The following is a 60234-nucleotide window of genomic DNA, read 5'->3' as shown; positions in this document are numbered from 1 at the left end:
AGCACAAAGTGTTGGTGCATTTGAGGGAGAAGGTGGCAGGAAGTGCCTTAAAGAATAATCAAAGGTCCCAGACTCCTGCCCTGGCTCTTTGGCCAATGTGGCCAGCTGGGCCAGAGGCATGGCAGAGTGGCCTCCCCAACGGCCTACAGGGATCCAGATCATTCTGCAGAACTTCAGGCACGGGTGGAGGTCAACCACATCTGGCAGTGAGCAAGGAAATGCCAAGTCTAGCTGTTGCCAACGTTTGTTAGAATTGGGCAGCTGAATCTTGAGGATTGCCCCAGCAAGTCCCGCAGTGTGCCCCTACACAACAAACAGACATGCATGCACCTAGACACATGAGACGTGCCCTGGCACACACACACACCCACAGTCCGACACCCATCTGGAAACCTGGGTGGCTTCTCCAAGGAAGCTGAGGTCCTTGCATTACAAATGCTCACACAAGGTCACAAAGTCAGAGCTCATTTAATAAAATAAACCCTTCTACCTTTCTTCTCCTTATTTGTCTCAAAATACATTTATGATACATAAAAATACTTTCCTTGCACATTATCCTTTGTCATGTGATGGGGGGAGGAGGTGGTGGGCAGCCAGGACTGGTGAGAATGGGGGACAATCGCCAGAATGAGTTACAGAGCAGCTTTGCCCTCCCCGAGGAGGAGAGTGAGTATGGGCAGATGTGGTCAAGAGAAAGATCTGCCTCAGCCTCTGGCCTGAAGGAGGGACCTGTCTTGGTCTCGGGGGCTGCAAAGCCCTCTACACTGTGAACAGGAGGCTGGAAAAAGGGTGGAAGAGAAAGGGCCTGGGATGGGGAGACTGGCATCCTGTTCCCTTGCAGCCTGGTCGATATCTGGAGGTGGAGACAGCTGCCTGGTGAAGACTGCTGTAGGGCCTGGCCTGCTAGTGAGGGGGCCCACCAGCCAGTCAGCCTAACAGACACCTGGGCTCTGCAGGCCACAGGGGTAGTCCAGTCCAAAGCATATCACCAGTAGAGAAGCAGGGGAGCCAGAATCCAGGGGCCAGCTTGAGCAGAGGCTGAGTAATACCGGTGGCCCATCTGCTGCCCAATCCAGGCCCTGGCTGTGGAGCTGGGCCTGCCCCGAGGCAAGGCCAGACTCACAGCCCTCTCTCCCTAATTTTCCACCTACCCCCAGGGAGCCCAGACACTGATCCAGATGCAGCAAAGGGATAAGGGGGCAAGTGCTGAGAATGCTGGACCCTGAGCCTTCCTGGCACCCACCCATGGTTGTTCTTTAAGCTCAGCCCTTTGCTTCCTGCAGGGACATACCGGGCAATCCAGCACAGACAAGGTTGTGACCCAAAGCATGGGGAAGGTCTGTTCAAAGGCAGTAAACAGAGACTGGGGTTGGGATGCTGATGCTGACACTGCACTGGTCACTACTACCAAGGCAGGCAGGCAGACTAAACTCTACATGGTAGCTCATGCCATCCCAACACCCACAACCCTTGAAGCCCACCCCACTCCCGCTGGGTCCACCTGGACTAGACAAATTTGTCTGATCCTCTGAATGTAGTCACTTTGTTTCCTGTTTTGCTAAAATTCACATGAAATTGAGTGTTGATGACAGCGCCACTGTCGTACCTTGATCGTTTTGGAGTCGGGGTTGAGGGAAGGTCAAGCTGTTCCCCATCCCACTTATTTGCTCTTTGTGTATTTGTGTGGGGAGAACCACATGGTGAAGACTTCCCATGCTGGTTTTGCTGTCAGTATTTTCCCCACTGTGAGGGTGAGTTTAGGAAAGCTCACAGTGGGCCCAGCCCAGGATCTGAAATCCAACACCCGGGTACAGTTCAGCAGCAGAAAAGCATCCTCTTCCAAGAGCCTGGGTTCTTCTTGGGTGTGTGCAATGAACATGTTTCTACGCTTTGTTGCTAAAGAACTCCGTTTAAAAAAAAGTCCAAGTGACGAGTTGTCAGGTCCAGGCTGTGCTGTATTATGGTCAAAGTATTCTTTGGCATCCACAGAATGATTCGACTGATTCACTGGACTTTTGCAAGGTTCTTGTTGGAGAAGTTCTGGCTTTACCAGTGGCGGAAGTGACCCAGGAGTAATTCATAAAAGAAAAAAAAATGTTTCACTAATTCCTTTTTTTTGTTTGTTCCCTGAGCTATCACCCTGGGGCCACTCCACTGAAACTCTTCAGAGCAACTACCTGGGACCTAGAGGGAGCGCAGGGAAGCAGGACAGTGGTGGTGGGGAGAGGAGGGGCACGGCCGGGACAGGGGTTAAGGCTCTGAGGGACAGAGGAACAGGAGCATCCAGCAAGATTTAAAACAGCCCCAGCGGGCCAACACTGGCCCATCCTGGGCCCCGGGATCCCACTGCTTGTTGGAAGGAGGAGTTTCCGAAAGGAAACTGAGGAAGAAGCTCATCTCTTAGCAGGACTAGGAAACTTGAAAAGGCAAACGGTCTGGTCTGGTCCGCTCTGTCTGGAAGCAACCAGACTTCAGCCAAGACTGGCCCCAAAGGAAGGAAGGAAGTTGGAGCCCCAGAGTGATTCACTGTAGCTGGCTGGTCTGAGCCCCACACCCCTGTCTGGGCACTGGCCCTCCCTGTCAGCCCTCCACCTGCACTGGTGGCTTGCTGTTTGGGAGTCCCCTGAGTAAGTGGCACAGCTCAGGAAGGATTCTGGGAACCCCTTCCCAGAGCCACTGGGCTGGGCGCTGGCAGGGGTGGAGCAGCAAGGGAAGGGAGGGTGGCGGGGTGGGCGGGCAGGCCTCGATGATGTGGGTTGATCAGGAGCAGCTTTTGGTTCCCCTGGAACCAGCGGGCTCTCCGCACCTCCTCAGTGCTTTCTCATATAAACTCGTTGTGCTTGTGACAGTGAGTAGACTCTGGCTGGATATCACTTATACTTCCTTGGGGACCAGTAGAGTACAGCAGGACCCCCCAATGGACCCCAGTGGGATTTGGGGACAAAGCGGGGTAGGCCCTGGGCCAGCCCATCTGCCATGAAAATAATGCCCAAACAACAATCTTTGTCACCCAGTGGCAGCGGGCTGGAGTCCTGAGCTCTTTCCCCTTGCTTCTATCTAGCCAGGAGCCCAGCAGTGCCGGGTGGGCCGGGACAGGGATGGTGCACAGGACCTGGCATGGTCCTTGTGCAAGAGCCGTGGAAGGAATCCTAATATCCTAGGCCAGCACAGAGGAAAGACAACAGTGTGGAATTTGAAACTCTCTCTATATTAAAAATAAAACCACAACAGTGTGCCAGCCTCGAGGGTCTGGGACACTCAGCAGAGATTGGAAATGGCAGTTGAGACTGGGCTGAGGCCTTGTCGGGGACCAGGGCAGGGCCTGGGACAGGGGTAGGTGTGAGTTAGGAGGCCAGTACCCCCATGCGGACCACCTCCTCAGTCCCTGCCTCCCGGGGACCCCGCTGCACCCCGCTGTCCCCAGCCTCTACGTCTGAGTCGCTCATTTCCCCATCAGAGAAGTAGCCATCAGTCTCAGCGTCAAAGTGTAGGCTGACCTTTGGCCTCTCAGCCACAGTAGGAGGTGGCTCTGTCCCAGCATCAGGCCTGGCACCCGGTGATCTCCGGGTTACCTTGCTCTCGCGGGGCGGCCTGAGCCGGCCCAAAGGCTTAGGGCTCACCGTAGGGCCAGGCACTTGGACATTCGAGTCAGCAGCCATTGGGTCTGCCTCGTCTGGGGTCTCAGGGACCAGCGGTGGGGGGCTTTCAGGGGCTGCTGGGATGGGACAGTCCCCAGCTGTAGGGCTGGACGGCAAGTGAGAAGACGTCCGCCGTGGTGGTTTTCTGGTAGGTGGCCCCTGGCCCCCCTTGCCGCTGCCTGCATCCTGGCCCCAGGGCTTCTTGGGGGGTTTATCTGGAGTCGTCCGTGAGCCGGGCCCATCCTGTGGTGGTGGTGGTGGTGGTTTCTTCTTGGCAGTCAAGCGGGCACGGCCACGGGCCTTCCTGGCAGGGTCACCAGGTCGCAGCGAGGGGTCCCGCATGAAGCTGAGCAGCGTCTCCTCGTCTTGCAGCAGCTCCTCTGACAGCAGCCCCGGGGCGGGGTCCTCGCGGTGCCCATTGTTCAGCGACCACTCACTCATGGCCATGTTCTCTGCTGTGATCTGCACCGACTGGGCCAGCCAGCTGTTGAAGAAGGTGCCGTCGATGGGGAATGAGGTGGACAGGCCTGGCCGAGAAGAGAGAGGAGGTAGGTGAGACACCAGCAGGTGTGTATGTCCCCCTCTTTCAGGAAGACCCCTGATCCTCCCAGCACACAATCGAGCACCTTCCTCTCTCGTTCCCTCTGTGCTAGACACAGGAGAGCTATCTTGTTTTGTCCATCCCTCCTGTCAGCGCTGCCAAAGAGTAGGGACCATGCCATATGCCCTTCTGCACAGAAGGATGTCCTACCCCCAGGACTGGCTTCATTAATTTGTGGAATGGAGCACAAAATGAAATGTGGCCTCCTTGTTCAAATATTAACAAGAATTTCAAGGTGGCAACAGCAGAGCACTAAACCAAGCACGGGGGCCCTGTCCAACTGCACAGGTTGTGTCCCCATAAGGCTGCCCTGCCCACCACCCCTCTGGTGAGGACCGGGAGGAATAGAGGAAAATGCCCTCAGGCCACCAGAGGGCGCTGGATTTTTCATGAGCGTTGCCTCCCAGAGCTTCCAGGCAAAGAACCCAAGTAGCAAGGTGTATCTGGGTAGGAGGTAACAATTGAATGTCAGGTCCAGCTCGAGCTTTGAGCCCTCCCTGCTTTACTGAGGTCTTGGGAGAGGGCAGCTGGTGAGACTGGGCCTCCCATGAGACACCCAAGTTGTCCCCTTCTTGAGACTGAGGAACACAAAAGATGACCTGGAGCTTCTATGCCAGAGGTGAAGGGTCTGGAAGGGGATTCCATCCTGCTCCCCGCGAAGACATCCTGGGGGTCAGAGCCCAAAGCTGGGGGCCCCTCAAGGGCTTCTGTGCCTAGTAGGCAGGAAGGAGGCCTGAGACAATGAAGATGGTGGCAGGGCCAGGGCCTGCTGCCAGCCCTCTGGGTCCTCTGGGTGGCTCCAGGAAATTTTACTTGTAAGGGAATGGCCCATTTGAGAGGATTCTGGCAGAGTGAGACAGGGATAAAGATTTCTGGCAGATCCTCCCCTCCCAGCATGGGGCCTCTGGGAAAATCTAGCACTCAGGATCCTAGCCAGGGGAATGGGTGGGCAGTTCCTGAGCGTTCTGGGCCCAGCCTCCATCCAGCTCTACAAAAGAGCCGTTTCTATGCGACCCGTCTCCTTTGTGGATGGGAGGTGTGAGCACCTGGGCAAGGACAGACCTGGACACTCAAGTCTCACACTCTGCAGCTGGCTTACGTGGGGTGGGGTGGGGTGGGCCTGCAAGGGGTTGGCGGTATGAGCCTGGCCATGGCTGCTGGGCCAGTGTGGCCCCTCACTCACCCAGCTGCCCCAGGACTGAGTCGGGCCCCGCCTTCACTTTCTCTTTCTTCTCAGGGCTGCCCTTGGGGCCCTCGCGGCCTTTCCTTTTTGAGTCGCTCTTCTTGCCTTTTGCTCTCCTCCCGGACCGCTCTGTGTCAGGGAAAACAAGAGGAGTGGGGAGATGGTTACCCTGAGCAGCCCAAGTCCTCCATCACGTAGTGCTCCCCCTCCACGGCGCCAGGGATGGAGCTAGGGGTCCTGGGAGCACCACGATTTGGGGCAGCTGGTGTGAGAGGGTTGGGGGACTACCCACTACTGCCCCTGGGGGCTCGGGATGGGCACAGGACCATGAGGACAGGCCACTGTGGGACCTGGACAGTGGTCTGACCTACATGACCTATAGGCCTATGATAGAGTCCTGGTGGGTGGGAGGGAAGGCTGGACGCGAGTCTGGACAGGGGAGGGCCTTGAATGCCAGGCCGAGGAGCTGGACACAAAGGTGGAAAGAACACTAATCCGAGGGGTCAGGAGGCTTGGGTGCCAGTCCTGACACTGTGGTCAGACCCTTTGAGCATATCTCCCACCATGGTCTCCTGGTTGGCTTTCAAGGTTGGGTGGTAGATAGGAGATTCAGGGTGCACACCTGGCCCTCATATCCTTTTGGTCACTGACAACCAGTCTAGGGAGCAGCAGAGGGACAGGTGGAGGGGGAGGCCCAGCAGCCAGGAATCCTCCCCAGCTTCTCAGTCAGAGGGAGGATGGCTTCTTGAACAAGGGTTTAAGAGAAGGTCAAGAATTGTGGCCCCAGCTGTGGGAGTTTTCCCAGGTCTGCTGCTAGTTCCCTGTGCAACCTCAGGCCAGGCCTCAGTCTCTTCATCTGTAATGTCAGACCAATGCCTAGGTACTTTGGAGGGAAGCTCCTGAGGCTCCCCACTGCCCTCAGGACAGTCTGAGCTGCTTCCCCAGGCCGCGAGACCTTGCACTCCTGACCCTGGTTACCCCTCAGCCTCACTTTAGGCGTCTTCCGTCTGCCCAGTTGCAGCCATGCCAGCTTCCTTCCAGTTGCTCTACTAAGACATGCTCTGGCCTCCAGGTTTCCTAGTACTTTGTTTCTTTGCTCTAGCCTTCACTCAGTTCAGTGCTCAGCCCAAATACCACCTCCACCGGGAGTCCTACTCCAGCCCCCAGGCCAGACAGGCCTTGGCAATACACTGGTAGCCCATGTCCCACCCTACAAGTCAAGTATCGCAACAATGTGAGCATCAGCTTCGGGCAGGGCCAAACCAGTCTTCTCTCCAAATGCCCTGCCCTGAACAAAGGGCTGCCTGTTGTTGCCACTCAGGACAAGGAGCTGCAAATGTCCCCAGACCCAGTGTGGGGATGCGGACCCTCCAGGCTCTTGACCATGTTTCTGGAGTTCTCTGCCTGAGGGCACTACTCAGGTCTTGCCACTCTGTTTCCTCGACTATGGGTGCCTTGTGTGGGCTTCTTCTGTAGCTGGATGTGTGGCCACAGCCAAGTGCTAGGTAGCCTGAGATGTCACTCCAGCATCAGTGTTTCCATGAAGACATCCCTGATACCTCTGTCCCTATACTGGCACCAACTACAGCCCGTGGGGCACCGCTTTCTTTATCTCTCCAAATTGGGAGCTCCACAAGGGCAGGAACCATGCTCAGGCAGTGCTTGCTGAATGAATAAACAGAAGAGGGGGAGCCTGGGAAGCTCCAGCAGCCAGGAAGCTGCCAGTCTTTGGATACATGGTGAGTTCTGTATGGCCATGACCTGCCCTGACCCAGTGCCTATATCTGGCAAAGCTGGTTTCTTGAGCCAGAGTGGGTGGTGATCCCTAAGAACTATTGAAGCAGCTCAGCTCTCAGGCAGGTGCGGGCAGTACAGGTCCCTGGTCACTGGCTCCGATGGAGACCCAGTAGCTCTCCTTCCTTCTCTCTAGGCCCAGTCTGACCCAGAGGCTGAAATGGCAGCAGCCGCCTCTGGCTCAAGACCTCTCCCCATTCAGCTATTTCTGCAGCATGTAAATTCAATATCAGAGCAAGGTTTTTGGGAGGTTAAACATTGCCCTTCTTAACATGTACACACTCTGGTAGGGCACTGCATCTGGCAATATCCACAATTAACAGGTAAGATCAATGTCAGAGCTTCTTTGGCCTTTGATTTCCAGATCTGTTAAATGCATGGGATGGCAAGAGAATAAGAAAACAGAATAAAACACTGCTGACACAGGGTCAGAGAGAAAGAACACACAGGCCCTGTCCCAACTCTGGGGCAGTTACCTTCTTCAGAATTGACTCCCAGGTACGGCAGGGTTCAGGGCAGCTTGCCAGCTTCTGGCCCCTCCTGCCTAAGCACCAGCACAAAGCCACTAGGACTTGTGATCTGACCTGTCTGCACGTAATTGCTACCAAACTGCTGTGGCTCAGTGAACCAGAAAGCTCCCTGAGGGCAGGCAGGCCACACTAACCTCTGGTTTCCTGCCTACCAACACACTAATAGGACTCTAGCAGGCCCCATCTGGACCTACTAACTGGATAGTGGAAGACAGGGAAGGGGACCAGTGGCCCCTGGCCCAGCACACATGCCCTACCAGGCCCCAAAGACACACCCTCCTTGAGACCCAGTCTCTTAAGAGAGTGACACAGAGGTGGCTGGTGGCGGGCGAGGAAAGCGCCTACCTCGACATAGATCCTGTTCAATAAGTTTCATCTGCAGGTGGAATATCTGCTCCTGGAGTTTGCAGATGGCGTGTTTCGTTCTCTCGCGCCTTGTCACCATGTAGCACAGATTTCTAACCTGAGAAGACACAAGAGAGATTTTCCATCTTACTCTCAGCAACCACCCCAGATCTCCTACTGTGGGGGCCTCGGGGCTGGTGAAGGCAGTGCCCGGAGCACAGTTAACCAGCACTGCCTGTCCTTCCCAGATGCTGAGTGCATCCTCAGCCCTGTGCCGCATGGCTCAGACCCGAAACATGGGGTCAAGCAAAGCCTTGGCCCTGTGGCTCCTGGCTGAGCCTGGGCAGGCAGGGAGAGCATCTGGTCAGCTCAGCCTGACAACTCCACCTTTCTCTTTTGGTTCTTAACTCCTGGGCCAAGTCAGCCACACTGCCTCCCAAGGCCCTTCCAACATGATTGCCTCCTCTTTATCCACAGCACCCCAAGGCTCATCAGGGTCTCGCCAGGTCACCAAGTTCATCCCTCTGCCTTCTGTCCAAGGCCTGTCTTTCCCAGCAAAGAAACTTCAGACACAAGCACCATGTCAAAAACCAACACCTGTCCTGAGCCATAAATGGCCCCAGTACCCAGAGCTAGAGAGAGCTCCAGCAGAATAGCTTTGAGCAGACAGACAGTCCTAACCCACCTGTGCCCGCCTGCAGCTGACCCATGTCCACCTGCTGCATTGGGACCTAAGCTGGGCCTATGCTGCTATGGCCAATGCTCCTACACTCACACGGTCACATTCACTCAGCCACAAGTACAGAACTCCTTGGCAGAGGCCTCTGTGACTCTCTTAGGCCAGCTGGGAAGAGCCCATTAGAGCGTTGGAGACCAGCCTGCTTAGCCTGTGTGACATGGACCCATCCTGCAGATGGTCTGGAAGCACATGAAGGATGAACTATGTGGCTTCCTGCCCACCTGGCACCTACCTACAGTGTGCCACCCCTCACCCGCTGCTCTCACGGTAGGTCACCCTTCTGGGGCCAAGACCAGGCTCCCTCCCTTGAGACACTTCTTTGGTCTGGTGTCATCTTTAGCTCAGGGTGGAGCCTCCAGCAGCAGGGAGATCTGGCCAAAGCTGCTGAGCTTGAATCCTGGCTCCCACTAGGATCTTTCAAGCTGAGGCGAGTGGCTCTGTCTCCAGTTAGGTTCTGTCTTCAAGGCTGAGTTCAGTTTTCATGTCCTTAAGCTGCCTGGGAGTAACCTTCAGTTTCAGAACCCCTCCTGTCAGCATGATCACCATTTCTCCTGGTCTGAGGGTGGCCCTGATCAGACCTCTCTGGTGGGTATGAGCATTATCTTCCTGAGTTGAGTTGTGAAGGAGATCCCAGAAGAAGGCCCTGCTCCAGTCTCAGCCCTTGGCAGGATGGGCTCTACATGGACTCTCTCCAGCATTCCACGCAGGGGTGTGCACCCTCACCCTGCACTATGAACACGGGCCATGGCTCCAGCCACCTCTGAGTCCCAGCTCTATCAATCCCCATGGCCAGCACCTCCCCCAAGGGACAGCCCTGGGCTGTGAGCCTTTGCTCTGGCCTACTGGCATGGACCAACTTCCTCTCAAATCTTGGATTTCTCCAGGACCAGCCTCCAACCAACCCTGCCCCCCACATGCCCCTAAGCACTGGCAGCAGCCCTGTGAACTCTGTTGTGTGGCGCCCTGGGTTCACCAATGAGCAATGCCATTGCTATCCCTTTCTTCTCAGGGCTTGCCACCCAACAGGGCAGACAGATGCTGACCAAGTACTGACAGGACCAGGCAGCCAACCCAGCCTCGGGGGCAGTGAGCAAGGCTTCCTGGACCAAGCAAGGGACGGCTAGGCTGAGTGGGAGGTGATCATACAGAGGGGGCATAGCCTGGGGACAAGGGATTCAGATAAAGCAGGTGGGGGAGAGGCAGAGCCAGGCCTGTGGCCAGAGGGTCAAGGGAGCACTGAGTAGAGGCCAGGCTGGCCAAGCAGGAAGGAGCAGGCTTTGAGGCCAAGGGGAGTCCCAAAGGGATTCTGGCAGAGTGGTAAGTGCTGACATCTGGCAGTCACCTTCATGACCCCTCTTGTCTTCACCTGCACCCACAGCTGATCCATCTTACGTCCGTCAGTCTTTCCTTGTGAATGAGATTCCTTCCCATCAGCTTCCTCCACCTCCTAGTCAACCCCCACCATCTCTCACGTGGACAGTGGGCCACACTGACCTGAGCTATCCCAGAGCAATCTTCTTGAAATGGAAATCTGACCACTTCCCTCCTCCTCTTAAAACGCCCAGTGGCTTCTGTACTGGGTTGAATATTGTTCCCCCAAAATTCAATTCTACCAGGAACCTCAGAATGTGACCTTGGAAATAAGGTTTCTGTAGGGCCGGCCCGTGGCTCACTCAGGAGAGTGTGGTGCTGATAACACCAAGGCCACGGGTTCGGATCCTACATAGGGATGGCCGGTTAGTGGTGCTGACAACACCAAGCCAAGGGTTAAGATCCCCTTACCGGTCATCTTTAAAAAAAAGAAAAAAAAAAAAAGATAAGGTTTCTGTAGACGTAATTAGTCAAACTGAGGTCATAATGGATTAGGGTGGGCCCTTAATCTAGTATGACTGGTGTCCTTACAAAAGGCCACATGAAGACATAGGGACACAGAGACATATAAGAAGAGCACCATGTTATGGCAGAGGCAGAAACTGGAGTGACTATAAGCCACGAACGCCAAGGACTTCTGGTAAACCAGAATCTAGGAAAGAGGCATGAACACATTCTCTCTCAGGGTCTTCAGGAGGAACCAACCCTGCTGCCACCTCAATTGTGGACTTCTAGCCTCCAGAACTGTAAGACTAAATCTCTGTTATTTAAAGCCATCTAGTTGGTGGTACTTTGTCAGGGTAGCCCTAGGAAACTAATAGAATTCCTTCCCTTTTTTTTTTTGGCAGCTGGCTGGTGAGGATATCTGAACTCTTGACCTTGGTTTTATCAGCACCACACTCTAACCAAGTGAGCTAAGTGGCCAGCCTAGAGCTTCCTTCTTATCACACTTACCAGCCACAGCCCAAAGCCGTTGCCCAATCTGACCTCCCACCATCCCTGCACAGCTCACATCCTGTAGTCATCCAGACCCCTTCTGTGTCCAGCCCACTTCTGCCCTGGGGCCCTGGTCCATGTTCAACTCTTGGTCTGGAATGCTCTTCACCTGCCTTCCCATGGCTGGACCTTGTCCTTCAGGTGTTGGCTCAAATGTCACCCTCGAAGGCCTTCCCTGTCCAGTGCATCTCAGCAGCCCAATATTATTCTCTTCTCCACACCCTGGACTGTTACCTTTCTAGCAGCCACATGGACTACAGGGAATGAGGATGGTGGGGATGAAGAGAAGGGGAGGGATCATGGCTAATTTGGAGGTCTAAAAACAATCAGTCAAGGTCCAGCTTTTAAAAAATTTCTAAAACATACCATCCTGGAGTTTACTCCACCCTCAAAAAGTGAGGAACCAGATGAGGCGAGGCTCCCAGTTGCAATTTCTCCCCCAAAGAACCCAGAGTCGTACTCAATTACTTCCTACTAAAAGGAAGATGCAGTTATTTTGGTCTTTCAGTAGAAACTCTGGAGCAAGGCTACTCAAGGCACATCCAAATCAATTCCTGGCATCAACATCACGGGGGTGGCTGGTTCCCAGGCTTGAGGCACAGCAAACTCTCTGGTAGGGGAACTCTCAGATATACATTTTACATAGCACTGTGGAATCCGAGAACCACTGCCCTAGGCCAGGGGCCTGTAAAGTGAGGTAGGTGTATAGGATATGAGTCAGACAATCCACCGCAGTATAGGGACAAAATGTTAGGACTTCTCCTGGTACTTTGTTCTGACCCTGTTAGAAATTCTGATGTTTGTTTTGTAATATACAGTGATAGATATAAATGAGATACTAAAAATGCAACATATTAGAGGTATCTGCTCAATCTTTTTTACTGCAAAAGGCATATTACATGATCAGTCCTGCCTGGAGATTCTTGATACATAAGATAGGAATGTTTCCCTCTATAAAAATACCAACATTCTTTGGTTGGTACACTGGTTACAATGTGACCTCTTGATCCCTCATTTCTGCTTCACCCTGGAATCAACTACTTTCCTAATTTCTCCTGAGACTCTAGTAACATAGCTACATTTTACTGAATGTTGTACAATTCCTTCACCATGATAGCATTTGGGGACAAAGTATAGATCTCACCTTAGAAGTGCCTTATATTGTCATTTTTTTTTTTCCTGATTATAAAGATAAAACATTCTCATTAAAAAAAATAAGACAGCACAAAAATGAATCAAGTAGAAAAGTCCTCAATAACCAGGTCAGGGATTGATAACACGTTTTCCATTTTGATGAAGCTGTTTTGATAATTTTTTTTTTGTTTTTTAAAAGATGACCAGGTAAGGGGATCTTAACCCTTGACTTGGTGTTGTCAGCACCACGCTCTCCCAAGTAAGCTAACTGGCCATCCCTACATAGGGATCTGAACCCGTGGCCTTGGTGTTATCAGCACCACACTCTCCCAAGTGAGCCGCAGGCCGGCCCTGAAGCTGTTTTGATATTAACAAGTTTTACAGAGAGAGCCTGGATGTGGAGCTGAGGAGGAGGAGCAGGGAGGATTCTCAGCTCGATGTCTCGAGCTAGAATGACATTCATGGAGATGGCGGAGGTTGTGGCAGAAGTAGGTGCACTGGACACAAGATGCCTGGTGGTCATCGGAGCTCGGGAAGAAGATGTGGGCTGGAGCCAGCCCCTGATGCAGGACAACATTGTGGAGCAGATTTGTAGGATGGTGGTGCTTGGGGTCTCCAGCCCTGACAGGGAGGGGTCAGGTGAGTGTGGTGGATGATCACTGGGAGCAGGGGAACCAGGACATCAAGAGGGACCTGGTCAGTGCATCCACAGGAAAAGTATTTCAAGACCAAGGGCAGGTTGGACTGTGGCCCACTGCTGAGAGGGTTGTGAGAATAGAGAAGGGGGAGGTAGAGGCTGGTGGTGGCCCAGGTGGGATGCTGGGGGATGTGGTGGTGGTGGAAGCCTGGCCACAGTGAGAAGAAGCCAGGAAGCAAATACCATGAGGGATGACAGGAAAGGAGAGATGGGGATGGAGTGCAGGAAGTTACAATGAAAGAGAGATGGGGAGGCAGGATTTGCTTTTGAAGATGAGAGAGGGTTAAATAGATTCAAATGCTGGTGGAAAAGGACCTGCAGAAGGGATAAAGAAAAGACAGAGTCCCGTGCTGCAGGGTATGGGAAGTGGAGGGTCTCAGGGCGGGGGACGGGAAGGAAGGACAGAGAATGGATCCAGCAGTAAGAGGACTCTGCTCTGAGCAACAGGAGGTGAGGCTGGCTGCAAAGAGAAAGGAGAGCCCTGAGGGAGGTGGAGCAGGGGTCGGGGAAGCCTTGCATGTGGCAGGGCTGGCAGGTGCCCGGGGTACTCACTGCTGTGCGATGTCTTCTGGTGGGCTTGACAGCCCTTGGGCAGAGTGGTTGGGGTTTGAGCCCCGTAAAGAGGCAAAGCAAGGGCAGTGAGCTAATGTTGAACAGAGGGCAACAATGAAAAAAATAGGACAGGGAAGAGTGGAGACAACTGTGGTCAAGGCGGAGGATTTGGAGATTTCTGGGTTATTGATCCGGGAGCAGTTCAAGGGAGTGACTAGGTCTGGGTGGGGCAGGAGGGTTAATGGGTTGGAGGAGCCCTGGAAATGGGAGGTATGGGGGCTGAGGAGCTGAGAGGTCTGGAGGCTGGAGCTGCCTAGAACAAGGCAGGTTTTGGTTGGGGGCCAAGGGGACCACAATCCAGACACTGAGGACAGAGTAAACAGGATGTGACCAAGTGACAAGGAGGCAGGTGGCAAGTGTCAGAGGACGGCAGGACTCACTTCCTGCTGAGGCTTTCTCTCCCTGGGAGAAGCAGCAGAAGCGAGGCCTTGGGAAGTTCCCACATGTCCATGCTTTGGGCAGATGTGTGTCTAAGAGCTGCCGCCACCCCCCACCCCCCCAGCCTCCCCATCAGGCCAGGTCAGGCTCTCAAATTAGCTCCTGGTAACGAGATCCAGAGCCATAGGCAGCAAGTCGCTGCACAGCCCGACTGCCAGTGTGGTTGCTAGGGGACACCAGCCAGTGTTCACCAGACTGGTCGTCAGTGCCGTAATTTTTCCGTCAGCTGTGAATAACCCTGGGAGGCTGCAGTAGCCATGCCTTTCCGAGCTGCCTGCTACGGGGCCTACGGCTGTCATCTTAGGAAAGCACATCTATTGTGCTGACCATAAAATGGGATATCATGCTGGTGGCCACCCTGGCTCCTGCTTCTCTCAGCAAAACCCCTGCCTGGCCATGTGGGGGGCAAGTCAATCAGGGAGGATGCTGTGGTTCCCAGGCCCTGCTCCTCGGGCAAGCCCACCCTCAGGGGAAAGGTTTGGAGCCTCCCTCCTTGTAAGAACTGAACTGCTTGTGGGGCCAGAGCAGTAACAACAAGCACAGCCAATAGCAGGGTACACTGTGCTAGGCTCCTGTCCTCGCTGCAGCCCCAAAGTCAGTGTGACCCTTACTCCCATTTTACAGACAAAGAAACAGAAACTCTGAGAAGTGGAAACTGAAACAAGGAAGGCACAGAACTGGGAAGTGCTGGAAGTGGATGTTAACCCAGGCCACCCAAGGTCTTCATCTCAAACCCCAGCCTACCTCCCCGATGGCTCTAAGCCCAAGCTGGTTTGGTGCCCGGTCATAGACTGGATGCTCTTGGCCATTGACACTGGGCCACGGTTGGAGACCAGGCCTATAGGCCAGGCCACCAACTGCCATGGGTCTTTGTGGAAAGCCTTCCGCACAGTGGAGTTCTCGACACTGTTCATTCACTCAAGTCACCAGCACGTGGCCGTGAAAGGCCTGAAGTCTGGGACACCGAGGGGGGGTCAACCTGGCTCATCACTGTCTCTGACACTTCCTCTCCTCAGCTGCTGCCTGCCAGCACAGCTCGGTGGCTGCTGGGGAAACAGCACTTTGACAAGGCCCTCCTGAGCCAGACTTCAAAGTTGAAAAGAAGCTGCAGACTTCCAAGTTGGCCCTGCTTCTTCTCTCTGGAGGATGAGTGGGATGGTCCCCTACAGAAGGGCAGCTCTGGAACCACAGAGTCTGCCCCAGCAGACTTGCTGGCGTCCCAGCCCTTGCCAACCTCAGCCCCTGGCCCCACCTGTACCAGCTGACACTGGGTCAGCAAGTTGGGGGACTTATAAAGGGATGCTTTTGCCCAGGATATTTAAAGAATAGAGAATAAACTATCATCTGTTTTCCTGACCCCAGCTCTCCTCCCACATTCAGCTCCAAATTCAAACTCAAAACCTAGGAAAAAAGGTTCCTCTAAGGCTTCCTATCACTTTATCTCTCTGAGCCCCCGTTTCCTCATCTGCTTGACAGGACTGGGAGGATCTTCTTCATGTCTCTTTTCCCAGGATGATGACTACATAAGTGAGTCTGTCCCGTGACATTCCCAAACAGCCTAGTCAGGGTAAGACCCGTGAGCTGATCAGCACAGACCAGGGAGGTCAAGAGGAGGCTGGACTGCCCAGGAAGTGGTGGCTGCAACATAGGTGGCCTTGCCCTCTGCCGAGGCTGGAGCCAGGGAACATTTGGTCCCTCCCACCACCATCTCTTCGCTTATGACCTGGAAAGAGGCTGGCTGCCAGGCAGTAAGCTCCCTCCCTAGTTGCATAACATCATTGACCAGGCCTCAGGACAAGGGGAGTGGGGTGGAGGGGAGTGGGGAAGTTACACCTGCCGACATGCTCCCCCCATTTTAGACTTGCCCACTGAGATGTAGATAAGAAAAGCAGCTGCCTCAGGTCACACAAAGCTCTTTAATGGCTCCCGACCCGGGCTGTTTCGTAACAGGGCCTGTGGAGGGGGTAAGCATTTGTGTCTGTACCTATGGAGGACATCGTGATATGATAAATCATGCTGCAGAAACCTAGAGCTTAATATTTCAGAGAGGAGAGGCAAGAACAGCCCCTGGGACTCAGAGGACTGGACCAAGGACCCAGATATCTACTACATCTCACTCAGCTCCCAAAGTAACAACCTTGGACCACGCCACTATCATCTGTTTCCCTGCAGATGGCCGGGGGCTGGAGAGCAGTATCCAGCCAACCCCTGACTCCTCCAGGGAAGTGTCCACACCGTAGGATAGTCCCTGCTTAAAACGCTTCTGCAGCTTCCAGATACTCTGGTCCACCAATCCAGCCTCAAGTGACCTCCCGGGACCTCCAGCCTCATTGTTCTGCTCCACACAGGCTGCTGCAGCCGCTCAAGCCTACCCTCATGCCTCTGTTCTCTCTGCTGAGCACCCCATGGGAGCCGCATTCACACCTGTCTACCTGCCCTGACCCAGCACATGCTTGTTTGACTCATGCAACAATCCTGGCACTTGATGCCCCAATTCTTCCCCTGCTGCAATTTCTAAACAGAAGCCCATGTTAGGACCAGGCAAGGTCACAGGAGCCAGGAATGGAGCCAGAGGCGACTAGGTGTCAGAAGCCTGGGTCCTTGCCCCAGCTGTGGTGTGCCCGAGCCTCATGACCTTGGCAGGGCCCCCATCAAAAGGGCTGGGACAAAAGGGATTTGGAGACTCAAGAGCTGGATACTTCTCTGTTCTGTTAAGTACCTGTCACCCCTGAGACCTGGAAGCCTCAGCCCTTTGGCCAGCCCCAAAAGTAGGGCTGGTACGGACCAGAGCTCAGTTTGAATCCCGATGAGTCCTGACTGCTCCAGCGCAGTGAATATGGCATGAAAAGCCTCCTGGGATGGCTTACTGGGCAGAGGGGTGAGTGGGTGGCAGGGGTACTCACCCTCTCCAAGTCCTGCCGCAGGTGTGTGAAGAGCTTCAGGCGGCGGTAGAGGATGTCCTGCTCCTGCTGGGCCAGGTTGTCCACCTCATCAGTCTTGGGGGTCAGCAATGGCTGGTTGGCGTTGGCTTTCCTCTTCAGCTTCCAGTACTGGTAGATAAAGTCAACCAGTGCCTCAGCCAGGTCCAGCCGCTCGGCCACCTCGGCTGGCTCTACCAGTTCGTAGAAGTCTTCCTCCAGCTGCTGCAGCCGCTGCTTCCGCAGGGTCACCTTTTCCAGATCCTCGCCGGCCTGGCTGGGCTCCACGGGCTCGGATGTGGGCTCACCCCGCGGGCCTCCATCACTGTGCTCCTGGCAGAATGACTTGAACTTGACCTCATCGTTGTCTGCTAATATAGTCCGCATTTCCAGGCCATGGTCAAAGGCGCAAGTGACATGGAACGCTGTGACGCAGGAAGGCATGGAACACTGGAGGGACAGAAAGGGTAGTGTCAGGCATGAAGGGAACGCTGTTGTTGGGGGAAGAAGGACATGGGGCTATCCCCAGGGCTCCACTGAGAATGCAGAATGCTGGTGAGACCATAATAAAATGGCATGGCTCCCAACATCCTACACAGGATGCAGAGAGTTAAGGCAGCGGGAAGGAGGAGCTCTGGGGCACCTGGAAAGATATAAAAATTCAGCACCATATACCCTGGGGAAGAACAATCAGAAGATGGTTGGACAAGCGCCCTGGGGATGAGCTGCATTTTTTGTGTGGGCAAAATGACTTTGCAATCAGAAGGCATCAAAAGAAAGGCTGGTAGGGCCAGCCCGTGGCTCACTTGGGAGAGTGTGGTGCTGATAACACCAAGGCCACGGGTTCGGATCCCTATATAGGAATGGCTGGTTAGCTCACTTGGGAGAGTGTGGTGCTGACAACACCAAGTCAAGGGTTAAGATCGCCTTACCGGTCATCTTTAAAGAAAAAAAAAGAAAGGGGTTGGCTGGAGACTGCTCTCCAGCCCCCAGCCATGTGCTGGGAAACAGATGATAGTGGCGTGGTCTGAAGTGGTTACTTTGGGAGCTGAGTGAGATGTAGTAGATATCTGGGTCCTTGGTCCAGTCCTCTGAGTCCCAGGGGCTGTTCTTGCCTCTCCTCTAAGCCTCAGACAACGGCTGTGGGCAGCTGATAACTGTTCCAGCAGTAATGCGCCCAACCACTAGTGAGGATTTATGTATGCTGCACTCACAAGCCCTTTTGAAGGTCTTATAAATGGGTGAAGGTAAATCTAATGTTTGCAATGACAACTCTGTTCCTGGAGAGATGAGGGTGGCTAAGGCTGACCCACCCCCCAGCCCCCAACTATAGACCACAGGCATCAGCATCGCCTGGGAACTTGTTAGAAATGTAAATTCTCAATTCCACTCCACACTTACAGTCAGAACCTCTGGAGAGCAGGCCAAGCAATCTGTGTCTTAACAAGCCTTCCAGGTAATTCTGATGCACACTAGAATTTGGGAACCATTGCTATAGTCAGACTAGTGCAGCCCTGTTCTTGTCGGGAGAGCCTATCAGCCCTAGGTGGAGGAAAGTTTGATGACCCCTGCCCCTCCCACAAGTCAAGCTCAACATCAGAAGTGAAGCCAATGTATTCATTAAGTCCAAAGACACTTGCTGTCAGGGAAAGCCATTGTTCTCACCATTCCAATGGGGTGGTGAACCCTGGCTCTTCAGACCTGTTCCCACTCCCTAGAAGACCTGAGGATGAAGGAATGCTGACTCTCGGTGGGGTTCTGACTGTGGTCCCAGCCCCATGCCTCCCCAGGCCATCAGTGGTTCTGTCTTGTAGCACCATGGGTGGAGGAGGAGGGTGGTGGCACATGCCTGTTTTTCAAGGTGCCCCAGGCACATCTCTCTCTGCAGTTGGTTCCTGGGCAGCAGGGGGGTGAAGGGGGCCACATACCTGGATGCAGGTGCCTGTGCACTCCTTGCAGAGACTGCAGGACAGAGCCCAGCGGCTGGCTGGGATGTGTGAGATCTTGGTGATGGGCTCCATCTTCTCTGGGCAGCCAATGCTGACCTGGGCAGGACACAGGAAGCTGCATCAGGCCTCTTGCCCCCAGTCTGCCTCCAGGGATCCCCCAAATTGGGGCTGTCTGCTGAAACCAGGCAGTGGGCAGACAGGGCAGTGGCTGAGCCCTTGAATCCCAAGTCCTTCCTAACTCCAAACAAACACAGTTCAAAGGCCTGTATCCCTCCTAACTCTTCCAAACTGACCTCTACGTGAGTGTGTTAGTGTATGCTCATCTGTAACTAATCTTGGACTGTTTGTGAAAGTGTGAGAGTGTGCATCAGTGCGTGCAGTTAACTAGGTGAGTGTGTGTGCTTGTGACTGTGTGGGCCTTGAGGTTGAGGTGTGTATGTGCGTGCGTGCATGTGTGTGTGTTTGCATGCCCATGCACGTGCATGGGTACATGCAAAGTCCCCCTTCCTTCTGCACCTCAGGCCTTTTGTTAATGGCATTTTCAGAGTTCTTGTTATAACTTGTATTTATTTTATTTATTTTTCTGGGTACCAAGAAAAGGCCTCGTGGCAGCATCTCTCTTGGGGATCTTCAGGGCTCCCCTGGACAATGGGGATGTGCCTTTGCTTAATTCCTCCTATGGGGACAGGGCTATGACCCTGCCAAAGTCTACTGGACACAGCCTATCCCTCAGCCCCAGAGGCAGGGCACATGTCTCTCATCTACCCATGCCTGAGGATGAAAGATGGGCCCCTATCCAAGGGTTCCCTTGTTGGTCCTGTCTCTGCTGTGCCCAGCCAGGGTACACTCAGAGGTAGTCCCAGACTTCAAGATGCTGGTCTGGGAGCCAATGACACAAACAACTACCATCACAGAAGCCTACAACATAGGCCCCAGCAGGGACCTCATCGTTGTCCATGAGCCCAGGAAGGGAGGACTGCCTGCTGACAGAGCCACCTGGCTTGCTTCTGGGCACAGACGGCTTTAGAGTGGGGCCTTGGTCTGGGCACACAGCAGGGCCAGAGCTGAAACTCCAGTGAATTTCAGCATCTCACAAAAATGAACAGCCTTCCAGGAGCCCAGAGCCTCTGCTGACTCCCTGTGGACCCAGCCTGTTGCTTATGGCCCCTCCCACCTGGCCTCAGACACAGGCCCACCCCTCCATCCCAGCTGTAGCCATAGCAGCCGGCCCACAGTCCAACTTTCAATTAGGTCTACCACCTGATTTTCTTTTAAGTCAGTTGGTTTTATTTCTGTTTTAAACATGCAGTTGACTTTGGATGGAACCACTGCCTAGGTTACATGGACCCCACCACCTGTTTTACCCTATTTTTAGGTGTATGACTTCAGCCTAGAAAGACCTACTTTCTGAATCCCCCAACGGCCCATAATCCCATTTTCCTTAGAAACCACCACCTGAGCTCTGCCCAATCCACAGGCAAAGTTCCCTGGGGGCTACTGCCTGGGCTCTTCCTAGGCCCATCACCTGAGATCCCTTCTTTACCCAGTACTCTACCACCTGAGTTCCATGCAGACCCACTTCCCGATGGGCTGTTCCCTGGGGCAGCCACATCCCCATGCCTACGCACCTCAGGAATCCACAGGGCACAGCTGACATGCACCCACTTGGTCCCACTTCTGGTGGGCTTCAAGGCTCCTCCTCGCTTGGGGCAGAGCAGGCACTTTGGCTGGACACCCAGGGCACACGTCCGGCACAGCCAGCTGCCCGTGGGCACCTTGAGGATTCCATAGCATGCCTGGTGGGAGAGAGTGGTCATGAGTCAGGGGCATTGGCCAATCTGCATGTGTCAGCAGTTAGCTGTGCAGCCTCCAGCTTTGGCAAGAAGACCTCCTGAGGGGTTATAATGCAAAGGGCTCCTGGAAATCTCTTTGCCTCAGGCCATAGTACACCTGAAATCTCACCATTTCAGTCCTCTGTGAAAGGCCTCAGGTCTGCTCTCTGCTGGGAGGAGAGTCACCCTTAGCCAGAGGCTCCTAGAGAGATGGACTTCAGGGTCCATGAATCCCCTTAAATTGAATATAAAATCGGGTATATACTTCTTGTAAACAAGGCTCAGAGCTTTCATCTTTTACACAGGGATCTGTGAACAGGGTTCCTCCTGGTCATGACTATGGCTTGGGAGAGACTCTTGGACCTCAGAGCTGCTGGGTACAAGGGATGTGGACATAGGAGGGGTGTACTGCCTACCCACCTGACAGACAGGTGAAGCTCCTGCCTGTGAGCTCCCCAGGTGCTATTCTATTCTGCAGCAGTGGGTAAGGGCGGCCTCAAAGTCAAGGCCAGAGTGGGTCCAAAGGGTTCCAGTCAGGTCTTCTACAAACAAAGCCCAGAGATACCTAAGACCTAGAGCCTTGAGGCCCAAGATCAAGAGGAAGGGCCTGACCAGGCTGCAGCTGGTTTATAACACCAACAAGGTAACAAATACTTACAGCCCTTACTATACTGTTCTAAGCAAGTAATTTGTAATACACATCTCGCAACTTACTTTTACTTATAGCTGAAGAAACAGAGGCCCAGGGAGGTTAAGAAATTTGCCCAGAGTCACACAGCTTGTAAAGGGTAGAGCTGTCATTTGGCTCCAGGCTTTGCTCTCACTCACTACACTGTGCTGCTTCTTTATAAGTTCAGGACATGAAGAGTACAGGATGAGGGGCAGGGGGACAGGGTGTTTGGTGAGGAGCGCCTGAAGCAGGCTGGCAGGGGAGAGCATGGAAAGACCATCCAATGGGCGTTTGCTCAAGTCTGGTTCACAGGGCTGAGCTAAGGGGCCCCTGACCACTCTCTTCTTCCCCCCTTGCCCTCCTTAAGGGCCTTGCCCATAGTGCCCCCAAGCTCCTACACAGGATGACCAGCCCCACAGTGTGGTGAGGGTGACTGGGGGGCTGCCCACCTGGTGCACGCAGACGTTGCACTTGTCACAGAAGACCATCTCGTTGCCATCCTCACCCTCAGGAGAGCGGCACACATCACAGACGACATCTTCATCGTACTCGATGCCCAGCCCCTCCTGCGTCTCGATGGCTCGTGCCATATTCTGGTGGCACAAAGTCTCTAGTTCCTCCAGCACACGCTCTAATGTCAGCTCATCCAGCTCCGGCCTCTCTGTGGGGAGGACAGCAGGGGAGAGTGTTAGAAGCCCAACCTCCTTTGAACTCTGAAGAGGACTTGGCTCCTGGGGCTGCACGAATTCAGGACAGATGTGTGGGAGGATTTCGTGTGACCTCGGGAAAAAGTATATACTGCCTCGGGCCTCAGCTCCATCCTTTGAAAATGGAATGGGCTGGACCATCCCATCTCAAAGGCCCCTGACCCATCATGGTGTTCTGACTTTAGACAGCCTGCCTGTGACCACAGACACCTATGTATGTGCAGATAACAGGGAAGTGTCTCTGGGATGCAGCAGGCTCTACAGGGAAGCCATTGCCTGTGCTGTGTGTAGGGGAACCTCTGAAGGTGGCTGGATACAGCAGAGCTGGCCCTTCCTGGGACACGTTGGTGGGCTCCAGCCTGGAGGCCAACACTCACTGACCCCGGCACCATCTGTCACCCCAGACTCACTTGTGTGTTCACTTACTTTTCATGTAACATCCATACTTACTACAACATTCCCAAGAACCCTGTAAATTATGTGCTATTATTGCTCCCACCTGACAGCTGTAGAAACTTCAGGAGGCACCAAGACACTAAATCACCTTACCAGTGAGTAATGCAGCAGGGACTTTCCCCCCAGGTCTGTGCAGTACCAAAGCCTGGTCTTGGCCACTGTCCTTTGGGGGTGAGGATGCTGGGGCTGGGAAGAAAACTCTCTCTGTCCTGCCCCGATCCCATTTTCAGTGCAGTGGGTCACCACCTACCCATCTCCTTGAGCTCTGAATTGATGAGCTCCAGCCAGTAGGCATCAATTTCGTCCAGGTCATAGCGGCTGCCCTCTGGCCAATCAGGCTGGGAGCCCTCACCAAGTGCAGAGCTGCTCGGGGACGCCTGGGTAGGGGGGCCTTCCAGCGGTGGGAGGATCCTAGGAAATCAAGAGAGGGTGTCATGAAGGGAGGAGCCTTGAGCCTGCCACCCTAGGGAGATCCAGTGCATTGGTTGGCAGATGTGAGACTTTGATGCCAAGCACAACCACCTTCCACCCCCTACTTCCACATCTTCCTCCACCATCTGCCCAACGCTGCAGACTTGGATGACCGTGGATAAATAGCACACAGAAGACCCAAAGGGCAATGGGGCAGAGGTGAGCCCAGGAGTGGGGGCTGATCCACAGCCCTTGCTTACCCCATGAACATCCTCCCTCCCCAAAACATACCTCTGTCCTCTCACCAGCGTAGTCAGGCCTTAGCTAAAGCCCCATGAGCCTGCTCTGCCCTTCCTAGGCCTGTAGGAGGTATCCCAAGTGCTGTCCTGGGCAATGCCCTGTACCAGCCACCTTTGAACAGTGGAATAGGGCCAGCTGGACTCCTGGTCCTTTGGCATACCCCTTAAGGCTGGGAAGGGGCCAGGGACTGTCTACCTACCTTCACAGGCCCTGGCTCCTCCTTCCCCAATAGCCTGAAAATCCCATGGACTTGAGTAGAACTGAGGCCAGGAATCCTCTGGGGTCAGGAGGAGTCCTACCCAGTTACATTTTTGCAGCCCAGGGTGACACTTTCTAGGCAAAAGGTATATGGCCACAGGGACACAGTGTTACCTACATACCTTGTCCTTCCCCCAGTGTCTTCACACCCAAAATGGGCTCACAATGATAGTACCTACCTTATATGGCTGGTGAGATTGCTGAGATGATTAAATAGGTTAATGCATGTAGAGTTCTTAGAAAAGTGCCTGGCACACAGTAAGCACTGTGTGTGTATATTTTGAGACATCTGGATATCACCTTTTCAGAAGGAGTTCTGAAGAGGAACATAAGGGGGCATTCTGCCTTGGGAGAACCGTTTTCCCTCAGCTCAGCTATGTGCTGCCCCTTGGTTCCTGATGCCAGTTCAAAATGCCAGCTCTTCACACCCCCCACCGGTTGCCATGGTTATTGCTTTGGTGCTTGGCCTCCATCTGGACAGCCATGCCAGGGTTGAGAGGCCCCTCACTTGCGCAAGAGGCCTCCTGGGGTCAGAGACAGGGCTGCCAGGGGCTGTGACTCAGCTCAGACTGATGGCACAGAGACATGGCTGAGCTGTGGGGAGGGGTCCTGGGTTCCAGAAAATGCTCTGGGTGTCAGCAAGGGAGGAAGGGCAGATGAAGGAGACAGGGAGGCAGAAGCCCACGCAGGGAGAGAGAATGACCTCCAGGCCAGGAGGGAGGCCTACAGAAGGTGAGGGGCGAGGAGAAAGGGAATGGGTTTGGCACCCCTTTTTCTCACTAGAGGCCCACTGAAGGAAGGACCTAGGTAATGACAATGAAGCAATACTAATACTCTCAATCCACCAAATTCTGCCTTTTCCCATGGAAATGTCATTTGGATTAACATTCTTCTAAAAGAATGCAATTCTGCAATTTTGTTGTGACCTGGCTTTGCCTGTGCCCTAAACTTAGGATATTTTGTCTGATTCTATTTTATTTTTGGGGGGTGGGGGGCAACATTTGTCTACACATCCACCACCTACTGGTGTAACTAACCATACCTGCTTGCCTAGTCAGCTGCCACATGGCCAGGCCTCTTGGGGCCAAAATCACCATCCTCTCTCTGGGGAGCCGGGGTTAAAGGACTCACTAGAAAAGGAATTTCCTGTGCTTCCAAGGGCTCTTCATCTGTCTGTCCCCGTCTGGCTCTGGCTATGGAGGAAGCTCTCCTACCAGGAGTGGACTAACCTGACCCAACAGTAGGCCAAGGCCTCACCCTCAGCCGCAGGCAGGAGGACTGAGATAAGCTAGGAGGAGGTGGACGGCTGGGCTGAGACCTACGGAGGAGAAGGGGTGTCTACTGCAGAAGACCAGACAAAACAGACACCAGAGAGGATGGTTTTGCCCGGGCTGAGTCTTGGCCACACTGAGGGGACAGGGCAGGCCCTCATTTGATTCCCAGGCTGGGGTGAGACAGGTTCTCATTCCTCAGAGGCTTCAGACCATGAGGTAGGCAGAACTGCCCAAGGGCCAGGGCGGAGGGTCAGAGGGGAACAGGGTAATGGTTGGGTGGGTGGAGTCAGAGTCAGCACGATGGGGCGATCACGGCACCGGGCGCCCTCTCTGGGCCTCACAGGGGCAGCCCAGGGCTTAATCCTGTGGCCTGTGATTTCCTGGCCCAGCCTACTAGGGCCCGGTGGCCGTGCAGGGAATTCCCCAGAATTTCCCGACTTCCTCATCTATAAAATAGGGACAGTAATGTGTAGTTTATGGGGTTAATATGATAATTAAATAAGAAGATGAACATAACAGGCTCAACTCAGCAAGCTGAGTTCCCCTAACAATTCTGACCACAGGGGCTGCCGTGCAGGCTTCCAGATGAGGGCCGTGCAGTGGGAGGAGCCCAGGAAGATGGAGGAGCTGAGTTGGAGGGAGCTAGGGAAAGGAGGGCATGGAGCTCTCCGTGAGAGCACTTTCCCCGCCCCCAGTCTATCCTCTCCAAAGAGCATAGACAGGCCAGGAGCGCCTGGCTCATGTCAGCTTAGCGCAGCCATGCGTATGCTGGGAATGCACCTACTAAAGCCAAAGCAGCCAGAGCACGTGCTCTCCTCTTGATGTCAACAGATAAAGCAACCCACAGGCAGACTGAAGCCAAGCTACTGGTGTGGAAGCATCTGCAATTAATTACCCAGGCCAGCGGATGTTTCCGGAACCACCTGACATCAAGTGGGGAGGATAGACTGCTGGGCCAAGCCTAATCAGGACTCACCTCTCTCTGGTCAGGTGGTGGCCTGCCTCTCTCGCCGTCACCCTGGGCCTGGCACCACACGTGTGGTGGTAACCTGGCCCGCTTATTCTCACTTTATCCTCATCACCACACCACCAGGCAGGAGCTGGTATTACCCCCATTTTTTAGAGCAGGTAATAGGCTCAGAGAGGTAACAGTTCTTCAGTCTGCTGAGGTGAAGGTGTGAAACTGCTAGGAGCTTGACCCATGTTTCTGGCCCTGAGCAGGGGATGCGGAGAATAAATGCATTCTCAAATCTTGTATATGCTCCTTCTGGAGAGGCCTGGGCTCTTCTGATTCTCAGAGGGCCCCAGACAGACGTTAGTAGGCACTTAGCCCTCATGAGTCTAGTCCCCAGAGAGCACTTGGGCCCAGCACAGGGCTGGCACTGGGCACGCACTTGGTGTCTGTGAGCCAGTCATAGGTGCAGCTGCCAGGATGCGATGGTGCCAACGTCAAGGGAGTTGACGGCTGCGATCTTTGCCCCAGGTCTAGTCTACATGGGCCGAAGTGAGAGCTATGGGGCGGCCAAGGCTGGGGGTGAACTTTCAATAACCCAGACTGTCTAGCCCAGGCAGGCGGGTGGGCGGGGAAGGCCAAGACAGCAGACCCTTCTATCCTGATACATGACTTGAAAGGCTTCCCAGGGTGCAGGAGCGCTTGACTGAACTCGGTAGCTAAGGCAAGACTCCTGGCCATGTGGCTATCTGCTGACTAGAACACCCAGGGGTCTCTCTGACCCATAGACCAGAAAGCTATGATTTTTTTTTTTTTTGGGGGGGGGGGCGGGTGGCTGGCCAGTACAGGGATCAAACCCCGGACCTTTGTGTTATGAGCACCACGCTCTAACAACTAAGCTAACCAGCCAGCCTGACCAGAAGGCTATTTAGCCCAGAGAGGCCTCATGTTTGACCCAGCCCTGGCAAGAGGGACTCCCCAGAGGCTGGTAACAGCAATTGCTTCCTGACCATCTCCTGTGTGCCAGGCACTTGACTCTCCCCTCACCCCAAGAACTCCTTTATTTTTTATTTTTTTGGCAGCTGGCTGGTATAAGGATCCAAACCCTGTGACCTTGGTGTTATAATACCATACTCTAACCAGCCAGCCCTGCCTTAAATGGTTCAAGAAGTCAAGAGCTTCGCTTATCCCTGTCTTGAGGACTAGTTAAGTCTGGGCATTTCCCTGATCAGTTCTTCTGTGAGACCCAGTTGGGATTGACATCAGTCTAATCCAAGGCCACTTTTTACAGAGAGCTTGCTGTATGCCAGGTCCTGTGCCAAGTGTCTTTTCATCTTTTCACTACATCATCTCAACCTTATAGGTGTCATTGTTATCACTCCCATTACACAGACAAGGAAACTGAGGCCCAGAGAGATTACATTTCTGGCCCAAGGTCATGCTGAATGTGAGTGACCATATGAAACCAGGTAGTCTGGCTCCAGAGCCAAGCCTGAGCCGAAGCGCTTAGCTTCAAAGGTAAACTGACAGTATTTCTGGAACATTTCAATGGTTTACCAGACAAGATAATCAAATAGAGTAAACAGGGCCGGCCCATGGCTCACTTGGGAGAGTGTGATGCTAATAACACCAAGGCCGCAGGTTCGGATCCTATGTAGGGATGGCCGGTTCGCTCACTGGCTGAGCGTGGTGCCAACAACATCAAGCCAAGGGTTAAGATCCCCTTACCGGTCATCTTTAAAAAAAAAACAACAAAAAAACAAATAGAGTAGAGACAGGCTAGAAAGGAATTCCAGTACTGGTAGGCCTGTTGCCTGGAAAGCAGCCTCTACTTCCTCCCCACCCCGCTGGCCTAGCCTGGGTGGCCTGGCTCACCTCACCACGGGCTCTGGGATGGCCTCCGCCCCGGCGGGCACCTGCACCCCTTTCTCCCATTCCTGTCGCCACGGATCTGCCAGGATATAGTAGTCATCTGGGCTGAGCTGGTATGAGTCTGGGATCTTCATGGCTGTGATCAAATCTGTCCGGAAAACCTGTCAGGAGCAAGAGGGGAAAGAGTGGCTTCAGGCGGCCTCAGACAGTCTGCTCCACAGGGGAGGGGAAGAAGCAAATAAATACAACTCAAGTGGGCTTTCTGGCTGCTCACTTACAAATAAGAAGACAATACAAAATCAGTAAGTACAACGAGCAACACATCTTCTCTGAACCTAGCACACGCGTTGCACACCACAGATATTCCATAAGTGTCATAGTTAGAATTCTCATTGTTCTGACCTATTAAAGGACAAAGTTTGAGTAATAGATGGAAGTGGACCTAAGACAGGAGGGAAAAGTCTTGCAGAGAAAGGGGGGAAAAAAAAGAAAGGAAAAACTCACAGGGCAGAAAGGTTTCTGTGAATGCTATTATGTGACTGTTCAGGGAATTTCCACTGAAGGCTTAAAATTATGTTATATACTTGCACCCACAGGCACAAGAGGTATAAAACAGCACAGGGCACCAAACCCAGGAAAACAAAAGGCCAGGACCTTTATGCAAATAGCCGAGAAAGAGTCTGGGGCTTAAGGCTGCCTAGAGAGTGGCTTTGCCTGAGACAGGACCTCCAGGGTCCCTCGAGAACAAGGACACTATGTCTCCTAACTGGGCAGGGGCTAACCTGCCACGGTAACCCAATTACCACCCTGTGTGTGATGGGGTGGGAAGAGGACAGGGTTGTCTTCCTTCTTAAACAAGCCCATCCAAATTCCTTTTGAGCCAGCCATGAGTGGTCATACCCTGCTGCTTTTGGTTTTCTTCTGAGCACCTGCTCGCTCAGGAGGAAAATGCTCTCCCCAACTCCAGAACAATCTCCAAACCCAGCCCCAGCCAGCAATGGCAATGCCTTCTGCCCCAGTTACCTGATCTCACGGTGGCCCCCAACAAAGCGTTGCTGTGGGATGTGGTGGTGCTTCTAGGCACCACGTGACTTGCTCAGGTACCAACTTTCCTGGTGGTCATCACTTGAGAATCACAAGTTAAAGAACTCACATCACTAAGACAAGATAAACCACTTCAAGGAGTATTCCAAGCCTCAGCCCAGACTCCAAATCTACCCCTAGAAAAGTCAGCACCCACTGCTGTGCCCGAGGCTTAGTCAGCTCAGCGGCTTTCCAGAGGCTCACAACAAACCCCTTCCCAGACAACCTCTGCCTGCTGGGGGCCCACTCACTGGCTGTGTGTGACTCATTTGAATCTAGGGCCATAACCACAAGGAAAAAACTGAAATGGGTGCACTAAGGGGCCTGAAAGCAGCATCTTGAAGAATCTAATTAACGTCTGCATCTAGCTAGAGAGGGCCCTGGCTTGAAAAAGGTCAAGTTTCTTGAAGACTCTATTTGCCAATATAATTTAATTGTAAAGACTAACACCCTAACATTTAATTAGGGTGCTAGTGTGAAAAAATTAAAATCAGATTACGATTAAATGCTAATTAAACAGAAGATGGAATGTGGCTAAGATTTCACAGCTCTGATAATTTGCATATCTTATTAGCAAGCAGTAAAACAACTAAACAAGAGCACAGACTCAGGCACGGGTGTTTTTATGGCACCCTTCAGCAACCCTCCCTTTGCTGGCTGAGGCCTCTCCCAGCTGAGGCCTCTGGAGAATGCCCAGCCCAGTAGGGCTGGGGATGGGTTATTTCCCTATGGGCCCCGGCACAGGACCTGGCACTGACCCCAAAGTGACTCATGGCTGCCTCAAAATTCTCCCGACCCAAGCAAGCCAAGTGGTGAAACATCCCAAGCCCTGTTGTGCCAATGCCACAGGGAACCACTCACTTGGGACAGCACATCATCCTGTCCCAGAAATCAACCCTACAAGAGCCCAGTGCCACTGTGTGCCCTCTAAAGAGACATGAATAGGTTAGAAATCTCTTGCTGTTCCCTCACTCTGGGCTGTTACTTCCAGTCACCTCCTGGGGGTTCCTGATCACCAACTCAGATAAAGCACTGACTGCCTGACTGAGCCACTTTCCATCCCCTCCCCCAGCTTCATGTTCGTCCCCGCACTTACTCTCCTGACAATTACCTGTTTTATTCATGTTGCTTCTTTCTTGTCATCCCCCCTGCCACACCTGTCCTGTGTGGGCTATACTCTCAGTGCCTGGCACTGAACACAAGGACCTCCCCAGGAAATTATCTCATGAGTCTGAGGTCCCTACCTGGCTCCTGGCAGTGATTTTTGAACCCTCGTAAAAGGGTGAGCTACCTTGTGGAGACACTCAGAAGCCGAAATCCCCAACCACATGGATCTGAATGAGGGCCTCTGAGCAACAGGCAGCCTCTGTTCTTCCAGGCTTGAAGCCTGAGGAGCACTCAGCACAAGCTGGAGTAAGAGAGACCAGAGTGCTACACCACACCAGCGGGGAAGAGGTGGTCTTGACTAGGACCAGGCTCGGCACTGACAACTCAGAGAATGAAGTGATCCTGGGCTCAACTGGAGAGCCCTTCACACTGCAGTCAGGGAGATTCAGGAAAAACAGAAGAATCTGGTACCAAGAGAGTTCCAAGTTTTGTCTTAGGTCACTCAGAGACCAGGTGGCAGACTGGACACTAGTCTTCCAGGCAGGACTCATGGAAGCACAGGAAGGACAGCACCATCATAATGGTGTCAGCCAATACCTAGAGAGCACTGTGTGCAGAGGAACGGTCTAAGGACTGTTCTTGAGTTGATCTATCATTAGTCCCTACACCAACTCTGCAAGGAAGGTACTACCCAGCATCCTCTCTTACAGTTGAAAAATCTGGGACTCGGGTTAGTAAACTAACCTGCCCAAGGTCTACGTCCAGCACTTTCCACAGCCTCTGTGGTGCTCACTGCCCGATGTCCTTGAGTTAACTTGAAGTCAAATCAGGTGGTTTCCCCAAGGGGAATATGCAAATCTGACGGTGGCCTTTGCAAGTTCCAGGCCCTCCAGAGGCTCTGCACTGTCCTCCTATTGCGGTCAGGCTGAACTGCAGGGCCAACCACTCCCTGTGGCCACATGGATGCACTTGCCGTCTCCCAGGCACCTTTTACCCTTTGTACTCAGGAGGACCCTGCCTGAGACACTGTCCTCCCTTGTCAGAGTGGGTCTGGCACACTTCATTTTTAAAGTCTCAGTCCAGCCCACATTTGCTCTGAAAAGCCTTCCCCAATCCCAGGCTGGGTTTTGGGCTTTGTCTGAACTTCTAGAGGCCCTGTATTAGAATCTCCTGATTTCTTGCTGTGTCTTCCCCATTAGCAAGTATGAGCTCAGTGAGGTCTGGCTGGGCCACAAGGTTGGAACCTAGCAGTACACACAGCGCCTGGCACATGCTAGGTGCTAACAAATGCTGAATGACTCAAGATCCCTCCATGGATCAGCCACCACCTTCCTTGGTGGCTGCCCAAGGCTACAGCTGGGCAGCTGCATACTTTGGACCTTCCAAAGGAGCCTCTGTGCATTTATATAAAAACTGCCACAAATATGGCAGTCTGACTGTAACCTAAACATCTTTTTGTTTTGAATTGCCAGGGGTTAGGCTTGGAAAAGGCTTAATTATTCTCCTAAAACTTCTCTGAATGGTTTACATAAACTAAATACAGAACAAAATGGACACTGATGAACGGGAAGCCTTGTTGTGGCAAGAAAGTTGGAAGCTGGAAAACAAGCAATTTTCTTAGAATGTGAATGTTTACTATTTTTCTCTCTTTTGGCAGAAATTGACAAATTGTCTTTAAAGGCCTGCTGCCTAGCAACCAAGTTCTGCTGAGCTGCTTGGGAGATGCTAACTGTAGCTTCTTCAAATAGTATGAAGAACGTTAAAGGCCTTGAACTCTAACAACTAATCAGTGCCAGGGGTGCCAATGCAGCCCCGCAGGGAGCTGAAGGCCCTCCTCTGCCCAGATGAAGGGAGGTTGCTCCAAAAACACATCACATGGCCTTTCCTGCCCTCCAGTTCCTTTTCCTGAGCCTGAAGACCATGATTCAGAAGTCTAGCTTTCTGCACCTATTTCCCAAGGAAGAACTAAAGATGGGCTCTGCAAGAAAATGTCAGTGGAGTCTGGGGTGACCTCCAAAAGCAAATAAAGATAATGACACTAGGCAACTTCCAATGTGTGCTGACCACATGGCTGGTAGGCACCACACTAATTTTAATACACGATCGCAAGATTTGTGGATGTCATTTGAACATTTCATCCTGGGACCTTGGTTCTCTGCTTCCTTTTCTCAAGGCGTGAATTAGTATGTCAGAGAATATTTCAGACTAAGAGGTGCCAAGAGGAAGTTTAGTTATTTAAGACTCTAGCACTTATCACAATTACAAAATATAATTATTTGTGTAATTATTTTTTTAATGTCCATCTCTAATAAACTGCAAGACAGAGACCGTCCTGTTTGTGGCACAGTACATGGCACATACTAGGTGCTTAAGAAATGCTTGTGGAATGAGTAAGTGAATAAATGAATGAATCCCAGGATTTGCCTGAAGTATGACTAAACTTGAAAACTTCCTGTCCTGTCTCAGCAGGAAGCATGGAGGCAAGGGACTGGCCCAAAGGATTATTCCAGGTGGAACTCAAAAACTGGTCTTGGTCACTGTCCTCAAGCCGGTGAAAATGGCTTTGGCCAGGACTGCTCTCCTTGGTCTCTGTCCACACCAAGAGTCCCAATGTAGACCTAGGAGTACCCCGGCCTCTCATCCCCCAAGACATGTTTGAGGGTCGGTACTGAAGAAGCCAACCTCACTTTAAATCACAATTGTTTTCTGAGCACCTCATCTCATTAGAAACACTAGGAGATAGTGAGAAGTAATTGTCCTGTCAGTGCAAGCCAGGTATTGTGCAAAATGCTTTACATGCATAGTCTCACCTAATTCATATTACCCCCATTTTATTGATTTGGAGACTGATACTCAGAGAGGTTAAACCACTCGTTTGAGGTCTGCACTGTCCTTTAACCACAGCAGTACTGCCTGCAACCAGCTAGATATTTCATCTTTAAAAAAAAATCTAGGGCTGGCTGGTTAGCTCAGTTGGTTAGAATTCAGTGTTATAACACAAACGTCAATGGTTCAGATCTCCGTACTGGCCAGCTGCCCCCCCCCAAAAAAATCTTTCCTGGGCTGGAAACTTATAAAGAGTATCTCAGCCAAGAGCAAACTTATACAGTTAAAATCAGGTATAAAACACCACAGAAGGGTTCTGGGAATAGCCACCCTCTGCCCAGTCATGTTTCAAGTTACCACTAGGTTAAGTTGGTAAGACACTTAAAAAAAAAAAAAAAAAATTCAACATCTCTTTCTCTTACTTTCATGAGGATAACAGCACTTCCTGCTCTTAAAGAGAATTTATTAAGCACATTTCTTTTGCAAGACAAGTCCCAGGGGCCAGGAGGCCTTTCCAGCTGGCGAGAGCTGCAATGTTTCCGACTACACTAGAAGTCGTTTCTGCCCCCACCCCAGAGGAAGGCAGTGTGAGTCTCAGAAAGCAGGAGCTTAGCCCAGCGGAAGGGCACTCCCCCCAATCCGCCTGCCTCATAGGGTAGCAGAGGAACTGCTGGTGGGCTGAAAACCTGGCTCAAAACCACATGGGTAAAAACCTTTTTTTGGATTCTCCTGTTTTATCTCTAAAGTTTGTGGGCATTTTGCATTTTACTATAACATATGCCATCATCGTTTTACTATAAAATGTTATCTCAAACATCTGGATAAAATCCCTGCACCTCCAGGAAGGCATCTTATTGATCCCATGGTTTTGAGCCCTAAAACATTCTGGCCACTGCCACCTTCATCCTCCACCCAGGGTAGAAGGACCCCTTTTGTAAAAGCATGGTCAGGCTGGTAAGCTGCAATTTCACTCGTTGCCTTTTCTTGGTGGGGATGGGGGGAATCTTATATAGGAACTTTCAAGGACTCTGGGTCTGGGGGATACCCTCTTGCTGGTAGCAGAGACTGTTCATCTCTTTCGCTCAGGCCTTGTCCCCAGGGACAAGCAGCTGGGCATCAGTGAAAGGCCCCTGTGGAACATGCAAAGGCCCCATTCTCTCATCTAGGGATATACTAATTTGTCACCAGGGCCTACAAAGGAGCTGACAGGTGGATCCTAACTCCCACCCACCGTCTTCTGGGACCATCCAGGCTTCCATCTCAGGGTGGCCAGCTTCATGTGACATCCCCCTCCCCCCTGCCACACTCACCTATAGGACCTACCCCATCCCCAGGCTCCATGGCTCTCAGGAAAGCACAGTCATATCTACAGAATACAATCACCATGGCAGGGCCCTACAGATGATGACTGAGGCTCAGAGAGATACAGTCATTTGCTCAGAGTCACAGAGCTCCTCGGTGGCAAAGCCTGGCCTTTTGGCAAAGTTGGCTGCACCTCCTATAACGGACACTTTCCTGTGTAGCACCTGCATCCTGCTGACAGTCAGAGGCCGAGCTCCCCAGGGATAGGGCCTGCATTCTTCTGTCCCCCTAGCACTGGTCCTAGCACTGAGCTAGGCCTATTAGGTTGCTCTCGAGTGCTTGCTGATTTTAATCAGCATCAGCAGCCCCTGGTCCTCAAGACCCATGTCTCTGCCCACTGGCTGACTTCTGGGGACTCTGGCTTCCTGAAAACATGGCTTTCTACCTCAAGACAGCCTGCCTGGGGAAATCCCCACTGCTTGGTCTACCCCTCCGCCTGCCTCTCTGCCCCAGGCCTGAGGAAGACACAGCCTCAAACAACAGCCTCCAAACTGCAGGGCTGGCCTCCAGGTCTCTCCCAGAACTGTCCTTTACACCCCAGGCAGGCCTAGGGCTGGGCAGAAACCTGTCAGTCCCCTAGTCCCTGTGGGAAGGGAATGGGCTGGGGGACTGCCCCCACCCACACTCCCTGCCTTTGCTTAGATCACTGAGCCAGGCTTGGAGGGCCTCCCCCTCCCTCCCCACCCCCACCCCCACCCCCACCCCAACACACACATAAGAAGCTTCCAGGGAACAACCAAGCCAGGAACTTGTCTTAGGCAAATGGAGAGAGAAAAAGTCTAAAGTAGTAGTTCTTAACCCTGGCTCCCAGAAGGAGTGCTTTTAGAAAAGTACAGATACCTGGGACCCCACTCTAGACCACTGAAGTCAGACTACCTGTGGGTGGGATAGGATGGAGGTCTGGTCTGGTACTGGTATTTTAAAAAATAATCTCTGGTCTATGATTTCCATCAGATTCATAGATGTATCCCACAAAGGGTTAAGCACTAATATGTTTATGCCGTTAGTTAGTGAAAGGCCCCAGCAGAGTTTACACAATACCAGACCCCCAGGCCAGGCCAATCCCTTCCTCTTTCAGGACTGCCAACTTAAGGGCCAAGGGACAGATCTCATCTTTGTTGGGGTCCCACGGGCAGGCAGAACAGAAGACGGCCGCAGCCTTTTTCTTCTACTGCCTAAGGGGATCCTGGGGCACACTTCAGACTTTGTGCACTTCCAGCAAAAATCCTATCCCAGCCTCCCAGGAATCTCAGGGCCTGTCCCTTCAGCCCTCAGTACTGAGCCCTACACTCCCCTTACATGCTGGCTGAGGGAGAGGCCATCCACTGGGTAAGGGCCAGAAGGGAAGCAGGGCCTCAAGGCCTCAGCCCTGTCCAGGGTCCTGACTCCTGGCCGAACACTTTCTTCAGCCTGGGACACCTCCCTCAGTGTAAGGCCCCCTGATATGCACTGGGAAGGGCAGCCCCTCCTGTCTCACCTAAACCCAACCCCAGCCCTTTACCAGCTGTTGGTTCACTATGTGCCCACTGACAGTGCTATGCTAAGCACCCCGGTCCTCAAATCTGCCACCCCACCACTGTCCACATTTAGAGATGAGGAAACAAAGTGAACCACATGTTCCATGGCTCTGTAGCCACCAAGAAGGGTGTTTTTGGCACCATGCACATTGCTCTGCAAGCATTTCCGCTGGGGACTTGTGCCAGACTGACAGCAGACTGTGTGACCAGCCCAACAGCCACCCCACAGGCTTCTTACTCAGGGGGACTGGGCAACGCAGCTCCCAGAACCCCTTTCACCAGGGTGTCCAAAGCCCTCAGCCCCTAGACCCAGCAGAATAGAAAGCCCCCGCCCCCCCAACCCATTTACAGAAGAGAAGGGAGCAGTCCACTGAGATTTAGTGCAAACACTGTCTGCTGCAAAATCCTTGCTTTCATCTCTGCCCTCTTATGAGCCAAGTAATTTGGAAGCCTTCATTGAGAGTTTCTCTCTGCCCCACGATAACTCAGAATTTATGCCGGCCATGGCTCAACCTTTTCACTTAGGGGACGAGGGAAACCTCACAGGCTGCTCTCCAGCCTACTGTGAGAGGAAAAGTTTGTCCTTGGCGACAGTTAAAGGCGGGGAGGACTTCCTCAGTCCTCCCAGAGTCCAGGATTGGAGGAGGGAGGCATCTCCCAGTCAGACTTCAGCCACCAGAGGCTCCTCTGCTTGGACCCGGAGCCATGTGTGGCCAGTCCCCAGCAGGGCTCGGCATTGATACCCTTACTATGGTTTGACTCTATTTTTAGGTGGGCAAAGGTACAAAGGCTCTGGGCTGGAAAACCCAAGAGGCAGGGGAATTTTCTGCCCCATGCAAATTGCTTTCTTCTCAGCTCGATAACACCTGTTTCCTCTCAGCAGGGTCTGATCCAGAGTGTAGAAGGCAGCCCCTCCTCCCACCGGTGCTTGGAGGGAGCAGAGCAGGGGGAAGAGACTAGCTTGAGCTCGCCCTGGAGTCAGGGGAGTGAGCCAGCCCTAGGAGCTCCCCAGAATCTCCACCATCACCCCATCCCCTGACCCCAGCCTCCAATCTGAACAGCCACTGAGAGCAGCAGGCAGGTGGGATTCTCTGAGAAGCAGGTTCCTCACGTCCAAAATGGGCATGACGATTCCTGATTCCCAGGACTAGGAAGGCACATAAAGGTGGCTACTGTTTTACTAATTCAACCATAGCAGCTGGAGAGTACCTGTGGGTTTCAAGACTGGGGTAAGGTCCCAAGCCACCTTGAGGAGGCAGGGCTCCCAGGGCCCCACCTGCCTTTTGCTTCCCTGGCTGCATTTAAGCATATCCCATTCACCCACCATGCAGGGCTCCCAGGGCCCCACCTGCCTTTTGCTTCCCTGGCTGCATTTAAGCATATCCCATTCACCCACCATGCAGGGCTCCCAGGGCCCCACCTGCCTTTTGCTTCCCTGGCTGCATTTAAGCATATCCCATTCACCCACCATGCAGGGCTCCTTCAGGAGATCAGTAAGAGCCTCAAAACAGTGTCTTCCCACCCCCACCGCATCCCTAGCATTGCATTCCCCCCCTTAACAGCATTCCTGGCGATAGCTCCATCCATCTCCACCCCACCCCCATGGGCCATGGAAGGATTGGGGGAAATGGGACATCAGGTCTCAAAGGATCCCACCCCCACCTCCCAAGGGGAGAGTCCTAGGGCAGGGCAGCTCCCCTGAGGTGCAGTCCTTTTTCAAATGCAAAGCTCTGTGGAACATCCCCCTCCCCTGGCTAAACTAAAGACAGTGGTGTCAGGACTGCTCTTGTGGTGAGGGACGGGAGAAGAGGCCTCCCTACCAACAAAGACACTCTCCCGCACCCATGCCAAGGGCTCTGCCCTAGAACTCTGAGACTTCCGCCCTTGGCACTATTTGTCCCAAGGATTTCAGGTCTTTATCTACAACAGGAGGACTAAAAACTCTGGACTAGTTATAATCAATAGAAAGTAGGGTCCAGCCCCACTGTAGGCTGCAGAACAGTGTTTGCCTAAAGCCAGGTTGGAAACCCCCACCTTGCAATACTCTTGCAGCCCATCTGTGCCAAAGGCCTCTTCTGTGCCCAGTACAGCGAATGGCAGTGGCATTAGCACTGAAGGCCTAAAAGGGAGCAGTAAGGCCCTAGGATGTGATTTTTCAGGGCTGCAGGAAGCAGGGTCCTAATGTCCATTCATTTACCCACCCCCAATGCTCTTCTACACAGCTCCAGAGGCCACGAACCCCTCTACTTGCTGTAAGAAACATCCCAAGTCAAAGTAGGGCTTAAAATGCAGACACACATGAAATGGGCATAAGGAATAGATGACTAACTGGATAGCTCTGAGGACCCCATCCTTTACCCCTACACTAGCAAATCCTGTCATCCCTGGCTCAGCCTCCAAAATGTCCCAAATCCTGCTGCTTTTTACTCCGCTGCCACCACCTAGCTCTAAGCCACGTTCCTTTCTCTCCTGGACAATTGCAGCTGGTCTCCCTTCTCTCACAGCAGCCAGTGGGACCTTTTAAGACACTAGGCTATGTCATTATCCTGTTTATGATCCTGGAAAGGCTTCCCCTCTCGCTGAGATTAACAGGAACACCTTTACAGCAACCTGCAAGGCTCAGGTGAACTCACCTGTACATCCTACCCCGTACATCCCACCCCGACGCACTGGCCTCCTCTGTGCTGCCCACGCCCTCTGCCAGGAAGGGCTCTTCCCCATCCATCTGCATAGCTCACTCTCTCATCCCCACAGGGCTCTGCTCCTGTCACCTCCCAACCCTGCTCCACCTTTCTCCAGGAAGCTTGTCACTACCCACCTCTGAGGGCTTCTTTTCGTTCTGCCGGGGCCAGCCCGACTTGGTGCTGCTGGGCAGTTTGGAGCATCTTGATGCCGATGTAGATGTAGCGTGACCTGAAGAGAAAAGAGCCCGTTAGGAGTCCTGAAGGGCCAGGAACCCCCATCCCACTTCCCCACCCCCACGATCAAGGACAGGAAGCATGTAAGGAAAGCTCTGACTTGAATGTTCAGGAGGTGGACACCTCTGTGAGCACCTGATGAACTGTCCCCGCTCTGGGCTTCAGTCTCTCCATTTACTGAATGGGGACACAAAACCTCCTCCACTCACCAACCAGAGGGGCTTGGGAAATCAAAGGCAGTTACCAGGCCAGTATCAGCTTATTGTGTGACCCCAGAAAAGTCCCTGGCCCTCCTTGAGCCTCTGCTTCCTCCTTGGAATAAACCTTCCATGCCCAGCCTCCACCCTGCCCTGGGTTAGGTGCTGTCACAATACTCTGGGATGGTGCCCAGCGGGTACACAGAGCAGGGCAGGGCAGTAGGAGGAGTGCTGCTCTGAAGTAATCCCACAGCCCACCAGGCTTGAGCCCTGATCCAGCCACTTACTAGCTTGCCACCTGGGCAAGTGACAATCTCTCTGAGCCTCAGTTTGCCCTTCTATAAAATGGGGACAAGAGACTAACTGTCTTTAAAAGATTGTTGTGAGGGTTAAATGATATCATTTCTGTAAAGTCTTAACACAGTCCCTGGTACACAATGATTCTTCAATAAACATTAGCTACTATTATTAGGGTCTAAGGCCCTTGATGGACTCCAGGACTGTGGCCTCTGCCCCTATAGGTCAAAAGTGCATCAAGGGCCCATGCTTTGGCTGAACAGGGTAGCAGCAATGAGTGGGCACAGTGGTGAGGGCTGGAAAAGTCAGCTCCAGCCTGGCCTGACCCTGATGCAGCTATGGGGCTCAGCTGCCCAGATGCCCACTCTTGCAGGTGTCTGACCCTCTCAAAGGGTTCCTCTGCCTGCAATAAAGTTACAAGTGGAGGATGTGGTTCTTTGTTCTACTGAGCCAGACCACAGGGAGCGTGTTGCAGCCCCCAAATGGCCAGTTGCTGTGATCTCCTGCTGCAGGGATGCAGGGCTGGCCAGGTTGAACACCAGAGCCAAACTGAGCAAACAGGACCCAAAGGACAGCAAATGGAACCTTGGGGTAGGGAGGGGCTGGGACCTGGCCAGCCATCACACCACCTCTGTCTTCAGGCTCTTGGGGGCTATGGCAACCCTGGGAGCTAGGAGGGGCCTCAGAGACCCCCCAATCCCATTTGTTTCCCACACGTGTGAACAGGTCTAGAGGTACAGGGCTCCAGGACCAGCCCCCCTGGCAGTGCCGCCTCTTCCTTAGCCTGGGCCTCACCAGGGCAATCACTGCTAGGTGGGATCTTCCTGGCAGCATAACTCTCCTACCCAGGGCAGACAAACTCCTTACTCTAAGCAGGCCTGGTTTGCCAGGGCATCCGGGAAGAGCTGCCTTAGGTCCCTGTATCAAAGAGCTCTCACCTTACGCAAACTTCCTTTCTCTTCTCCAAATTTCAGGAGAGGCTCCCTAAACCCCACTTTCTCCTTGACAACGCACCCCACCCCCCCACCCCCACCCCCACCCCCAGACATCCAACTGACACATCCACCCCATACACAAGTCTACCTTTGAGATTCTATTGCCAAGATCCCATGAAGGTCAATATTCTTCATTAATTTCTTCGGCAAACATTTACTGAGCACCTATTATGTGCCAGATGGTAGCTGGGAGATACAGCAGTGAGCGAAGACATGAGCCCCCTTATCACGGAGCTTACCACTGGTTAGGAAATGACACTTATCCAGGAATTATCATAAAAAGTGACAGGTTTTATAATTGTTGTGTAGCGACTTCCTATAAGGACCCTGACCCAACACCTGCAAAGGTCCAGAGGGGAGCTGATCTGTTCCAACCAGTGCAAAACAGGTAAAGGGGAGACCTAAAGTGTAAGGGGGAGTAAAGAGGACAGCAAAGGTCTGGAGGGCATGAGGTGTAGGGACTTCCTTAGGAGTAGAGCAACCTGACATGATTTATGCTTTCATCAACATGACCCTTGGTCAAGCTTAGACTATGGGGCAGCCTCCTCCCTCCTGGGCCTGTGGGCCTGATCATTATTCAAATGCTTTCCCCGTAGGAGAAACAAATTGAAAGGCCTTACTGTCAGTGGTGTCAGAGTTGTCACTGCTGATAGAGTATTTTCGCCTCTTCTCTTCCATCTGCAACAAAAGGCAGACCCATTATACTCACGGACAGCTTGGGTAATGTTCAACCTCTCAGAAAATCACCCTGTAACCTAAAATGCCTCATAACCTACCTCCCCACACTCACCCCCCTGCAGAAGAATGAGAATAAGGCCCTGCCCCTGGTCGTCTTCTCTGCCAACTGCACCCTCTCCCCACCCACCCACCCACAGGGGTCCTGGGGGTCGGGAGGGGAGGCTGCCATTTCCCATCTCCTGAGCCCAGAGCCCTCAGATGAGCAGGGGTCTGGCCAAAGATGACACAGAGCGAGGGCAAGGGGAGGAGTCAGCAGGCCTAAACTGAACAGTGACCATGACCTACCCAGTCCCAGCTTCCACTCAAGAAAACTCAGGCCCACCAGAAAATCCACTCTTACTGCCAAGGCCTCCTGAGCCCCTCCAGGGAGTGAGGCGGGAAAGGAGAGAAAACAAGCCTGATTCTTCCAGGAGAACCACGCTATCCAAAGTTAGGGACAAGCCAGCACAGTCCTGAGAGTGGCAGCCAGCAGGGGGAAGGAAGCTCCAGGCTGGGTCCCTGGGACACATCAGGTCCAGGATGACGGGTCCTAGGCTGGGCTGCGCAGCCCTCCTACCCCACTGCTCTTCCCAATATGAAAGTACAAACCAACTTTATCTCAAGTGGAATGTTTGACTTCAAGGTACTAAAGGCCACTCTCGCATGTGGACTTCACAAGGAGCTCACCCAGGGTGTTTCCTTTACCCATGCTATCTTGAGTTCCTAACAGCCCAGCAAACTGTGGACTACTAGCTCCATTTACAGGTGAGGCTCAGTGCCTGTCTGGCTAGTAACTGGCTGAACTGGGATTTGAGTCCACTGAGGTCTGATCCCTGAGCCCACACTGAGCTGCCTTTGTGCCCTCCGCCAGCTCCTGCCTGTGGGAATGGAAGTGTTTCCCCACTACTTCCTCTAATCCTGCAAAAGTGCTGGGTGGGAGAGCACACCGAGCGGCTTGTTAGCCTACTCTGGGCCTCACAGCTATTTGGTGGCTGAGTCCAAGTGTGAGAACAGATCCCAGGCTCAGGGATCAGAGCCCTTTCCATCACATTCCTGTAAGTACTGGGGCTGCCTCACTGCCCACAGCAAAGGACAGGGAAGGAGTCTGTGTCAGTATTGAAAAAGCCCTGAGGCCCAACCCACCTACAGGCCGACCAGGCTCCCGACCCCTGCTTGGGATCCCATCTACCACCTAACACCTACTGCCCCCATCCCCAGTCTGTTCCCTCCAATCCCTGGGATGCCCCTATCTTTTTTTTTGTCTTTTTGTGACCGGTAAGGGGATCGCAACCCTTGGTGTGGTGTCGCCCGCACGGCACTCAGCCAGTGAGTGCACCGGCCATTCCTATATAGGATCCGAACCCCCGGCGGGAGCACCGCTGCGCTCCCAAGTGCTGCACTCGCCCGAGTGCGCCACAGGGCCGGCCCGGATGCCCCTATCTTACTGCAGCCCTGCAGAGACCAGGGAAAGTCACTCTCTATAGAGTAAAGTGTGACTACACAGATCTCTTGAGCAGAAGGAGGATGACCCTTCTGCCTTGGTCTTGACCTCAGTCAGACGACCGTCCTGCCCCCAACTTGACCTCAGCCAGGAGCTTCTCTCCACCCCAGTGCCCCCAATAGCATGATCAGGATAGCAAGAAGGCTCACCGGGGCTGCTTACTGCCCAGATCCAAAGGTGCAGGCAAAGTGCTCTCTCCAGAGGGTGGGGCACTGCGGGACGCCTGGAGGTGCAAGCAGCGTGGCGCTGGGGTGGCAGGAACAAGGATGGCTAAGACTGCTAAGCGCTCGCTGTGGTGGGAGGGGGATGCCCTGATACACAGGGACCTCACAAGCCCTCAGGACAGCCCTTCACTGCGGGTGGACATGACAGCTGCCTCCCTTTTACAGATGAGGACATTGAAGCTTGGAGGTTAAACGACTTGCCCAAGATGATGATGCTTGTATTTCACACAGGACACCATGCTCTTGACCTTCAGACTTCCCTGCCTCTATGAGGCGAAGTGCAAGCAGCCCAGCAACCCACACTGCCACCCTCACTGCCTCCACGGTCTGAGTGTCAAGAATGTGACAAAGGCTGACTTTGACAGGACCCTGACTCTACTCTTGCCCAGCCCAGCCTGGCCCAGCCTTGCCAGTGGTAGGGTCCAAGGGGAGATGTGTGATAAACACACCCACCCACTTTCTCCTGTGGTTCTGTACATGAATTCCACTTCTTGTCATTTCCAGCCAGGTTCTCCCACAGCATTAAAAGCAGGAGCTGTGGAGTCAGGGGTGCTGGGTTCAAATAGTAGCTCCACCCTTCGCTAGACCAGGGACCTTGGCAAAGACACACCTCCCTCTCAAAGGACACAAACTGGATCTGGATTTTTACATAAATCTCAATTTAAAATGTTGGCAATTGAGTCTGAATTTTTTAAACCCTTTGAGAGAGCCAAACTAAACACATCTGTGGGCCAGAATCAGTTGGTGAGAATAAATAACAGCAGAGTAAAGCCCTTAGCACAGTGGCTGGAGCTCCATATAGGTGCTAGTTATTAATACCCTGGCAACCTTGGGCCAGGTTGGAGAGTCCTCCAACCAGTGCCCACCTGGGGATGCTCCTCAGACAGAGGGGGCAGTGGCCCTGTACAGGAAGGAATGTCCCCTGGAAGAGATGCCTTGGCTGCCCATGCTCTCCTCACAGTGCTGTTTCCCACCGCCCAGGGACCAACAGGTGACCTGTCAGCATGCAGACCTACATTCCACCCTGAACCAGTTCCCAGTCCAACCTGTCCTTCACAAAACATCCCAGAGTGCCCAGGGATCCTTCTCCTGGGTCAGGGCTGCCCCACTGGAGGCTATTATTAAGGAGCAGATTTTGTGGTGGTTTAATTGGAGTAATAACTAGGCTTCAGAGGGCAGCCAGTTTTGTGAGTGAAGCTTCTTTCCTTTGAACAAAGTTTGTTCCAAAGGCCTCCCCTGCCTCAAGTGAACTCTCACTGTCACAGTGGCTAATGAAGCCCCCAGTGAGGCCTAGACCCCCTTGAGAGACAACCCTTCACCCCATGAATCTCTTTCCCCACCCAACCCAGCAAGTGGGGGGCAGGGTTCCCTTACCAAAGCTGAAATCCAGGGCTGCAAATGCACATGGGGGGTGGAGGTGCTGAGACTTGATCTTGGCCTCTGGTTTTCCCTCTCCACTGGCCCCTCCAATCTCTCCCAAAGCAAGGTCTGCTCTGGGAGAAGAATATCTCAGTATAAGGCACTTGCTTTGAGGGACCTGAGATCCTACCTATAAAGGAGACTCTAGGAAATAAAGGGTCTCCTTTTCCTGCCATTTGCAGCAGCCCAAATGTACCTCCGACGCCACCCCTAGCATGCAGACACAGGTAGGAAGCTCTCCTTTGGAGTGTGGGTCTTCTAGAGTCTCCTCACTGTTGCAGAAGTCCATAGCCTGTGTGTCCTCTCCCTCCAGAATGCACCCACTTTCTTCCATCTCTGCTGTCACCACGCTAGTCCAAGCCAGCCTCATCATTTGCCTGGACCCCTCGTTCATCTCCCAGCTTCCACTATTGCTCCCCTATAATCCAGGCTCCATAGAGCAGCCAGAGTGATCTTTAAAAAGCATAAATCACATTACATCATGCCCCTACTAATTTCAAAGGCTGTCTGATGATCAAAGGACAAGTCTGAAGTTCCTGACCATAAGACCCTACTGGCTCCTATGTACTTTAACAAGTTCACGTTGACCACTATTCCCTTCTTTTTTTTTTTTTTTAAATGATGACCGGTAAGGGGAACTTAACCCTTGACTTGGTGTTGTCAGCACCATGCTCTCCCAAGTGAGCTAACTGGCCATCCCCATACAGGGATCCGAACCCATGGCCTTGGTGTTATCAGCACCACACTCTCCCAAGTGAGTCACGGGCCGGCCCTGACCACTATTCCCTTCTTCACCACTTTCTAGCCATGCCGGCCTCCTTTCATTGCCTCGAACAAGCCAAAGATTCCATGCTTTGAGACCTGTGCACAGGCTGCACCCTCTGCTTGTAATGTTCTTCTATGTGGTCTATGCATGCCTGACTTTTCATTCTTTGGGTCTGGACTTAAATGTTGCCCCTACATCAGTCTATGCTCATCACCTATCTAAAGAATTTGCCACCCCAGTATTGCATGTCTTCAGAGCATCCATCACAGCTGTGTTTGTCAAGCAACTTGTTGAACGCTATTCTCCTTGGGAATTTAAACCCCATGAAGAGTAAGGAGCGAGCGTGTCTGTCTGGATCCCTGCCAGAGCCCCAGCAACCCCTTCACACTGCACCCTGCATATAATATGGAGTGCTGCTGAGTGTACTTTTGTCCCCTCCCTCAGAAGTGTTGGGACCACACAGCCCAGCTGGTCTGCCTGCCTGCGGCTTGCAGGAACAAACACCTCAGCCCAAGATTTCGTTCTGTTTTCACAGCCTGCCTTCCCTGTCTTAACCTCACACATTTTCCAGGAGGCTTTTTTGGTTGGGCTCCTGGCTAATGATCAATGTCAACTCAGTAATAGGGCAGCAATTTGGTGACAGATGTTTTCTTGGCAGCACTAGCCATTGGTCTTAGTGGGGGCCTCGAGTCTGGACTTGAAACACCAATGCCCAATGCCAGCCCCCTTTAAAGACCTTTTTGCAAATAAACTCAAATAAACACCCTGGGCTTCCATTAACGCCCTTCCAGCTGACCCTGGGAACAGTGGGCCTTTCAGGCCTGCTACTGCAGCCGCTCCATGGGCAGTTAAAACACCCCAACCTGGCCTCCGGCCTCTTCTCTCCAGGGGCCACCAGGCCTGCCCTGCCCGCCACCACACACAGCAGGATTTCGTCCTCCTCCTTAAAAAAGGAGAGGGGGGAGGCTTTCAAGCAGGCAATTTACCATTCCAGACACAATCTTTCAAAGAGAAACAAAAACTCTCCCTGTCTGAGGCAGACCGCGAAGGCGTGTGTGTAATAAGATGCTAATACAATTTAATGATATTTCGGCTGGAAAACCTGTCCTCAGAGCCTCCTTGTGTCGGGAAGGCCAGACATTCAGAAAACAAGAGCTGCACACTCTTAAACTGCTTTAAACAGGGGTCAGAGCCCCACTCTTTCCTATCTCTCATTAACTTTAATGCCTTCTCAGGGACAGTAATTGCAGTTACAAAAATGACTTTGTACACAGAGTAGAGGGCTGCTGCCTGGGATCCACAAGCCTACTTCTCCAAAACTAGGGGAGCCTGACCCTCCTCTGACACCCATCACAACACCTGCAATTCCAAGTGTCCCAGAGGGCACCCAGCTCCCTTAGAATATGCTGGCCATGGCTACTCTCCCTCCAGACATACCAGAGACATAGCAAGAGGGTCCCAGGAGAATGAAAGGGGCTTTGACTACACTGTCCTTCAGTGCTTTCTCACCCTACTCTTCCCCTCAGAGAGGACTCGCTTCTTCATCTGGCTGCCCACTGGCATCTGCAGGATCCTTCTGATCCCTTCTTCAGAGATGGGAAATGACTCTTTGGCCTAGCCTACATGTGAGAGATCAAAGGTTAAAGCTGCACTGGGGCCCTTCCCAGACCATTAATAAGAATCCTAAGAATGGTTAATACTAATCAAGGGCTTATTGCATGCCTGGCTTTGGGCTTAATCTTTTTTAATGCAATATATCATTTATTCCTACACCCACTGTGAGGTAGGTACTGTTATTAATCCCATTTGCAGGTGGAGAAACTGAGGCACAGAGCCATTATCAGAGCTGGTAACACATTATCAGAAACACATTAACACATTATAACATTATCATTATAACACATTATCAGAGCAAATTATCAGAGCTGGTAACACTGCCAGGATTCAAACCTAGGCCTGTCTGACTTAAGAAAGTGTACCCCACCCTCAATGGGCTAAAGTGTACAGGCCTACACGTTCCAGAGTGGGGGTGAGGGTATTTCAGATTCCTATGGGTTGTCTGAGAGGAGGCTATGAGGACTCCCTTGGGCCCCAAGACCAACCTTCCTGGGTTCCTGATCCTTCAGCTGCCTTGCAATTAATTGTAAGCTTTTGAGCCACATAGTACAGGTCCTATGTGGAGGACGGGGCAAACTAGGCGTATACTCCGCCACAAATCTGACCTGACCTCCCCTCAGAGAACCTAAAGAGAGAACTGTGAGGTCCTCAAAGATCTTGCTGCACGTGCTGTGAAGAATTTGGACTGGAAGCCTCTGACCTGGGTCATGAGCAGAAGACAACTACCTCCCTGTTAAAAGGAACACTGATTGTAACCAGAATACCCTGCCCCTAACCTGAAGGATGTGGGAGTCAGTGTCAAAGGCCTAACTTCCAGACTCAGAGGTACATCTGGGGCCTGGGGACCAGCCGTCCTACCTCACCTGTCAATGATAGTTAAGTGGAGATTTCTGATGGCCTCTTGGATCTGAGCTACTGACCATTTAGCCAGGCAATTTAGGGAACGGAAAAGCATTTTGGATGGGAAAACATTCTGGAAACATATGCTGCAGCCTGAGCCCAGACAACTCTATCCTTAAACACTTCATCTCCAAAAGTGCTGGGGAGACCCTTGGCCAGTTTCAAAACCAAAATTCACTCCAAGTCCTGCTGCCTGAGGCAAGGACTTCCCTCTGTGAGGCATTTGCTGTGGAACCAAATGCTTTTCCACTCAAAACAACAGCCAACAGCACTTGGGACAACTGAGAGGGCTCCAGATCAAACAAACATCCCTTTTTTCCCCGACCATGCAAACTTTCTCAATAAATTATTCGCCCACTTCGGATCAAAGACTGTTTTTGCAGCCTGTGACCTAAAAAGCAAATAGCATCTCTTAAACATGAAAGCCCTCCTCCCTGCCTAGGTCAGCTTTATTACTCATTCCTTCCCCCTTACAGTTATTCTGTTGTTATTTTCCTCCTCTGCTTGTTAGATTGCTCTGCCAGTCCCAACCTGCCAGATGGGACAGGAGGGATGGTGTGTTCATTTGGGGCCCTAAGGTGAGAGAGAAAGACAGAGTAGGGGAGAAGCCAGCACCCTGGGAACCCAGGAAACAGGGCCAGGCCCGGTTGGCAGCTCCCTGCTTGGCTCTTTTGCCAAATGTCCTACTGGGAGTTTTACCAGTGAAGGGAGGGAATTAATGCCACCCTGGAAGGAGGGGTCAGGCAGCCCTACCACCTGGCCCAGGATTCAGTTTGCAAACATCAATGTTAGGCGGCATCCTGACAGCTTGTCTGTGTGCACAACTCAGGGTTCCTCCTCCTTCCCACGAAGGCAAGGCAGCGGGTCCCACTCAGCCCTTTCCCCTAGCCCCTTTGGCATTGTTCTGGATGCAAACATGCCACCTCCCGATAACCCCTTGCAAACTCTGCCCCTGGATAAAACTGAGCATCGGAATCCCACAGAATATGGGCAAGGGTGCTAGGGGTAAGGGCGAGGTTTGGAAATCTGCAGAGACCAGGGTCGCCAGTTGCAGTGTACCCCGACAGAGTGCAAAGACATCCGGGGCCCTCTCCTCCCCCAGCCCCGGGCACGAGGCCTGCGGCCAAGCTGGTAAGAAAGCGCCCGGGCCGGCGGCAGTGGCTTAGGGGATTGGGAGGGTGGATGCGCGCGCCTCCAGCCTGCCCCTGGAGGCAGTCCGCGGCACCGCAGGCAGGAGGCGCGCCGGCATGATTCCGACCGCGGGAGCCGGGAGGAGGAGCCGGAGGTGGCTGCGGGGGGCTCCGGCCCAGGCGAAGGAAGGGCAAGAGGCGGTTCGAGCCTGGGGCGGCGCAGGGAGGTGGGTGGGCTTGACGGCCGGGGCGGGAGAGGGGTTTAGCAGATGCGGGAAAGGGGAGCCGAGCCCCTGAGAGGATGGGCAGCTGTGTGTAGTAGAGGACAGGGTTAGGGGGCTGGGCCTCTGGAAGCTAGAGGAAAGCCTTCCTGTCTGTTTCGCAGACATCCCCATCCTCTGGCAGAACAGCTACGAATCGCCAAGCTGACCCTTCTCATCCCTTGGCCGGGAGAAGAGGGTGTCTCAGGACCCAAGGATGGGCGGGAAGGGACCGTGGGGAGCCACAAGTCTGCACCCAGGCGGGGAGGAGGCGGGCGGGAGCCGCTCCGCAGGCGCAGGAGAGTGGGTGGGAAGGAGGGAGGGAAGGGAGGAAGGAGGTGAGGCGGGGAAGATGCCACTGCCGGAGGCGGGGCGGGGCCGGGGATCCGGCCGAGGGACTGCAGCAGTGCTTGGTGCGGGCGGGGGCTGCAATGTCATTCCTTTGAGGGATCAGGTGTGTCAGACCCAGGCTAGGTCCGCCACTTGCCTGCATCTTCCCGGTACCACACAAGACGCAGGGGAGGAGGCGGAGATTAGGGGACTGCGGAGTAGTCCCCGGAGCGGGGCGCGAACCGGCAGAGTTGGGAGAAGGTAAACAAGGGCCACGCCCCCTGCCGTCGCCCCGCGGGCGCGCACCCGCGGCTCCGGCCGCCGCCGGTACATTTCCACTCTCCCAGCGCCTCTCCCCGCCGGACTCCCGCGCGGCCCCGGAGGGGGGCCTGCCTCCGATCCCAGCCCGTGCCCGTGGCGCCGGGGCTGCGCACCCTCCACACTCACCTGGAAATGGTGTCCCCCGCCCTTCCAAAAAAGCTGCCTAATTTGTGCAGAACCTCAGAGCCCAGGAGCCGAGCATGCTGCCCCCGCGTGCAGCGCCCGCGTGCACCCAGCCCAGAGAGGGGGCGACAGGGCGGAGGCGGTGGCCCCCGGAAGGTGTCTGACACCGGACCGGCTGCACGTGAGCCCAGCGCGGGGTCATGTGCACCGGCTCAGCCCGGTTCGGAGCCCGGACGTGCTGCGTATCAACAAAATTAAACTCGAGGCGACAGGAGAGCAGATTAGCTCCAGGTCCTCCAAGCCCCCACCCTCGGCCGCTCGACCTCCCCCAGCACCCTTCGGCCGCCGCAGCCCCTCCACCCCGCTGGAGCCCGCGGGGCAAGTTGCAGCCCCGGCGCGCCCCCGCCCGCCCGCGCCCCCTCGCCTGCCCGGGGGCGCTTTGCCGCAGTCATTAATAAAGAAGGTCGCCAAGCTCACCCTTCCAAAAGTTGTTGTTGCATGAGCCCCTCTCAGCCTCCCCTCAATGTACTCTTTAAAACACGACTGACCAACATGCGCAATCTCTCCCCTGTGCTGTGCATCCCCCCCCCCCCGCGCTGGCTTCCTAGAACAGGCAGCCAGCAGGAGAGAGAGGGAGCGAGCGAGCGAGAGAGCGAGCGAGGAAGCGAGGAGCGCTGGCGGATCTGTTGCAAAAACACAAAATAACGCCGTGGAGATGCGCAGGGCCCATCCGCCGGGGGCCGGATCTTACCTTGCTCCGTGGTGCCCTCCCTAGGGGCGCTGCCCTCGGCTACGCGCCGCGGCGGGGCCCCGCGCGGAAAGGATGCTCCCGAAACCAGGAGCTCCTGGGGCCGGCGCGGGAGGGCGGGGGGCGCGCATCCATCCGGGGTCGCGGCGAGGGAGGCGACCCGGCCCGCGGCGTCCTCGGCCCCGCGCCCCCGCCGGGGACTGTCTACCTACCGGACCTGAGCTGGTGCCGCTAGGAGTGGGAGCAAAGTAACTCCATGGACGCTACTCACCCCCCCCCAAATAGCCTCCAACTGCGATGGCCGCGGTCGGCACCATTCACCAACCCCCTGTGTATGTTTCTGTTTCTTTTTAAACCAAGACTTCCTTGTGATCTCTTTAGAAAAAAAAAAATGTGTTGGGGTGGGGGTGGGGTGGGGGCGGGCAGGAGGAGCGAGGGAGGGGGAGTAGCCACTTTTTTCTTATTCACTCGGATCTCCGCTCCCCACCCCCCCGCCCAGTTGTTTGGCTCCAGCGGCGGGTCCAGGTAGCAGTTGTGGGCCCCTGGGGGAGGGTGCCCTGCTGGGCCGCCGCCTGCCCGCACCCTGGACCCGGACTCCCCATGGACTCTGGGGCGCCCCCAGCCCGCCCTGTCCCCGGGGCCGGGCCCGAGCGGCGGCTGCGCCCGTGCAAGTCCCATCAGGTCTGCTCACACTTCACACACTCACACACATACTCCGCCCCTCCACTCTCTCACTCACTTTCTGCTCACACTCCGCCCCCTTCGCGCCCCAGACCCGGGCGGCGCCCCCCGCAACCTTAAAAAAAAAAAAAAAAAGCTAGCTTATACTTAAAAAAATCTTTTGGCGCCATATTAATGACGTACTTAAAATTTGCCATTTCTCCCTGCGTCAAAAAGACGTTTCATTGCAAATAACAGCCTGGAGGCGACACTCGCGGAGGGAACGAGGTTTGCACTGAGCACCCCGCCCCCCAGGGCTCCAGCGCTGGAAGACCCTCGCCCTAGGCCCTGCTTCTGAATCGCTGGTTTTAAAATGCGAATAGAATAAATCGCGTGGCGTTTTGCAGCGCCAGAAGTGAGCAGAAAGTGCTGGCAGGAGCGGAGGGGAGGGGCTCGCGGGAGTCCGGGGGAGGGGGCGCGGCCCTCCTCCCCCACCCACGCCAAATGGAAACTAACATCCCGGGCGGGGGAAAACTTGCATTGCGGGTGACCTCAAGAAAAGAGGGGCAGTCCTTAGAGAGGGTCCCTCTTGGGCTTGTTGCCCCCTCCCCCCTCCCGAGTGTCTCCTGGCGCCCAGCGCTGCCCCGCATTTCCGGGGGTTGGGGAACGCAGCGACGGGTGGCTGGCTGGCTGGCTGGCTGCACGTCCTGGCCCCAGTAGGAGTTCGCCCTGGGGCAACACCTTCCCCCTAGCTTGTCCCTCCCATTCCCCCTAAAGGGTTAAAAACCGAGGGGCAACTTCCAAGGGCTGGCACTTGGCGAGGAAGCGGGGCGCCCCTCTCCCCACCCTTCTCGTCTCCTCGCCCCTCCTCCTCCGGCTCCACTTCCCGACTTGACCTTGTGGTGCACAAACAGTGCGCTCGGATCCTCGCAGTTTCTGGAAGAAGAGCCTGCGCTCGCCAGGCGGGCGGGCTGTCGGGCGGCTAGCCGGCGGTGGCGGGGCCTTGGGTCGGTTCCCGGAGCCGCGGGCCACACCCACCCGACCCACTGCGCCCGCCGCGCTCACCTTCTCTCGAGGAAGGAGAAGGGCTGGCCTCCTGGATGGGGAGGGGTGGGGGGCAACCTTCAGCCTCCTCGGAATGTCCTCAGCTGCGGACGGGGTGGTCTGGCCCCAGGCGAAGGTTTGGGGTCCTGACCCAACATCCCCAAAGCATCGTTGCCAACTTTTTCTTTCCCCTCCTTCTTGGCTGCCCATCAAAGATGATCCAATAATTTTTTCAACTCACCTTTGGCTTTGAAGGCACGTGGGTGAGTTGTGAACCGGGACAGGAATCGCCTTCCCTCTCCAAGACTGAAGGTTGTTTGTTCTTCCTTTCTCCTCCACCCCCTTCCATGGAAAGATAAATATTCAATTTACATGAGATGACATTTATGTGACAATTAAGAAGATTCCCCGATGGAATGTTGTGAACACATTTGCTTATAGGAGAAATAAATCTAATAATAAACTCATAATAACAGCACAAATCTCCGACAGGGCGGATTGTCTACACAACAAAGAAGGAGATGATGGATGCTGAAATAAGCACTTTTTGCAACAAGAAAGAAATATGAGCTCAAAGGTAGTCACTGCAAAATTTCTCTTAGCTTTCCTTCACAAAATCTGAGGAAGCTTGTCTGGCAAGAGGAGGGGTTGGTATGACCACCCAGTTAGATCTGGCTCTGGCTCTCAGCTGTCAATTGGTAAAATTTTCCCAGGCCAAACTCAGTACCTGGAAACAGGTGTTGCAGGCTGGGAATGTGTAACAAAATGGTTAAATACCTGGGTTCTAATCCTGGCCTTGTAGTTCAGAAGCTGTGTGATGGGGGCAAGTGAATTCGTCTCTCTGGGTTTCTTTTTCCTCTTCTGTAGAATACAATGGTGGGAGGGTGACTGAGGCCAGGTGTGCACATATACATGTATGTATATATGTACATATACATGCTGCGTGTGTAAAGCAGGGCATGGCTCAGAGTGCACAGTGGACAATAGCACTTTGCCTGGTGCCTCTGTTTTTTTGGAAGGGTGAAAGTGCTCTCTGGAAGTTAATACTGGAAAACTGTAGACAATGATTTCTGTCTTACCCTCTATGAGGACATATACCAGATCTCCCAGTGTGGGCAAAAGGAGGGCCAGGAGAGAAAACTGTGGTAGATGATAGGCTTCATGGTCCAGATGGCAGTGTCAGCCATACGTCTGGGGTGGGAGTGGAGGCACCAGTGTACAGTGGCACAGTCTAAAGGGACCGCTCTGGTTGGGTCTGGTTGTAGAGGGTGTACATGCAGGAGAGGACAGGACAAGCTCCTCCTCCTGCCTGGCAGGATCCCATGAACTGGAACGGCAAAATGCCTTGGCAAGCAGTTATGAAATGACCTAGGGAGATGGAAGAGGGAGAGGATGACCATTTAAAGAGCACCTGCTCTGTGCTATGCACCCTGTGAGCCATTCCATTTCATCCTCACAAAAATCCCATCTTACCTGTTGAGAGAGGTTTTGTAACTTACCAACAGTCACACAGCTAGTAAGTGGTGGTAGAATCAGCACTTAGATCCAATTGACCTTGAGACCTATGTGGTTTCCATTTTACCATACTGCTAGAAATAAAAAGTATTAGTGTTATTGGTATGATTGGGGATGAGGGGCCTGATTGCTATCTTGGCAAGAAGGACAGAATTTTACAAGCAGCACGTTGCCTCTGAGATGGTTCCCTGACTTGGGTTGAGACCGAGGTGCCCTAAAGAATCCTTGGAAAATAGCTCTTGTTTAGGACTGGAACCTCCATCAGAATCCTTGGATTCCCACAACACTCTGCTACTGTGTAAGGTTAACCTTGGAAGTGTTAACAGAATGATAATGATAAAGCTAATTATAACTCCTTAATCTTTATGAAAAGTCTCACAAATCATTCATTAACTTTTTACAGGAAAATGAGAAGAAAACAAATGAGAAGAAACAGTTCTTGGAGATGTAATCATTCACTTTTTTTCAACAAATATTTATTGAGTGCCTCCTATATGCCAGGCAAAATTCTAGGTGCTGGGGACACAGCACAAATGAAACAAACAGAAATGCCTAGTCTTATGGAACTTACTTTTTAGTGGAAAGAGATACACAACTTAAAAATAAACAAATAAAAAATATATTGGGCTGGCTGGTTAGCTCAGTTGATTAGAGTGTGGTGTTGATAACACCAAGGTCCAGGGTTCAATCCCTGTTACCTACCAGCTGCCAAAAATAAAAAAGCAAAACAGAACAAATATATATTATGTTAGAAGGTGATTAGGTGCTATGGAGAAAAACGAAGGAAAAGGCGATACAGAGTGCAATTTTAAATAGAAGATAGCTTTTGAGTAAAAGGACGTGGAGCGTACAGTGTCTGGGAGTATATATGTAGGCGAGGGGACATAGGGGAAGAGCGTTCTAAGGTAGTTCTTAACCTGAAGTCCACAGACCTATGAAGGTTGTGGAATTCAGGTGCCCTTGACCTTAGGTGAGAAAAAAAATTACATCTCTATTTTCACTCACTAAAATTTAGCGTGTTCTTCAATTATGAGTACAGACAACAAATCAGTGATATTTAGCAGCACCTGTGACGTTGCTAGTAGAGATCACAGATATTTTCATATCACATTACAGTTGTTGCGTATACCTTAAAATATTATGCTCATTACTCCTTCAAAATTATGCTGCTAGCTCTTAAAATTTATTTAATAAAGAAGCATACGTATTACACATTTAAAAATATTTTGAGAGTCATATTGTAATATAATTGGTTTTCTTTAAAATTTATGGAAAAAACGACAAAAAAAAAAAAATAAAAAAATAAAAATAAAAAAATAAATAAATAAAATTTATGGAACTTATTTTATGGATTTAAAGATATTATACTGAAAAGAAGTCTACAGGCGTCACAGCCTGCCAGAACAGTCCATGGCACACAAGAAAAAGTTAAGAACCACTGTCTCTACAGAGACCAGCAAGTGTGGGGCCGGCCAGTGTCTCACTTGGGAGAGTGTGGTGCTGATAACACCAAGGCCAAGGGTTCGGATCCCTATATAGGGGTGGCTGGTTAGCTCACTTGGTAGAGCATGGAGCTGACAACACCAAGTCAAGGGTTAAGATCCCCTTACCGGTCATCTTTAAAAAAAAAAAAAGAGAGACCAGCAAGTGTAAAGGCTCTGAGGCAGGAATGTGCTTAATATGTAAAAGGAGAAGATTATATAGGGCCTTGTAGGGCATTGTTAGGGATTTGACTTTTGCTGGAGTGATACAGGGGTTTTTGAGCAGAAGAATGACATGATCCGACACTGGATTTTACAGGTCATGCGGCTGTTACATAAGAGAACAGATGAAGGGGGCAAGTTTGAAGCAGGAAAAACGTTTAGGAGGTCACTATAATAAACTAGGCGAGACGTGATACTAACATGGACCAGAGCAGTGACAGTAGACATGGTGAGAAGGCGTCAAAATGGTGAGAAAGGGTCAAATTCTGTGTGTGTATATATATGTGTGTGTGTGAGTGTGTGTGTGTGTGTGTGTGTGTGTGTGTGTGTATATATATATATATATATATTTTGGCAGCTGGCTAGTAAGGGGATCCCTTGATCTTGGTGTTGTCAGCACCACTCTGTATATATTTTGAAGGTAGCTCTGACAGAATTTGCTGATGGAATGTAAGAGAAAGAAAGAAGTCAAGGATGACTGAGAGTTTTACCTTGAGCCAATGGAAAGATGGAGTTGCCATTAACTGAGATGGGAGAAACTGGAAGAAGCAGGTTTGGGGAAGGATAAGGAGCTCAGGGTTGGACATGTTAAGCTTAAGATGCCTATTAGACATCTACGTGCAGCCATCCCATAGGCAGCTAGACACAGCAGCCTCAGCTCAGGCGTGAGGTCTGGGCTGAAGATATCACTTGAGAGTGGTCAGCGGACAGATGGCATTTAAAACTGTAGGGCTGAGATCATCAAAGAAGTGAGTGTCAAAAAAGAATGGTTCCAGCATGGCAGCCTCAGGCACTAAAGGTTAAGAAGTCTGGAAGGTGAAGAGGAATTAGCAAAGACGTTGAAAAGGAAGCATTCATAGAGATAGAAGGAATGTCCTGGAAGCCAAGGGAAGAGAGAGTTTCAGGAGGGAGGAAAACCCTATGTTCAAAGCTGCTGAGAGGTCAGATAAGATGAAGATTGAGAATTTATCATGAGGTTCAGCCACAGGGAGGTCACTGGTGACCTTGACAAGAGCCATGTCAATGGGGTGGTACAAGCAAAAGCTTGATTGGAGTGGGTTCAATAGAGAGTGGGAAAATTTATAGTTACAGCTTGTTCCAAGAGGCTACCTGAAAATGAGATGTCCTCTGTGTGTTTATCTGTGAATGTGGGTAGAGATGGATAACCATGTATCTGTAGAAATTCAATTCAAACAACTTTTGTGGAGCATCTCCTGTGTGCTAGGCATGATAATGAATGCTACAGATACTGAGAGAAATAAAGCACACTGATTGCTTTCCAGGAGTTCAGTCTAGCAATTTGTTGACACATGAAATATATGGCTGAACGCACACAGTCAGCCTGGACATCAGTTTTTCTAGTGGAATAGATAATATGGTTGAAACTGTGGATTCTAGAGTTAGGCAGTGCTGGGTTTAAGTCCTGTCTCCACCATTCACCAGCTCTGTGACTTTGTATAAGTCAGGGAACCTCTCTGTGCCTCAGTTTCCTCCTCTGTAAAGTAGGGATGCTATCATTTCCAAGCTTTAGTGTGCCTGAGGTACTTGTTAAAAATGGAGATTCCTGGGCTTTAACAACAAAGATTCTCAATGAGCAAGTCTGGGGCAGGTCTAGGGGTCTGCATTTTTAACAAGCACCTGGTCGTTCTTGCTCCCCTTGGCCTTGAACCACACTTTGTGAAATACTGAGAACATGTCCACATGATTCTAAGCACTGGCGTGGCACTCAGTAATTGTTCATTAGACAATAGCTGTTCTTCGAAAGGTCTTTATTGGAAACAAAAAATCCTTTTAACTTTATTTAATTTTCTTTGTTTATTTTTTACTTATTTTTTTGGAAATCACCAGTATGGGAAAAATCCTTTTAAAAAACTTGCAATTTATGTCCAAAAGCAGAGGTCCAGCATACCCTTAGTGCCCTAAACTGAAAAAATACATGAAATTTGTTTAACATTAATTCACTGAATATTTATTGAATGACTGCTGTGTTCCAGGCAGTATTCAAGGACTAGAGAGACAGAAAATATGTGACTCAATAATTTGTATGAGTCATCAATGTAGGCAGCCCCAGATGTACTTACCTACGCTCCCCAACAGTCCACCTCTGTGCCAGGTGAGAAGGCTTCGTTTGGGTTTCAGAACTATGTTCACTCACTCATTCCTTAGGGCTGTGCTTGTCCAAGGACAACATGCACACACACAAATCACCTGGGATCTTGTTCAAGTGCAGATTTGGGGGTTTTTTTTGGTGGCTGGCCTGTATGGGAATCTGAGTGCACGCATGACCTTGATGTTATAAGGCTGTGCTCTAACCATCTGAGTAACTGGCCAGCCTCAAGTGCAGATTCTGATGCATTAAGTCTGGGGTAGGGCCTGAGATTCTGCATTTCTAACAAGCTCCCAGATGATGCTGATGCTGCTGGTCCACAGACCACACTTGAAGTAGTAGTTTAGAGGTTAGGAAAATTGGGTTATAACCCTGCCTTAACATTAGGGTTCCTGGAGAATTCCTGGGAATCCTTAAGGGGAAGAGTGGACTCTGGAAAGACTTGCTGATTGCACAGATGTAGGAAAGTTTTGCTCACTGTCTCCTCTGTTTCTGGAATCCAGTCTTTACCCTCCCACATATAGTCAGTGGTATGAGGTGGCTTCCTCTAAAGAAGAATGAACATTCATTCTGTTGATCATTCAGTAAATATTTCCTGAATGCCTACTATGTGCCAAGCCCTGTGCAAAACACATAATTTGGCATTTAGGAGAAGACAAAACCAGCAGCCTCTGCTTCCTGGGCTCCAGGCAGAAACTACAGCTGGGGTTTGGGACAGATGGAAAAGCTACCCAGGGCTGTGTCTGTGACTGAAAACTCTTCCCTGGCAAGATCCAGACTTGGCTGTTACTAGGGTGTACTACAAATGCATGACTGGGAGAGTCACCCCTCTGGAGCCTTAGCCAGCCGATTCAGAGATGGTACTGGCCAGTCCCAAGAGATGTCTAGATAATGTGCCAGCCATGCCACCTGTCCCTTCTCAGACTCTCAGACCCAGCCCAGTGGCCACAGATGGTAATGATGTCAGAATGCAGTAAAGATCCCTGGGGCCTCCAAATGCCTCCCCAGAAACTGGCAGCAGTCAGTAGCACCAGCCAAGTCAGAGGCCAGCTCAACCAGAGTCAAAGTGTGAGACACCCCACTCTGAGCTGAGGGATCTGGCCCAATCCAAGAACCACCAAGAATCAAAGGCACTGGCTCTAAGTCAAGTTGAGAGGTGTAAGCAAAACTCTTTCACATTTCCCTGGGTTTCTGATAAATCGAAGCAAATCTCCCCCAACTGACAATCTTACAAAGACCCTTCCTGTGTATTTTCTCATAAGCTCACAGTCACATTGGAGGTAACTTGGATTTATTAGAAATAGCATGCATTTATAAACACCTACACGAACAAGGCTCTATGCTAGAGCAGTGAGTTTCAGGTCCAGATCCTGTCTCCACGGGACTTGGGTCCATTTAGGAAGACAGGTCCTTAAGTATATACAGGATGGTCAAGGCAGAACAAGCTGTCTGGGAGCCTGGGGGTTGAAATGGCCAACAGAGTTTCTCGAGAAAGGCCTGGAGATGGACCTGCATAAAGATGGTGATTCAGATGACACGGGGAAGGTGAAAGATGTTCCAGAGGGGTGGATGATGCCTGTTCAGCAGTGCAGTAGGGTGTATAGCATGATGCTAACCCCTAGGGGTTCCTCCTAAGGAGGAAACTGCTCTTTGTCCAGGAAAATATATCAGTGAGCTGCTTGAGAAGGTGAGACCCTGCAATTGTCCCAAGTTGGAAGGAGGAGATGAGAGCATGCAGTTTTATTTTCAGGAATCTCCCCTGGAGGGAGACCCTTGGATGTGGGCACAAGAGAGATGCTCAATAACGGTCATTACAGCGTTGTTTGTAACGGAGAAAAACTGGAAACAGCTCGACTGCCCATCACTAGAGGACTAACTATGTGAAGCACAGTGCAAGCAGAGCAAGGCTGCGAAGGAAGCAGCAGCAGCAGGTGGTTTTGTGTGTCTGGAGTGGAAAGAACCCTAAGAAAATTGTCAAGTGACAAGCAAGTTTCAGGGTGATAAGTACAATGATCCCATTTGCAGTTAAAAAAAAAAAAAAAAAAACCTCCAAAATGAAAGTCTGTATTTTTATCTGAGCACACACAGAGATGCACACATATATGCAATTTCATCAGGGAAAAAGGTCTGGAAAGGTACTCATCAAACTGATGACTGTTGCCTGTGATGGAGGGTAGGGAGTGAGATTGGGAAGGAGTGCGGGGCTGGGGCCTGGGCTGTGGAGATGGAGAGGTTGTTGGGAGAGCACCGAGATGCCCTCTACGTTTGGGCATTGCTGGTTGCTCCACAGGTGCTCAGAATCTTCCAGGGCCAGAAGTCTCATTGGGATGGGGGGACATGCTCCACCTGACAGGCAGGGGCAAGAGACCTGCACACTGGGCTGGCCCCAGTGCTGCCCACTGTGTGGCCTGAGGCCTGTTTGGCCCTCTCCAGACCCCAGGGACAGGGTCTCTCTGGGCTGCTCCAGCTGGATCAGCCTCAGATCCTAAGTGAATTCCAGAGCCTTCTCATGGATGTTAAGCTCCAGCAGTGGCATGGAAAAACCTCACTTGGCCTTTGGCCTGCTGGGACTTGGGTGGGATGGGCTGGGGCTGGGAACCAGTGTGTGAAGAAAGAAGTTTCTGAGCAGCATGGCCTCTGGGAGAAGCTCCCTACTCTGGCAAGTGGAGTACCATTTCTTCCCAACACATTTAGCTGGAGAATACCTGGCCCAACCTGGCTTCTGAGGCAGCAAAGGTCGGGATAATTCATTACCTGATGGATGCTAAACAGTTAATAAGAACCCACTGAGTGGGGGCTCTGGGCTGTCCACAAGGGGAGTGGAGACTGCTTGAGGCCAGGACTTGGCCTCAAGGCCTGCAGGGATGCTGGTGTGAGCTGGCTCAGGTGCAGATCTGTGCTGCATACTCTTCCCATGGCAGCTTGGGGCCCAACCCCAGGCTGGCTTCAGGCTATAGAGATGTGTTAGGTAAGGTTCCTACCCTGAGGATACCACAGGATGAGGGCGGGGCAAACACTGGATTTGAACAAGGTCAAGTATGTGGACAGGATCAAGGCTCAGTGTGGGGATAGAAGCAGCAACACCAGCTGGCCCTGAGATGCCTCACTCCAGTCAAGGCTTCATTAATGGTGTCCTGACCTTGACCAGACTCCCACTGCTGGGAAGAATT

The 60234-nt window shown here is 52.5% G+C and overlaps 1 protein-coding gene across 1 annotated transcript; it reads right to left on the bottom strand.

The window, feature by feature from the left end:
• Positions 1–3206: 3206 nt before the first annotated feature.
• Positions 3207–40661, bottom strand: JADE2 (jade family PHD finger 2). Its single transcript, XM_063086294.1, has 11 exons — positions 40600–40661; positions 38391–38485; positions 27681–27838; positions 22861–23021; positions 21897–22108; positions 20574–20741; positions 18925–19041; positions 16982–17446; positions 8092–8209; positions 5423–5551; positions 3207–4165 (listed from the first exon to the last, which is right to left on the bottom strand). Exons 1-11 carry the CDS (start codon positions 40655–40657, stop codon positions 3345–3347), a joined length of 2502 nt encoding a protein of 833 aa, XP_062942364.1. The 5' UTR covers positions 40658–40661; the 3' UTR covers positions 3207–3344.
• Positions 40662–60234: the final 19573 nt, after the last annotated feature.

This window comes from Cynocephalus volans, chromosome 2 (genome assembly GCF_027409185.1).
Source record: "Cynocephalus volans isolate mCynVol1 chromosome 2, mCynVol1.pri, whole genome shotgun sequence".
Taxonomy (NCBI): Eukaryota; Metazoa; Chordata; class Mammalia; order Dermoptera; family Cynocephalidae; genus Cynocephalus; species Cynocephalus volans.
The sequence above is the reverse complement of the archived record's forward strand: the minus strand, read 5'-3'. Positions and strand labels throughout refer to the sequence as shown.

Coding starts and splice junctions, on each gene's coding strand:
- JADE2 (XM_063086294.1), bottom strand. CDS start 40,657: ATGGAAGAGAAGAGGCGAAAATACTCTATCAGCAGTGACAACTCTGAC. Junction 27,839..38,390: donor ACGAAAAGAAGCCCTCAGAG/GTGGGTAGTGAC, acceptor TGCTCCTGACAG/GTTTTCCGGACAGATTTGAT. Junction 19,042..20,573: donor GTGCCCTGTGGATTCCTGAG/GTGCGTAGGCAT, acceptor TGTCCTGCCCAG/GTCAGCATTGGCTGCCCAGA.